The sequence below is a fragment of the Terrapene carolina genome, unplaced genomic scaffold (genome assembly GCF_002925995.2).
Source record: "Terrapene carolina triunguis isolate 2854851 unplaced genomic scaffold, T_m_triunguis-2.0 Scaffold18, whole genome shotgun sequence".
Lineage (NCBI taxonomy): Eukaryota > Metazoa > Chordata > Testudines > Emydidae > Terrapene > Terrapene triunguis.
In genome coordinates, this window is record NW_020664369.1 from 5573376 (window position 1) to 5645464 (window position 72089).

The following is a 72089-nucleotide window of genomic DNA, read 5'->3' on the forward strand; positions in this document are numbered from 1 at the left end:
TTCGAAGGAGTGCCCTTCCCCAAGACAAAAAAAGCACTTATTATGCCCCTCAGAGCTTCTTTCATTCTGGCTCAGATGCTGGAGGGTCATGTGATGGTGAGTTATTTCCTCTAAACTGGTCCCAGGGCCTGAGAAGAATTGAGCTAGCCATAAGCTGCAAAAAATTCAGGAGATGCAGGGCACAAGCATCCCCTTGATTTGCTTTTACCTAAGAAAAGATCTGCAAGAGAGGTCATAAATTGACAAAGTATCAGGTACTCCAAGATCACATCTTTGCAGCTAAAGTGACATTATATAGTTGCTAACTGTTTCCTGGTTTGAGTGAGTGAAGGTTTTTTGTTTAACTCAACAAACTATGCTATGTTATATTTAGCACAAGGATTACTTGCTTGAGATGATGTTCCATTGCTACTTTGTCAGTTGTTTCTTAAATATTATATTTCCTACTTTTCTTCAGTAGATTTCTCATACATTATAGAATTCCAATCAATGTTCCTCAAGGCATTTAGCATTCTTTTGAAGTCACCTTTCCAAAAGCCAGAAATGTTTCTAGTACACAAGTATTGTCTCATGAGTATTTCAAATCAAATGATAAGTTGATCTGAGATGCTCCCCATCTTAAAACTGATTTATCATACTTAGCCCATTTCTAAGGAATGGGTCCAGAATAGCCTCTGATCATAAAGCCTGTTCAAAAAGATATTGAAAAGAAAACAAGCCTGCACTAAGAACATGTAACTTTAAGAATGTGTTCGTCTTTATAATTACATTCCTGTTATCCTAATCAATATCTGAGTAATTAAAATGCCTCATGATCAATGTTCTTGCCTTGTTCATAGGTATTTCTTATCTCTAAAAAGATGCCATGATCTACCTTCTTCAACCTCTTTAAAGGCTTGTTGCCAAAATTCACTTGACTAACTTATTTGGCTATAATTTATATCTAAACAGTTTCTATTGTGTCAGCTAAAATTACATAGTTTTTCCTTCCACACTGCATATCATTCGTTCCCTTATATTCATTCTTCTTACAGCTGGACAGTGTTTTCATGTCCATTTTGGAAACTCTCTATATTAACGTATTTAAGGGCTGGAATCTGATACCCTTATTCTGACTTACTGTAATGGAGTAAGCAAGGTAATATTTAGCCTGATCAAGGATATCAGAATTTGACCCAAAATGCTTTGAGAGTTTTTTGCCATGTTTTTGTTATTCTCATTATCATCATCCCCACCAAAAAAAAAAATCTTCATTTATTATGTGCTGTTAATATTTCTCTGTTTGGCATTTTGGAGAAAAAACCCTTGAGTGAAATCCTCACATCCAGTCTGAGACCAGTACTTTGCTAAAAGGGCCAGAATGGTGTATAATTCCTGGAGCCATCTGGGGGAAGATTGCAGGAACTATGGAAGACAGCTGCAGGCTGCCTTCCCTTATCCCTCCTTCTCTCCCATAAATCCTGGTGTAGGGATTATGCTGGAAGCGGGGCTACAACATGCAGTGCTGAAGAGATTCTGGACAGCGTGGAGAAGCTGGAGGCTGCTCCAACACCGGGCAAAGTCCAGAACTTCTAGAGGCCCTGCAGAGATTGTACAGCTATACTGCATGCTCCTTTGGGTGGCATGTAGAATACACACACTACACACACCTTTAGCTCAGGTATAAATAGCAGTGTAGATGGTAAGGCACTGCTTAGATGAGTAAAGACACTCCTGAACTCTATGGATATGTACACTATAGGCCAGGGGTGGGCAAACTTTTTGGGCTGAGGAATTGTAGAAATTGTATGGCGGGCCATGAATGCTCACAAAATTAGGGTTGGGGTGTGGGAGGGGGTGAGGGCTCTGGTTGGGGGTGCAGGCTCCGGGGTGGGGCCAGAAATGAGGAGTTCAGGGTGCAGAAGGGGGGTCCGGGCTGGGGTGGGGAGGGCGGGGTGAGGGCTCTGGGGTGGGGCTTGGGATGAGGAGTTTGGGGTGTAGGAGGGTGCTCTGGGCTGGGACCAAGGGATGAGAACAGGAGGGGAACAGGGCTTGGGCTGGGGTGCAGGAAGGATTGTAGGCTCCGGCTGGGGGTGAGGGCTCTGGGGTGGGGCTCGGAATGAGAGGTTTGGGGTGCAGGAGGGTGCTCTGGGCTGGGATTGAGAGGTTTGGAGGGTGGGAGGGTGATCAGGGCTGGGGCAGAAGATTGGGGCGTGGGGAGAGGCTTGGGGATGCAGGCTCCCAGTGGCGCTTACATCAAGCAGCTCCCAGAAGCAGCAGTGTGTCCCTTCTCTGGCTCCTATGCAGAGGCACGGCCAGGTAGCTCGGCACACTGCCCAATCCGCAGGCTCCCATTGGAGCGCCAGAGGGGACCATTGGAGCTGGGCCATTGGAGTGCATAGGAGCTGGAGCGGGGCCATGCCACGGCTTCTTGGAGCCTCATGGTACAGCCCCTGACCCTGCTCCCTGGCTGGAGCACCGGAGCAGGGCAAGGAGCATACCCCGCTCCTCAGTGGGAGCTCACGGGCCGGCTTAAAATGGCTCCGGCCCGTGGGCCGTAGTTTGCCCACCCCTGCTATAGGCTCTCTACTTGCCCAAGTAGTGCTTCCCTGTCTACACTGCTCTTTTTAGCTGTGTAGTGTCCTGCTACCTGCCCATTTTCCCCCTCAACAGGGAAAGGCTCTGGCTGGGGGGAAGGGCTCTGGCAGTCAGGAAGTAGTGGGGAAAGACTCTGCCAGCTCCCCACTATGGGAGCCTTTCCCCAGTGGAGGGAGCTGCTGAAGTCTTACCCCACTGTGACAAACTGTACCTCAGAATGGCACCTGGTAACCTTCATATTCATCATTCATATATGGTTGTGGTATTTCATACAAAGCATGCCATATAAGGTATCATATGAAAAGTAATTATCTGCTGAAACCCATTGTTCTGTCCAAATGTGTATATCGTTAGAATATAAAGTTATGAGATTTTGCTGTATGGTTGTTACTGATGTCTGTCACAAGTTGCAGCGTTATTGCGGCCAGGTGGATGTTGACAGGCCATTAATCAACTGTATGATTCAACTATGTAAACACCACTCAATGGGAACTGCTTGATCACCGTGACTCAGCAAAGCCCACCAGGACATGCCTGGGCTAGTGTCTGCCAGGCTCGTGGGTCAAGGGTATAAAATAAGGAACAGTTGCAGCATGTCTTGGCCTCTCTCCTCCCCCACCTATGCTGGAAACTACTTGAACCCCAAGAAGATGAAGATCATCTGAAGATACTGGTCCAGGCTTCAGGGGGAAGTCATAAGAATGGCCATACTGGGTCAGACCAAAGGTCCATCTAACCCAGTATCCTGTCTTCCAACAGTGCCCAATGCCAGGTGCCCCAGAGGGATGAACAGAACAGGTAATCATCAAGGGATCCATCTCCTGTCACCCATTCCCAGATTCTGACAAGCAGAGGCTAGGGACACCATCCCTGACCATCCTGGCTAATAGGCACTGATGGACCTATCCTCCATGAGCTTATCTAGTTCTTTTTTGAACCCTGTTATAGTCTTGGCCTTCACAACATCTTCTTGCAAAGAGTTCCAGAGGTTGACTGTGCACTGTGTGAAAAAAATACTTCCTTTTGTTTGTATTGCTGCCTATTAATTTCATTTGGTGACCCCTAGTTCTTGTGTTATGAGAAGAAGTAAACCATACTTCCTTATTTACTTTCTCCACACCAGTCATGATTTTATGGACCTCAATCATATCCCCCCTTAGTCGTCTGTTTTCCAAGCTTAAAAGTCCCAGTTTTATTAATTTCTCTTCATACGGAAGCTATTTCATACCCCTAATCATTTTTGTTGCCCTTTTCTGAACCTATTCCAATTCCAATATATCTTTTTTGAGATGGAGTGACCATAGCTGTACTCAGTATTCAAGATATGGGAGTACCATGGATTTATATAGAGGCAATGTGATATTTTCTGTCTTACTATCTATCCCTTTCTTAATGATTCCCAACATTCTGTTTGCTTTTTTGACTGCCGCTGCAGGTTGAGTGGATGTCTATAGAGAACTATCCACAATGACTCCAACATCTCTTTCTTGAGTAGTAACAGCTAATTTAAACCCCATCATTTTATATGTATAGTTGGAATTATGTTTTCCAATGCTCATTACTTTGCATTTATCAACATTGAATTTCAGCTGCCATTTTGTTGCCCAGTCACCCAGTTTTGAGAGATCCTTTTGTAGCTCTTCGCAGTCTGCCCGGGGCTTAACTATCTTGAGTAATTTTGTATCATCTGCAAATTTTGCCATCTCACTGTTTACTCCCTTTTCCAGATCATATATGATTATGTTGAATAGTACTGGTCCCAGTACAGACCCCTGGGGGACATCACTATTTACCTCTCTCCATTTTGAAAACTGACCATTTATTCCTATCCTTTGTTTCCTATCTTTTAACCGGTTACCAATCCATGAAAGGACCGTCTCTCTTATCCCATGACAGCTTACTTTTCTTATGATGCTTTGGTGAGGGACATTGTCCCTCTGAAAATCTAAGTACACTATATCCACTGAATCCCCCTTGTCCACATGCTTGTTGACCCCCCTCAAAGAATTCTAGTAGATTGGTGAGGCATGATTTTCCTTTACAAAAACCATGTTGACTCTTCCCCAACAAATTATGTTTGACTATGTGTCTGACAATTTTGTTCTTTAATATAGTTTCAACCAGTTTGCCTGGTACTGATGTCAGGCTTACTAGCCTGTAAGTGCTGGGATCACCTCTGGAGCCCTTTTTAAAAATTGGCATCACATTAGCTATCCTTCAGTCATTTGGTACAGAAGCTGATTTAAATGACAGAGTTAGCAGTTAGTTAGTAGTTCTGCAATTTCACATTTGAGTTACTTCAGAACTCTTGGGTGAATATCATCTGGTCCTGGTGACTTATTAATGTTTGGTTTATCAATTTGTTCCAAAACCTCCTCTAATGACACCTCAATCTGGGACAGTTCCTCAGATTTGTCACCTAAAAAGAATGGCTCAGGTTTGGGAATCTCCCTCACATGTTCACCCATGAAGACTGATGCAAAGAATTCGTTTAGTTTCTCTGCAAAGGCCTTATCATCCTTGAGGGGTGCTCCTTTAGCATCTCAATCGTCCAGTGGCCCCACTGGTTGTTTAGCAGGCTTACTGCTCCTGATGTACTTAAAAAATTTTTTGCTATTACTTTTTGAATCTTTGGCTAGCTGTTCAAATTCTTTTTTGGCCTTCCCAATTATATATTTTACATTTCATTTACCAGAGAGTTTATGCTCCTTTCTATTTTCCTCAGTAGGATTTAACTTCCACTTTTTAAAGGATGCCTTTTTGCCTCTCACTGCTTGTTTTACTTTGTTGTTTAGCCACCATGGCACTTTTTCGGTTCTCTTACTATGTGTTTAATTTGGGGTATACATTTAAGTTGAGCCTCTATTATGGTGTCTTTAAAAAGTTTCCATGCAGCTTGCAGGGATTTCACTTTTTGCGCTGAACATTTTAATTTCTATTTAACTAGCCTCCTCATTTTTGTGTTCCCTTTTCTGGTTGGTCACTATTACCAGGCAGTCCAGCTATATTCACTGCTTGGACCAGATCCTGTTCTCCACTTAGGACTTAATCCAGAATTGCCTGTCCTCTTGTGGGTTCCAGGACTATCTGCTCCAAGAAGCAGTAATTTAAGGTGTCAAGAAACTTTTTCTCTGCATCCTGTCTTGAGATGACATGTACCCAGTCAATATGGGGATAGTTGAAATCTCCCATTATTATTGAGTTTTTTATTTTAATAGCCTCTCTAATCTCCCTGAGCATTTCACAGTCGCTATCACCATCCTGGTCAGGTGGTCGGTAATATATCCCTACTGCTATATTATTATTATTAGAGCGTGGAATTACTATCCATAGAAATTCTATGGTACAGTTTGGTTCATTTAAGATTTTTACTTCATTAGATTCTATGCTTTCTTTCATATATAGTGCCACTCCCGCACCAGCACGACCTGTTCTGTCCTTGCAATATATTTTGTACCCTAGTATTACTGTGTCCCATCGATTATCCTCATTCCGGCAAGTTTCTGTGATGCTTATTATATCAATGTCCTAATTTAATACAAATTTAGACTTCTGTCATTCGTATATAAGCATTTTAAAAACTTTTCACTTTTTAGCTATTTGCCATTACATGATGTAATTGAATGGGACTTTTTCCCATTTCTCTAAGGTGCCACAAGTAGTCCTGTTCTTTTTGCGGATATAGACTAACACGGCTGCTACTCTGAAACCTTCCATTTGACTGTTTCTCATCAGATCCTACCTGTATTTTATCATCTTCCATCCTCTCCTCCTTACTAGGACATAGAGAATCTCCATTAATAGATCCTCCCTTAAGGGATGTCGCTGTCCAAACCACGTGCTCCTCTGCACCTGTCGGCTTTCCCCCAGCCCTTAGTTTAAAAACTGCTCTATGACCTTTTTAATTTGAAGTGCCAGCAATCTGTTTCCATTTTGGTTTAGGTGGAGCCCATCCTTCCTGTATAAGCTGCCCCTTTCCCAAAAGTTTCCCCAGTTCCTAAAAAATCTAACCCCCTCCTCCCTACACCATCATCTCATCCACACATTGAGACCCTACAGTCTGTGTATTAAGGACTGTAATATCCAGTGGGGTGATAAAATTGCTTGACCTAAATACTGCCGAGTATAATAAGGTTTAAGATTTAGATTGTGAGCTTATTTTTATTTTCTTTGATAACCATCTCTATCCTTTTATGCCTACCACTTACAATCTATCTTTCTGTAGTTAGTAAACCTGTTTTGTATTATTTCTAAAACAATGGGTTTTGCTTGAAGTGCTTGGGAAACCTCAGCTCAGGTACCAAAGCTGGTACATGTCTTCTCCACATTAAGGGAGGGGCGGACTGGGTTATAAACTTACATTGGTCAGGCTTTTGACCAGGGCAGGATGGTACAGCTCTGTGGTGCCAGCTGGGGAGCTGGAGAGAATTGGCTGGAGTCTCTCTATTGTTAGTTCATGAGTAGCTGAGAGAAGCATTCATGTAACTCAACTGAGTGAGTCCCTGCCTGTGAATGTCTGTGTACGTGCAATATCTGCTGGAGGATTGCAGCTTGTCACAGCAACCCAGTTTGAGAGGAAGCCCAGGTTAGAGGGACAGAGGGCTCAGCAGTACCCCAGTGCTAGGTTGCACCCCCAAGGACCCCTTCACACCCACTATAGTTAAAGGACTAGGGATAGCTCAGTGGTTTGAGCATTGGCCTGCTAAACCCTGGGTTGTGAGTTCAATCCTTGAGGGGGCTACTTAGGGTTCTGGGGCAAAATCTGTACTTGGTCCTGCTAGTGAAGGCAGGGGGCTGGACTTGATGACCTTTCAGGGTCCCTTCCAGCTCTATGAGATAGGTATATCTCCATATATTTATTTAAGACTCCAGCAGTGGGGAAAGGCTCTGGGAGCTCCCTGCTGCCAGAGCCTTTCACGGACACAGGTAGTTACACACCAAAGTGTGGGCATAATCTGCTTTTCACTGCAGTGTGTAGCTACATGTACCCTACAAGCTGTCGCAAGAGGCGTGCAGTGTAGACATAACCAGAATCTCACTCATTGTTTCCACTGAAACATTTGTGTGTTTGATTTTTGGCTTTGCCTTTCCTCCATCGAGATGTATAGCAAGGAAAAAGTTTATACACTTGGAATTGAGGCTGCTTCTTAACTCCAGCTGAAGGGTTGGATCCAAAGTCCATTGAAGCTAATGGGAGATTTCATGACTCCAGTGACTTTTACACACACACATCCCATATGTGGGAACCAACCATCCAGTCATTGTCAGCCTTCTAACCACAATTGAAATCCTTCTACTAATCTTTGGTCATATAACACCAAATAAAGCCTTACATCACCACCTTAGTTTACAGTTTTCTGACTCACTCTTCATGTATTCTGTTGGCTCTCTTATATAACTACACAACATACACAACAGATATAACAGGTGCCTCCCAGTTTCCTGGCTTAACTACTATATACCCTTTTAGTAATATATTTAGCTGTTGTAGACTTATTTCTTCCTTTAATCTCAGCTCATCTGACAGAAAAGACTACCTAGTGCACCACTGAGCCCTCTGTTATCAATACTTCTCTATTATTAATTATTATTATTATTATTAAGTTCTGCAGCTCCCTCACTCTCTTTCCTTAAGTTATACAGTCCCATCCTCTAACTCACCCTCACTGACATTCAATGCCTGAAATCTCTTGGAGACGGTTACTTCAAACATCTCTTTAGTATATATATATATATACCTCTTCTGATCTGATCATTGCCCCTTATGTCATTTAATTTTTTTTGCACTGTGCCTCCAAAGGACTCATTTTGCAACTCACACACAGCTTGCTCTCCTTTCCTGGTGTCACTGCTCCCTTTGTGTTTGACACTAACCGTATGTCATCTATTAACCTGTCATATTCATTGATCTTCCTAAGAATCCACCTGTCTCTCTAATTCTGCTGTCTGATCTTCCAGTGCCACAACTAACTGACAACACTCACACACAAAGTTTCGATTCTTCTCAGCCTAATAGACAGGAACATTTTATAGTCAATAAATTCCATTATATATATTTTTAACTCCACTGCTACTTCCAAAAGTGCAACTTTTCACAGATAATTTTGATTTAACCTCTGAAAGGGTGACAATAAAGGCAACCAAATGCTAAGATTCAGGAAACTTTTGGGGAAGGCTTGAAACTTTTACATTGGTATTTCATCTTCTATTTAAAAGAAAACATAAAAGACCATTCCTTATTCTCTTAAGTATGAAAGACTTGATGCTATAAATATTGATGATGCATCTTTGCCATTCTCTTGACCTCAGAGAACAATGGAGATGCTGGTCTCTTGAGTTTGAGAGAGTCAGATGAGGTTTCCTACATTTTTATATGAAAAATTAATAATGTGTAATCCAACCCACTCTAATTACAATGTCGAATGTAAGCAGGTGATATAGCTTCTGCTATTTCTCTTTTTTCCTCATCCTCTTTTTTCATATGCTTTTTTGGCTTTTTCTTTTTATCTTCAGCAACAAAGCTGGCTGGTGGCACGTTTTCTCTTGTGTGTTCAGACGTGGTATATTTATATAGAGCATGCCCTACATCTGTAAATGTAAATGTCATGGAATAGGTCCTATGTCCTAAGACTATCCTAATCTATAGTTAAACTTTGTTAGCCTTCTTTCAGAGGCAGGGGAGAAATTTGTTTAGGGTGTGGAGGAATGGAAATTGTAATTGTAGAGGAGGGGAACAACATGAGAGAGAAGGGGATTTGTGGTGGGTTATCTAAAATTGCTGCTTTTGTATTTTAAGTTATGTTTAGGAGATCTTGGAATATGTGGATAGACCCCCTTCATAGCATTTCTATAAATGGAAAAAAAATTGGAACCTGAATAAAATAAAATGATTTAGGCTGATATCACTGTGAGGTAGGGTTATGGTTGATAGGATACTGAACGAGTAAGGCACCCAATTGTTAAAAATGTTTTGATTTCTTTAACATTTTTATATAGTTTTTTAAATATTTATAAAATTCTTGTTTCAAAGTTAGTGTCCAAGAGTTTCCTTGCCTACCTTATCTCTGGAAAGAGATGTGCATACATGCCATTTTCCTCCATATGATCCTGGGTTCTTTTATGAGTTTTCCTACATATACAGTACAAATTGAAGCTGATGAAGAATAGATCTATTAAACAAATAGAATTCCCTCTATATGAAAACAAAAAGGCCCATTCTCTAAATACAGCAAAGCCCTTTAAAAACAAACACGTTAAAAGCCTTTTAGCACAACAAGGTAATCCATTAATTAGCTGCTGTTTTAAAGGCAAATCTGTTTTCCCTAAGCCTACAGAATTTCTGAAGCCTATTAAAAAGCAAAACAGCTAGACACATCAAAGGTACTAAACTTTAGTTTTTTTGTTTTTTTTTAAAGTGTGCCCATCATATCAAGATTAATTAAGTTTTGTTTCCATTGTCTTAGTGACCTTCAAGATCTTGTGGGCTAAACCTAAAAGGTAAACAAAAACATTTATCTGCACACTATATTTTAGGATAGACAACCTATCAGACTTTAAGTCATTGTCGGTTACTGAGCTCTCACTGAGATAGGCATAAGTCTTACTTCCTTTCTAACCAACAACATCTTCCTTAGTGTCCTCTTCTACCCTTGCTTCAGAAAGTCCTTCAGTTACTACTTGGCAGATTAAACAAACTAGTGGACATTAACTGTTTTTAGCCTCATCTGTGAAGTGCACCTCTCTTATTCCCTTTGTTTTTTAAAACACAAACAGTCTCTCTCTTCTTGGGTGGCCCAGCTACTGATTTTTAAGACTGAAGTTTGTTTGTAATGGATATTAATATACATTCTCCTTAACAGATAAGACACTGTAGAAGCAGTTTTTAATTTCTCCAAGTCTACAGATTTATGTGTATGTATGCTTGGGGAAGGTGGGAAGGAGAGGGGAATGAAATGGGGTTGAGGGATAGTGTTAAAGTGTGGGAGTTCTAAGAAAAACAGATTTATTATTATTGTTATAGTAATGTTCAGAGGCACCAATCAAGAATCATAGCCTCTTTATATAAACACAGACATCCACAAGATCCTTTTTCTCCAGAGTTTGCAGTCTAAGGCTCTGTGCAATATGTTGAATATGGCAGAGCAGACCCCTTGTGGGATCAGGACCCAAAAGGACAAAAACAGATAAAGGACAACATATAAGCAGAATGGTCAAGGTGATAGCAGGCCCATGCTTAGGTCCAGTAATTTTCTATGTAATAATTGTCCTTCCCTCTATTTTATATTAACCGTTGTCCATTTCCTTTCCTTTCTTTCATTCCTTTCTTCTTTTCTTGTTGGAAATATCCACCCTCATACTTACACGCCCCTCAAATTCATCTCTTCTGGGGAAATGTTCCATGAGTTTGTTTCAAATGAGACACAGACTATGTAGAGTACCAGCAGGTTTGGAATTTAATCTTTGGGGCTTAATGAGAAATCGAAAATTTGGTACAAGCACACTTCATTGACAACTATGCAATGCTTGCTGCTGGGCTCAATTTAGTCCTGTATATCTGTTTTGTTTTATTTAGTCCTAAACTATTGAGGACACTTTAAAACAAAGCCCCAAGTTTTCTTGCATTAAATATTACAGTTCATGAACTATATTTATGAGTTTATTTTTCCTTTTTTATGCAATGATGTACGTGGGAGAAAATTCCTTCCTGACCTATGTGGCAATAAGCCTGCACTCTGAAGCACGACATTTGATTACATTGTCTTAGCTTGCAGAACACAAATGTTATTAATGGTCATAAAATTATCCAACCCTTTTAAAAATCAGACACAGTATTTGACTTGATGACCTTCAGCAGTCATGAAATCCACATTCCGATTGAAATGATACGAGTCTGGAGTATCTGATAGTTTCAGTGCAAGTGTCACTGTTCTTCCACTGAGGTGGAAAAGAATCATAATGAGTTGTTATGTAGTCAATGCAAGTATATTAAAGAGTTTCACTGTTGTCTAATTATTGCACAACATGGGCCATACAAATACAAGTTTAGTTCCTTGGGTAGTGAATAGGATATTATCCCATTAAATGATTTGTGAGCCCAGTAGTAGCACTCGTGTTCTGTGTTGTAGAATCTGCCTAAAACCATTCTGAGAAGCAGTATGTATGTAGCTAGGCCCACCCATTTGTGTGTATTTAGTAAATTTGGGGCCCAGCTGTGCCCCTGTGATATCTTCATATTTATTTTGTTGTGTGATGAGCAAAAGACAACACAACCTTTTATCTGAAAGCTGTCAAAGCAGTCAATTGACCAATTGAGTCTTACTGCACAGGTGTGGGATGGGAGAGACGTGAGAAGGTAGTGCCAGATCAGTACACTTTGAAATCAATAATAAACTCCCACTGATTTCAGTGGGTAGTAGATTATGCCTACGGGGAGGAGGCAGAATGCCTGGCTTCTCCCTGACAATGATAGGACCCTCACTGTGGGATGAGATTTACCCGCTAAATTAGTGCTATGGGCTCACCCATCAGGCTGGCCTGATAGGGCCCATCACTGCAGCAAGTTATTTTACCCACTGTAGCTGACCAGGCCAGGGGTGGTCAGCCCTACTGGTTAGAGCTGGATCCAGGGTGGGTAAAGTCCAGGAAATGAGCCAAGGGTCAATACCGGTGGGAGAGAACCCATGTGCTAGGGCCAGGGATAAACTGGTGTCATAAGCCAGAGGTAGAGCCATGGATCAGTGCTGGGGAGACAGAAGCCAAATGCCAGAACTGGAGGGTCAACCAGAGTTGTAACTCAGAGGCAGAGCCAGGGACCAAAGATGGAAGTCTGAAGCTGGAGGGAAGCTGGGACTGGAAAAAGGACAAGTACAGCTGCGAGGATACATCCTGAGCAGCCACTGATCTGCTTTGGGGGCCAGGCTTATAAGTGGGGCTGCTAAGGCAGTAGCCAGTGAGGGGCTGTGGCTGCTCTGAGTTCTGAGGCAGTGCAGCTGGGGCTCATTATTTGCCTAGCAGTGCAGTTATTCAGGGAGCAGGCGAGCAGTTGGGCAGGTTCCTGACAGAACCCCCCTTTTTTCAGGGCCACCTCCCAGGAGACTTTGGACTGGATTTCTCAAGATAGACTTGGTGGAAGACACACAGGTGGATATGTTCCATGAGTTTCCATGAACACTCCTGTTGGCCGTATCCCTCCTACTCAATCAGATATTGGAGTCTTTCCTGGACCAGGTAGAGTCCAGAATCTGCTGGACAACATATTGCTTGATCGTGCACAATTATTGTCAGGGAGGAGGAGTACTGCAATGTGTGAAGGGATTCTCTAAAGGTTTCAGGAGGGAGACATGGAACATGGTGTGGACCTTGAGAGATTCTCGCAGCTGCAATAGAAAGGCTATCAGGTTAAGTTGTTCCCAAATATCTGTGGTCTAGCTTTGTAGATGGATGGGTAGATCATAGGTTTTGGGCAGACAGCCAAACATTAGTTTGACCTCAATTGTACTGAAGGGCTTGGAACAAATTTTGAAAGTGAAAGCAGTTAAGGACATAGAAGTGAATGGTAACTGGGATAAAATACAACATGGTTTTACAAAAGGTAGATCATGCCAGACCAAGCTGATCTCCTTCTTTGAGAAGATACTGATTTTTGTAGACAAAGGAAATGCAGTAGATTTAGTCTACCTGGATGTCAGTAAGGCATTTGATACAGTTCCATGTGGGAAATAATTAGTTAAATTGGAGAAGATGGGGATTAATATGGGAATTGAAAGGTGGATAACAAACTGGTTAAAAGGGGAGACTACAGTAGGTCATACTGAAAGGTGAACTGTCAGGCTGGAGGGACGTTACTAGTGGAGTTCTTCAGGGATTGGTCCTAGGATCAATCTTATTTAACATTTTTATTAGTGATCTTGGCACAAAAAAGTGAGTGGGGCACTAAGAAAATTTGTGGATGACACAAAGTTGGGAGGGATAGCCAATATGGAGAAAGACTGGAATATCATACAAGAAGATCTGGATGACCTTGTAAAGCAAAGTAATAGAAATGGGATGAAATTTAATAGTGCAAAGTGCAAGGTCATACATTTAGGGACTAACAACAAGAATTTTTGCTATAAGCTGGGGACTTATCAGTGGGAAACGACAGAGGAGGAGAAAGACCTGGGTGCACTGGTTGATCATAGGATGACTATGAGCCATCAATGTGATGTGGCCGTGAAAAGGCTAATGCTGTCCTAAAATGCATCAGGCGAGGTATTTCCAGTAGAAATAGGGAAGTGTTAGTGCCATTATATAAGGCACTGGTGAGACCTCATCTGGAATACTGTGTGCAATTACGGTCTTTCATGTTTAAGAAAGAGGAATTCAGACTGGAACAGGTGAAGAGAAGGGCTACTAGGATGATCAAAGGAATGGAAAATCTACCTTATGAGAGGAGACTCAAAGAACTTGGCTTGTTAAGCCTAACCAAAAGAAGGGGAGATAGGAGGGGAGTAGCAGGCAAATTGTAGGCAAATTCTGCATGGTGAATGAGTGCCAGCCAGTCATCCTGGTGGTAATTTGGAAAGTGGTGTAGATAATGATCCATGACCTGACTGACACTATCTAGTACCAACAATTAGGCAGACAGAAAGCAACCAAGGTTCCAGATTCAATGCTCAGGAAGTGCAGAATTTTGTGCCAAAAGTGAGCAATGAACTGGCCAGATACTATGCTTATGGACAATCCATGAAGGTGAAAGACATTGTCTTTGAATAGATGGGCTGTTTCCTGGGTGGTGTGGAGACTATGACACAGTATAAAATAGGCCATCTTCATCAGGTGATCGACTTCCACTAGAATTGCGATGTACCCCTGAGAGGACGCTAGCTCCATGATGAAATCCATCAACATGAAGGGCTAAGGCTACTGCACTGCTACAGGCTGGGGACTGATTAGCTAAGTGGCAGTTCTGCAGAAAAGGACCTGGGGATTACAGTGGATGAGAACCTGGATATGAGTCAGCAGTGTGCCCTCGTTGCCAAGAAGGCTAACGGCACATTGGCTGCATTAATAGGAGCATTGCCAGCAGATCAAGGGAAGTGATTATTCCCCTCTATTCGGCACAGGTGAGGCCACATCTGGAGTATTACGTCCAGTTTTGGCACCCCACTACAGAAAGGATGTCGACAAATTAGAGAGAGTCCAGTGAAGGGCAACAAAAATGAATAGGGGGCTGGGGCTTGTTTAGTCTGCAGAAGAGAAGAGTAAGGGGGGGATTTGATAGCAGCCTTGAACTCCCTCAAGGGCGGTTCCAAAGAGGATGGAGCTTGGCTGTTCTCAGTGGTGGCAGATGACAGAACAAGGAGCAATGGTCTCAAGTTGCAGTGTGGAAGGTCTAGGTTGGATATTAGGAAACACTATTTCACTAGGAGGTGGTGAAGCACTGGAATGGGTTACCTAGGGAGGTGGTGGAATCTCCATCCTTAGAGGTTTCTAAGGCCCGGCTTGACCAAGTTCTGGCTGGGATGATTTAGTTGGTGTTGGTCCTGCTTTGAGCAGGGGGTCGAACTAGATGACCTCCTGAGGTCTCTTCCAACCCTAATCTTCTATGATTCTATGCTGGGCTCATCGAGACTAGGAGCTGCAATTGCAGTCAGAAGTGCATCAAGGATGGATGGATTCACAGTTGCTGCCATCCCAACAGAGGCACGTGAAAATGAATGGTTTCTGGAGTGGGAAAGGGATCTGCCCAGTTCAGACCCACTTATTGGGGTTGGGCTTAGCATTTCATGACCCTGAAGCTGGTCTGAACTTTTCAGGGCATCTTAAGGCCAATACAGACACAGGCCCAAAGTTTAGCATTGGTTCTTTTTACCCTCTGACGGGTGTGGGTGGCCCTGGTCAATATGCATGGGTTTTGGAGTGAGGTACACGGTTAAGAGGTGGGAAGCCAGGACATTGTCAGGGGTTGAGGTGCTTGGCTATATTCATGGCACTGCTCAGTAAGGCAGTGGCCAGTTCTGTTGCATAGATCCGTGGTTGTATAGATCAGTGGTTCTCAAACTAGGGCCGCCACTTGTTCAGGGAAAGCCCCTGGTGGGCCGGGCGGTGTCTGCAGGTTCAGCCAATCACAGCTCCCACTGGCTGCGGTTTGCCGTCCCAGGCCAATGGGGGCTGCGGGAAGCGGCGCGGGCTGAGGGATGTGCTGGCCGCCGCTTCCCACCGCCCCCATAGGCCTGGAGCGGTGAATCACGGCCAGTGGCAGCCACGATCGGCCGAACCTGTGGAAGTGGCAGGTAAACAAACCGGCCCGGCCTGCCAGGGTGCTTACCCTGGAGAGCCAAGTGCCAAAGGTTGCCGATCCCTGTCCTAGGTTGTCTGGTCCCTGACACCTCTGTAACATCTTCAAACCTTCAAAAAATTCTGTGTAATTTGAGGGATGGGCCTGGGTTCAAGGAAGTTCTTACTTTAAACAATCCAGTTTACTCAGGTCTACATACAACCATAAGCAGAACAAAAAATACAGACAATAACTTTACTATTTCTAACAATGATTTGCTTTTTCAAGAACTTCAAGGGATTCAATAGTTCCCTATAAAACAAGTTACTGCAGAATTAAAAAAAATTTTTTTTTTGCAGAAGTGCAGCAAATGAATAGTAATTTTTTCTCTTTACTCTCATGTTGATAGTGTTTGTCAGGCACCTCTATTTGAGGTAGTGTGACTCAATGGCAGAGCTCTTCTACTAAGCCATTAGCAGGGGGCCTTAGAAACCTTTATAAAGCTGGTTGAATTTCTGCTGACTCACTGTGCCAGGTACTGCTTGTTAACTCCATCTGGGCTATATAAGGAGCTAAGTGTGGGTTTGCTGGGGGTGGGGAAAGTGTGTGTCTGTAACTGTAAGAAAGCCCCCAGGATAAACCTGCCCAGGGATATTTAAACCCTGGTTTATTTTGCTTTATTGTTTTTTGGGTTGCCAAGTTCCAGGAAGGACTTGCTCAGGGACTGTGTGCTCTGACTCAGGGTAAGAACTTGATCAGTCACTGGTAGTTATGATCAGGGTTCTGTATATTCCCTGGCTAAGTGATTTGCTGTGAATCCTTCCTTGGCCATTGAATTGTACTCCAGAATTTAAGCCGTTATTTTAAAAAAAGTTTCCAGCCCTTGTGGTTATGAAGATGATCTCCTATATTGGAAATGAATGCAGTGATATCTGTTGAGGGCCAGAAACAACAGCTTTGAGTGTTGTGGTGTGCCCCATTTATCTCCTGTTAATTTTGAAATTTAATGATGATGCTATGTGTCAACACCGTTAGCTATTTAATAGCTGCTTGTTTTATCAAAAGCATCCAACTAAGGTGCTTTTCCCACAATCCCAAATTTGCCCTTTACACCTCTTCTAATGCCACAGTCCCAACTCTGCCCTATCCAATAGGCAAAACCACAAGGAACCTGGAATGTGTTATGGTTATATGCTTGCAGTACAAAATTTGGCTCCCCAATGAAAGTTAGAAGTCTAGGGGCAGCATAAAAGTCAGTTTATTACTAAAATAAATAACAGTAGGAATTATGTGCTGATTTGTGCTCATTTTCAGATTGAATTAAAAAAAACTTCCATTTTTAAAAAAATCTGAAACTGCTGCAGAATTTTTAGTCTGTTACACTGGTCTGTTTCAGAATCTAGTTCTCTTGATGGAGAACTTAGGTCAAGCTTTCTGAAGAGCTGACAAGACCCATATAGCCTTTCCCATTATTGCTCTATCTCCCTCATCTCTATAAAAGGAATGTGAAACTATCAATTTCTTGTTGTCCTAGATTACTGTTGGGTCCATGCCTAAGAGGGGGCTATATACCAGCTTCAGGTAGGTAGTTTTACACTTTCCCTAATTGCAAGCAAAACTGTTGACTCTCTGATTTCATGTTATGTATGAAAATGGCCCTATATACTCATTCTTTTGATATACACATCTGCTAAAACTTTCTAATTTGGCAAAGATTAAGTGTTGTAGGTTCTTGTACTGTGAAGTGAATTGCTCAGACACCAATTAACATTTCATTGCTAAGACTAGTCGATTTGTTATTTGCAGCTGTGGCCAAATTTGTGCATTTGAACTTTAAAGCCTTTGTTTGCATGGTCTATAGCACAGCAGAAAATGACAAACAGCTAAATCCTCGGTAAATAAAATAGGCTAGAAAGTACTAGCCTGTTGCTGAACTACTTTGATCCTCTTTCTCTCTTGTTGTGAGCTTTGCTCATCTACTGCTGTTTAGAAATACCTAAAATGTACTGTACGATGGAAAGCCATGCAAATCTAAGGGGGACAAATCAGGAGTTACTAATGGGTTAAAGAGGAAAACAAAATATTTAATGAAAAGTGTATATAAGAAATGGAGGAGTAGCTAATGTATGGAAAAGGTCATGAAGTGGTATTTCAGAACAGAGAAAAGTGATCCATTGATCTGTCTTTATTATTGTGCTATTTATGATTTGCTGCATATTGTGTGCTCTCTGTGCTTTAATTTACTTTATTCAGACTTCTACTTCTCCACCCCAAATGGAAATGAGACCCTTTCCCATTTAAAACATGCATTATCTTTAAGCACAAAGTTTGGTGAAGTATGTCGCCGTATTTGTGTCACATCAGATAATTCATGTTTAGGTTTAAATTATATTTATGGATTAGATGCTACATGTGAAGGCACACCGAAGAGACACTATCCAAATTGGTAACAGCAGACAGCATTTAGGGTCTTTGGAAAGCTGCAAAAATAGCACGAAGATGTCTGTACTGTGCTATAGGAGATACCTTTGTGGTATAGAGCGAAGGTCAGGTTTGTGTGGAGCTACACACCATTCTGGGAGAACAGTGATGGAACAATCCAGCACTGGTTGCACTTCTATTCTCAGCTATGCCTACTCATTTCAGTGAGTTGTACACACACACTCAGCAGCATTATACCAAGGATGGCCAGTCTCCATTCACATTCCTGAGCTCTGACCCATGTGAAGAGCGTAGGCAAGAGGTAGCACAGCTTCTTTACACCCAAGTCCATGTTCTAAACCCTTCTGTAGTTTGCACAGAGTGGTCCAATGGCCTGAGTCCATCTACTTTCCCTTGCCGATTGGGGTAGCGTAGCCTAGCAGCCAGGGTCCATACAATGTGCCCATAGGGCAGTGCGGCCCAATGGCCAGAGTCCACCTAATTCCTCTCCCCTAGTGGGGTAATGTGGCCTAGCGGCCAGAGTCCACATAACTCACTGTGTGGGGCCAGCTCCTCTGAAAGGAGGGTGGCCCAGGTAGAGGGACCCGGGCCTGCCCACTCCACCAAGTCCCTACCCAGGGCCCTATTAGTGGCAAGTTCTCCTCACCTGTGGTCCATTGGGGATCCTCCTGAAACACACCAGCCTGAACGGTCTCAGCACCATTCCCCTTTAAGAACTCTCTGGGTCACTTCCTACCATATTCTCAGATTCAGCCAGGTCCGCGGCATCCTTGGCTTCCCCTCTGCAGCGTGGCTGGGTGTGTCTGGCCTCTGCGTCTTGGGGTGCAAGCCTCTCTTCTGTTGGAGAGAGCAACAAGCCTCCTTCCCTTCCGGTGGTCCACCCTGACTACGCAGCTCTGCAGGCTTTTAAACCTGACTTCCAGGTTTAAACATGCCCGGCAGAGCCTCAGGGACGTGGCTTCCTCTGCTAGGAGAGAAGGATTAATCCCTGCTGTACCAGTGCAGGGCTGATCCGCCCCATTACAATCTCCTATCCAGAGTCCTCACCATGCTACATGAGAGCTTGTAGAAGAAAGCCTAAAGTATTCATCCATCCATCTATCTCCACCACAATAGTAACTATGAATTGCGATATGTATCTACAGTCGCATTGGCTCAGTATACTCTTTATCATTTCATTGTTCTTAATCCTGTCTCAGCATGAGGGACTGGACTAGATGACCTCTTGAGATCCCTTCCAGCCCTACATTTCTATGATTGTATGATTAAAAAGGTGTTATTCCAACTAATGGACATCAATTCTGTACTCTGGGCACTCTGACAACAATTAAAACTTTCTCAAATCATTACTCCATATATCAAATAAGACTACATGCTATCAATATAAATAACTAATCTCCCAATAACTAACCCCCAATACACCATGAGGAGGGAAGGGTGAACTCCTGTGTCTAGGGGGTCTTGAAGGGACATGCCCTATCTGCAGCTTCCTCCCTTTCATAGCTAGAAAGCTCCAGCTTGTGAATCTCCTCTGAATGCAAGCATGGCTATCTGATCAGAGGAGAAATTTGAGCTCTCAGATAACTAGGCTTCAGACTGTGTTGGGCTTTAAAGGGTAAAGCCAACACTTTGAATGCACCATAACTAGAAATCTTAAACCTAAATTCTATAAAACTTAGTCCGATTTTTGGCTTGAGTAATGTGTAATACAAATCTGGATTAACAGAGTACCCAGGGCCTGATTCATTCCTAGCTATCTTGGAGTCTCATCATGGGGTGAAGTTTCACCCATTGTGCTCTTTTGGAAACTGTAAGGGTTACCACAGCTCGTTAATTCTAAATCTACATTCATTTTATTCCAGGAAAGAGGAGTCTTTAGCACCACTGACAGATCTTCAACTTTTTGCAAATAAGTCCACTAATGGCCTTTCTCAGGTTAAATGGATGCCTCATGAACACACTGGCCTACCAACAGGGATATCAAACTTAGTTATCCCTCCCACACAACCTGCACACTAAGGCCATGTGGCAAGTAGACCAACCAAGTCTGATGAATGGGGTTACTCCTGAAGGGTCTCATATAATTTTTTTATAAGAAGACAGAATAGGGCTCTTCATAGGTCTAGGGTTCCAGGGCAGGGGTTTAAAAGTTAATTTAGCACTCATGAAATGTGCCAAATTGACAGTTTTCTATCTAGCTAAATAACAGGTACCTCATGAATGGTGGAAATGCAAGATTCCATGCTCCACTGTGACTCAGTGATGTGTTGAGAAAAAACAAAGGGAAGAGTGAGTACATGCTTACATCAACATAAATGTTCCTCCTCTTTCTCTCTCTAGCACTTGTCAAAGTGCAGGCCACCAGGTTTCCTGTTTTTGTATGTAGTGGTCCTCCTCCACCTTTAGCATGAATATCAGGCTTGCTAAGCATTATGCTCATTCCTTTGAATTCCCCTGTTTGACATTCAAGTTCTCAGTGGCTTGGAGTATGTATCTGAGTGTTAACATTTCTTAGGCTGCTGATATTTGGCTTGTTTGGTCAAAAGAAAAGTCTTAATGACAGTACAAAATATTTTCAGCAATTGCTCGTATAAGAAAAAATAAATTCCCCTCCTTCTCCTGCAGTGTGTCATCACCATTTACCTTGGTTCTCAACCTTGACTTATTTCTGGCTATTGAGGACCAAGAAGTGATGAAAAAGAAGGGATGCCACTTCCTTTGGAATAACTGGGAGATAGAGAAAAGGTACTAGAACTGGATGGAGAAAGGCTTTTTCCATCCTGCCAAAACTTTCTCATTCTACATCAGGGTGGAGCAAAAAAAGATAGAGACCACCTCCAAACAGCCAATAGCCTGCTTTTTATTGTAGTCCTGCCTGCTTCAGACCAGGGATTTGAACCTGAGTCTGAGGCATCTTCAATGAGTGCCATAATAATTAGGCTATTGGCTATTTTTATGTGGGGCTCTCTTACTGGGTTTGACCAGAAAGTCTATCCTGTACATAAGAAACATTTCCCAAGGAAAGTTTCAATGAAACTGGTATGCTCCTGTGAAAAATTTGGACAAATTGGCGTTTTCTATTGAAAAACTGGTTAGTAAAAAAATTCCTGACTAGCTCTAGAAGGCATCCATTAAAGGGGGTGAAGGACTTGGCAAAGAAATGAGTGGTAGCAGAATCCCCATGTCTGTCCCATGGAAGATACCAAGGTGACAAACAAACCAACTGTAGCTTCAGAGTGTGGGATGCATTTAAGGTGTGTGTGTGCGCACTTTGTCATATTAGAAAAAGAAGACAAACTGATTTTTGTCTCATGGTTCTATACTAGTTAGTCTTTTGAATTAGATGCATAGAAACAACATAGAAGAATAGCTGCAGCATCCAAAAATTATACCTGAAGACTTCAGTCTGCTAATTACATGTGTATACATGAAATAGCATTTCAAGGAATGTTGTCCAAAATCTCTGCCCCAAAATAATACATATCAGAGTAGTAATTCTATATAAACTCTATTAGAAAAAGAATAGTGTTTACTGAAAAGTATAGTAACAGGAATAGACATTAGGAAGAGGAAAGACAGATAGATCTTAAATGTGTGAATGCAGTCCATCTATGTACAGAAGCATTTCAAGACAGTAGGTGTCTTTTGAATGCTATGATCGGGGACCTGGAAATGTGTTTTATTATGTCCGTGAACTACATTAATAAAAAATCAGGATGTTTGCCTTAAAGGTGATTGTCATAACTATAAAAGGAAGGGTAACAGCCCTCCTGTGTACAATACTATAAAATCCCTCCTGGCCAGAGACTCCAAAATCCTTTTACCTGTAAAGGGTTAAGAAGCTCAGGTAACCTGTCGGACACCTGACCCAAAGGACCAATAAGGGGACATGATACTTTCAAATGTTGGTGGGGGGAAGGCTTTTGTTTGTGCTCTTTGTTTGGGGAGTTCACTCTTGGAACTAAGAGGGACCGGACATCAATCCAGGCTCTCAAAATCTTTCTGAACAAGTCTCTCATATTTCAAACTTGTAAGTAAACAGCCAGGCAAGGCGTGTTAGTTTTTATCTTTGTTTTCTCAACTTGTAAATATACCTTTTTGCTAGAGTGTTTATCTCTGTTTGCTGTAACTTTGAACCTAAGGCTAGAGGGGGGGGTCCTCTGGGCTCTTTAAGTTTGATTACCCTGTAAAGTTATTTCCCATCCTGATTTTACAGAGATGATTTTTATCTTTTTCTTTAATTAAAAGCCTTCTTTTTAAGAACCTGATTGATTTTTTTCCTTGTTTTTAGATCCAAGGGGGTTGGATCTTGATCCACCAGGAGTTGGTGGGAGAAAGGAGGGGGGATGGTTAATTTCTCCTTGTTTTAAGATCGAAGGGGTTTGGATCTGTATTCACCAGGGAATTGGTGAAGAGTCTCTCAAGGCTACCCAGGGAAGGGAATTAGCACATTGGGAGTTGTGGCAGCGGACCAGATCTAAGCTGGTAGTTAAGCTTAGAAGCTTCATGCAGGCCCCCACATTTGTACCCTAAAGTTCAGAGTGGGGAAGCAGCCTTGACAGTGATGGACTGTAATACTATCACTCTCCCAGCCCTCTTGGTTTATTCTCTGTTCTATTTTAAACTAGGACGTCTTCTATTGCATAGCTGGGCATAAAGAGGAGGAAGTGTTTCATCCTTTTATGTGGCAGTCCAAGAGGTATAGATAAAGAATTGAGTAAGTAACAGATGTTTTGTCTGATGATGAATAAGCATTAGATTCCAATATCATACAGTCAAGTTTTACTATCCCATCCCTTTATTTAGGCTTCATTCTATAGCACCAGCCTTTCAAATCCCATTCAGCCTGAACTTCAAGGGTAACTGCTTTCTTTATCAGCAGAAAGAACAAACTTAAGTGTCACACACATTTGGAAATTCACAGTAAATCTCATAATGAATTTTAACCCCCAAGTGGGATATATCTGAACTCACAACCATAAAAGCAAGATATGGCTTACTAATGTGTGAAGCCCATGTGGAGATATCAATGTTTGTTCTTCTTATCTTTCTTGCACTATCCCAAATTCTTTCATATAATAGCCGTCTGACCCAGAATTTGCAAGTATAGCTTCTGAATGCATTAGGAGGGTTAATTCCCTGGAGCAGTCAGTATTCTTTCTGATGAAAGGTATTGAAAAGGCTATTACTTGCTTCAATGCATGGGTAGCACCAAAACACTCAAAGGTTCAACTTTCTCTTAGCATTGTAAATCTGTTTTTGTGGTTAAATTGAAATGGAACAAGACAGTATGTTGTGTTTTATAGTTAAGATAATATGCTGGTGTGATGCTATGTCCTGCTGATGCATTAAACTTGGGAATTTCACCTAAACATGAATCACTTCATTTTTGACTTAAAATAAAATAAGAAAAAGCACATACACAATGTTCAACTTGCAATAAAAGCTGAAAGGAAAGTGGAAGGACAGATTAAGTGTTGTAAAAGAGTAGGTGCTGCTTGTGAGGTGCTGGATATATGCAATAATGGCACATGGAAGAGGCAAACATGAGGGGTTAAAGGAAAGTAGAGAGGGGGAGAAAGAGAGTCTGTTCCCTAGCAATAAAGAACAAATTAGGTTCTCTAGAATTCATCATGGTCTATTACATCATTAATTAACAAGTAATAGAATAGTATAGGTCAGGGGTTGGCAACCTCTGGCACGCGGCTCGCCAGGGTAAGCACCCTGGCTGGCCGGGCCAGTTTATTTACCTGTTGACGCATCAGGTTCGGCCAATCGCGGCCCCCACTGGCCGCAGTTCGCCGTCTCAGGCCAATAGGGGCGGCGGGAAGCAGTGAGGGATGTGCTGGCCGCGGCTTCCCGATGCCCCTATTGGCCTGGGACGGCAAACCGCGGCTAGGGGGGGCCGCGATTGGCTGAACCTGCCACGTCAGCAGGTAAATAAACTGGCCTGGCCCGCCAGGGTGCTTACCCTGGCGAGCCACGTGCCAGAAGTTGCCAACCCCTGGTATAGGTTGAACTATAATACCAGTGATCCATAGACTACATGAGTGTCTCATACATTGACAGTTTTCCCATAAGGAAAACTGTCTGCTATTGTTGGAGAACTTTTTGGAAAGTAAAACGTTTTCCTTGGCATTAAATGTCTCTCCTTGAGTTTGTCTTCTACTCATAAGAGTAAATTGACGTGCTGAACCCCCGGGGCTAGTCCAGCTTATAGAGAATTGGGAAATAACCAGCTGAGGATTCTGCCTTTTCAAACCTTCCATGCTGGCTGTGATGCCAGCCTTGAATTCCCTTTTGTCTGCTTCTGTCACAAACATCTCCCCACTTCATTCCATGTTACCGCATATTCATGAAACACCCTCCCCGAGAAAATCTTCAAGACTCACCTCTTTATTGCCTGCAAAAAAACCAGCCCTTTTCAGAATCACTGCTTCTCAGGATAGAGTTCCCCATTCTGCAAGTACCTCTTTGTTCCTATAGATGTGTATGGTCTTACATTTGGCTGTATTGACATGTATATTGCTTGTTTGCATGCAGTTTACCACGTGATCCAGATTGCTCTGTCAGTGACCTGTCCTTTTCATTATTTATCACTTCCCCCATCTTGACCATCTGAAAATTGTATCAGGAGAGATTTAATATTTTCTTCAAGACATTGATTCAAATATTAAATTGCACATGGCCAAGAGCTGATTTGTGTGGGATTCCACTAGAAACACATCTGCTCAATGATGGTTCCCTGTTTACAATTACATTTTGAGACCTATCAGTTAGCCAGCTTTTAATCCATTCAATGTGTGCCAGGTTAATTTTACATCATTCTAGTTTTTTAATGAAAATGTCATGCAGTAGCAAGTCAAATGCCTTACAGAAGTATATCACATCAACATTCTTACCTTTATCAACTAAACTTGTAATATTTAAAAAAAAAATAAGTTTGGCAGGATCTATTTTCTATAAGCCCTTGTTGATTGCTGTTAATTATATTAACCTTCTTTTATTCTTTAGTAATAGAGCCCTGTATCAGCCATTACATTATTTTGCCCAGGATCAATATCAGGCAGAGAGGCCTATAATTAGTTGTGTAATCTGTTTATCCTTTGAAAATATTGTCACAATATTAGCTTTTTTCAGTCCTCTGGAATTTCTCCAGTGTCCCAAGATTTATTAAAAATCAGAACTAATGGGCCAGAGGCAGCTCTTTTAAAACACTTGGATGTAAGTTCAACACTTCTGCCTTTTCTTCATCATCATCATCAACTGTATCAGTTCCCTCTAGAAAAGGACCAATGTATTTTGTAGTTGATATACTTTAAAAACCTCCTTCTTATTGTCCTTAACTCTGCTTGCCATAGATTTTTCTTGAATCTTTTTGCTTGGCTTATCCATTTTGTACAATTTCTAGCTTCTGATTGATATTAATTGCTATCAATTTCCCCTTTTTACTACTTATTTTATTTTATTTTTTATAGCTGCCTTCACTTCCTCTCTTAACTAGGCTGTTCCCCCCCCGCCCCATTCAGTGTAGTGTAATTCTTAATTGTGGGTTTTGGGGTAGTTAGTAAAATGGTCTTAAACATTTCCCAATTATCATTCAAACTTTTCTGTTTAAATTCTCTCTCTCAACTGATTTGGCTCATACTTATTTTTAGCTTTGTGAAATTGATTACAAATGTAATCAAGTTAATGATCACTTTCACCTAAGCAACCACTAACTTTTACTGCTGTGATCAATTCCTCTTTATCTGACAAGGTGAGGTCTAATATAGAATTCCTGTGTTGGATGCAACCTTTTTTGAGTTAGGAAAATGTCATCTATAATGTTTAGAAATTCCAAGGACCGTTTTAGTACTGTCAGCATCAGACCTCCAGCATGTGTCATGCAAATTGAAGTCCCTCATGACAAAACATTTCTCCCTGCCATTATACATAGGTGCTTAAGTCAGATGGTTCATTAAGGTGATTTGGTGATCTGTAGCAGATACCCACTAGTACCCCATCTTCCACGTTATCTGTTAGGACATTGATCCATAAGCATTCAAGATAATTTGCTTCTGAATTATCCGTGACTTGGAAACAGGTAATGACATATTTTTTTTTACGAACAGTGCCACCCTCCCCTCCCCTTTTGCCTGCTCAATCCTTCCCAAATGGGCTATAACAAGTTATTTTATCATTCCAGTCATACAAATCTCCCACCAGGTTTCAGTAATACCAGCTAGGTTGAATTTATATTTGTAAGTGAACAATTTCAATTCCTCTTGTTTATTAATCAGGCTCATAACATTGGTGTACAGCCAATTAAAGAATTTCTTGATTTCAAATCTCATGGTGCCTTGATTAATTTTGTCCTTAGCATCTTGATTTTGTGATAAGTGAATGCTCAATTGTTCTCTTTCACCACTCCCCTATTGTTTGTTTAATGCTGACCTGACTTCTCTAGCCACCCTTTCCCTTAAAAGATCGGTGCCTATTCTACTGAGATGGAGGCCATCCAAACTATACTCTCTTCTCTCCTGACAGAAGATGGCTCAAAGTTCACAAAACAAAAACCCCATACTTTACACCACTTACTGCATGCTGGCTAGGTATCTTCTGTCTTTCTTTGCTCCCGGGACAGGAAGGAGTCCAAGATCACTTGAACATTCAGCTCCTTCGGCACTCTCTGAAGTCATCTGTAATCTGTGAAGTTTTCATATGAAGCAGTGTTGTTGGTATCCATATGCATCATCAACAGTGGAGCCTTGCCCACTAGGTTTGAATAGGATTTCCTGCAGGCTAGGGTTGAGTAGAATTTTTTCTTTTGTTGCATATTGTTTACTTTATTTTGGGGGGAATTGACATTGTATGAGAAAAAGGAACTATCTATAAAACACACTAGGGAGAGCTTGTAGAAACCCCTGTATTTAGACTGCCTAATACTTTCCATTAAAATTTTTTTTGCAACCTATTCTTTGAGAAGCTCCCACACCTCCGTTGTTTGTAGCAAGCTTTTGATATTCAGTAGGAGGAAAACCTTTGGGCTGTTGAAGTGCCTTTTCTTTCTCCCATGGAAATTTTTGTATGCAGTTGAAAACTTACTTATTGTTAATGCTGTCAATGCCTTTGTCACTCACTGTTATCTTCCTTAGAGGGAAAAGAAGTTAGGAGATGGTTATGTGGTTGGGACACAGGACTGGTAGTCAGAAGATCTTGAATCTGCCACAGGCCTTCTCTGTAACCTCAAGCTAGTCATTAGGACCAGATACAACTTTACAACCTGCCCAGAGTAAGAGGTAGAACATCGCTACACTCTCCCATGAGCAGACCAGAGAATGAATTGTGACTAGCAAATCACAATTCATTCCTTGGTTCTTCTCTATTTGTTCCAGGGGGAAGTAATCTGTGCAGCCATTAACCAGGATCAGATTATTTCCCCTGTCCCACCAGCTCAGCTGTGCTGGCTGGTATATTGGGGGTAGTGTCAAAGCTTTTCCCATTTCCTGTTCACCCCCTCCCCATACCTGCATTGGAGGGGGGTTTCTTTTCCCCTCCTTCCACCGCACTGTGACCAGAAATACAAGTAGCCCATGGAGGGAATAATGGGGCAACTTATGGCCCTCCTTTAGTCACTTACCCAAAGTCATGGCTATCTTGCCCTTAGCATCTAACTTTGCCCCCAGAATTCTGTGCCTGTCATCAGTGAGGCCCTTTGAGGCACAAAGAAACTAAGAATCACATTTTCAGTTACTTTGCTTGTAAAACCAAGTTGACACCCATTTAATGAATTTAGCTTCACAATACTCTTATTAATGTTTGTAAAGTGCTTTGAAAGCCTCCGATATTAGGTGCTCTGTGAAGGTAAAGCATTATTGTACATTACTTTGCTTGTTTTACATAAATTATTATAGGCTCTTGGCTTTAAAGTAAAAAGAAACCTGCTACTCTTTACTTTAAACTTTAAAAAAAAATTCTGCTTAAACCCCATCAAACCACTGTGAGCTTTTTCTGTATTTCTGTTCCTGTTATGGCTGATTAGTTAAGAAGCAGAAGGCAACACTGCAATGTAAAATATCCATTTGTCTGCTAGTGTCAGGTTGTCCTGACATGATGTGCTAATGAAAAGCATATGACGCATTAGCAGCAGGTACTCCAGATATGGCAGTTCCAAGACAGGCATTAAGAGACCTTGAATGAGTCAGTGTCAGGCTATAGTTTAACCTAATATCAACACCTTCGGGTACCCCATCAAATGTAAGAGAAATGAAAGATTTTAAAGGCTATATTAATCCTGGTGACCCTGCACTGTGGGAAAGCTCAGTTATTTGGCACAGGTCTTTTTGTTCTCATAACTGTGGCAAAACTTAAGTATTCAATGTTCCTTAAAATCTTACTTTCTACCTGTTTAATATGGAGGTCTTGTGCTAGTACACTTGTAATATTCAGCATAGAAATGCACCTGCTATTGGCTGTTATATTCTACTGTCTGAGTGCCTTTGTTTTCCTCTGTGTTTTCTAGTTTCCATAATCATGAGAAGCAGCAAAAAGTATTTAGGAAACAAGCTTTCAGCCTAAGAATAGCCCAAATAAAAAATCCAGTGGATTTTCTGCTACCAATTCAAACACATTAAAGTATGTAACTATGGAGGCAGGGGTATGAGGTTGGAGTTGAATCTAATGCACGTTTTAGCTTCTATGTTCCTCTGCACTTCATATCTATCTATTTTTTGTTTCTAGTTGGGATGGATGTTCATCTTGAAGCTGCTAAGACTCAGGAGTAACACTGTTGTTTTAGAAATCTCTGATCCTATGTTTGCAAGAAAAGTTGCCTCAGATAGCATGGGTTCTCATGGCAGCGGCGGCTTCAAGGATCCTCTTGGCTGAATATGAGCAGCTCAGGTTTAACTTAAAGTCAAGTGACAGTTACAAGATCTGGAGCTCCTGCCATGTTCTGAATTCCCGTGTTTCAAATTCACTCCACACACACTCAGTTCACACACATTGTGCAACCAACAGGGGACCACACTGGGAGTCAGGGGAGTTAGGTTCTAGCCCTGACTGTGTCAAACTCATGTGAACTTAGCCAAGTCCCTTACCTACTTCTATATGGCTATTCCTCTAGTTGTGAAAGGGTGCTAATGATATCCACATTCATAAAATGTTTTGAGGGCTGTGGATGAAAAGTGTATGCAAGTATTAGGTATTTTTAGTGATTAGCTGACCTGCATAGTAATAAAATACTAGTCAAGCATGTATAATATGAAAATATAGTTGGTTGTTGCCCCTTGGCAGCTAGCCAATATTTGGGGCCTTGTCAGGCTGTTTCCATTAGGAGACAAACTGAGTATGTGACTCAGGTATTTCTTTGTAAATAAACAGGAATGCGCCACAGAATGCACACAGGGTATGTCTACTCTGCAATGTAAGCCTGGGGTTAGTGGAATTCAAGTCAGCAGACCCTGGATTAAAGAGCCCAGGTCTTGAGCGTTTATACGGATTGTCAACTCTAGGTTAAGAATTTTATAACCTGGGCCTGCATCCACGCTTCCGTATACAGACCCGAGTCCAATCAACCACATACCAGACTTCCTAACTTCCTAATTTTGAAATGTGGCTGCTCTAGCTCTTTATTCGTGGTAGACTGTGGAAAAACGTGGCTGTCCATCAAACTTGACTGTCCACAGGACAAAAACCAGTCAGTCCGTAGGATTGTGGGATGCTTTTGGTGGACTCTCAGGGTATGAGTCCAGTGGAGCTGCATTTACGCTGCAAAGCAACAGAACTTGAGCCCTGGGTCCTAGCTTGGCTCAGACCCTCTACCCCCATGGGGTGCTGGGACCCTGAGAGTCCTGGGTTAGTGTGATTTGTGTGGAAAGGAGGTTAGGCTTGAGCTTGAGTTCGAAATCTGGGCTTACATTGCAGTGTAGATATGCCCACAAAGTCCTGTTTCCCTGAACAATGTAGGAACAAACTGAAGCGATTTTCTTTGCTCAGAAATCCTGCTTTTCCAGTCAGTTCAGTGCTCCAGGGAACTCTGTCTCCACTGCTCCCTCTCATGGCCTCACTCATGACTGCTTCTCTCACCATCTGCTGACATTATCCTCACTGTCTCACTTTCTTGTTGCTGTTGATTTGGACACCCACACAGAGACACAAAGCTGCAAGCAATCTAGGCTCCATCCCTTGCATTTTCATTGTTTCCTCAGAGAAAACCCTCTTATTCTCCCTGAGTTAGTTCTCTTCCCATGAGACCCAGTGCCTTGGGCAGTGGCTTCTGTTATTTCAGCTATCTTATTCCATAAAGGAGCTTATTTATTTCTTCCATTTAGCTTGAATGAAGGATAGCTAGCACTCCCATTAGCTTTAATGAGGTCATTTATTGCCCACAGATCAAAGAAACACTTGATGGCAGCCATTAACACCTTCTCACATAACAATATGATAACTCATTCATGATTTTAGGTGCTTTGAAAGTGGAAAAACACTGTATAATGTGGCATAGGACCTGAGCTGTATCTGTCCCGTTGATTTCAATTAATTTATACTATTTTTGGGACATTCTAGTCTTCCATGTTACTGCTAGGCTGGTGGTTCTCTGTGTCTGTTGCTTTAAAGAACTTCAAAATAAGTATTTAAATCTTATTAAAGAATTATTCTTCAGCCCCCTTGAAGAACCCCACTGCAAACAGCATTAGTGAAGAGGCTCCCACAACATCTTTTTTTTGGGGGGGGGGGAGAGAAAGGGGTGCATAGCAGCAGAAAAGAGCATGCCATGAATCCATCAGTTTTGCTGCCCTTCACTTGATGAAATGGATGGGATCATAGAGCCCTTTACATTTAAACATATGCAAGAAAAGGAGACATTAGAGAAAGTTTCTAGGATAGTCAATGTGCAGCCCACAAAATTCTACAATGTGGTCAGTGTCCTCAGGTTTAATATAAACCCATATTATGGGGCCCAGTATATACCACAATAATAACTAGAGAATGTGACCAAAGATTCCAAACATGGGTACCTAAATGTAGCCCCTTAAATATGTAAAAAAGTGTCTTTAATTTATAAGAGGGGGTCGCACTCAGAGGCTTGCTATGTGAAATGGGTCATCAGTACAAAACTTTGAGAATCACTGCTGTAGCTGATCAGCACCTTTGACAATCAGGTGACTTTTATTTAACACCATTATAAATGTTGGAGGCAAAGCGAGGTTTGGGGTGGAGGTTGACGGCTCGTGACCCTCATGTAATAACCTTGCGACCCCCTGAGAGGTCCCAACCCCCAGTTTGAGAACCCCTGAACTACAGATTGCATTGAAGTAAGTTGAGCTAAGTGAGGCTGCATTTCTATAGATGCCTAAATTTCAGTTCCCATATTTGGAAATTTTGACCATAGCTTACATATTATGTATGGCAACACTTTATGAAGACCAATTGTTATTGAAAATATGTTGTCTGTATGTAACTACTGATCTATTCTAGAGGCCTGATCTAAAGCCCATGGAAGTTATGGAAAGAAATTCTCCAATTGTCTTCACTGATTATACTCTAGAAAAAGTAATATGTATTCATCACACTTAAGTCCCTTGCTCATTTTAAATACAAAGCCCAAACATATACAAGTAAGTTTCATTCCTGCTTGAAAAAATTCCAAGATCAATTTTAGAGCAGGATTTCCTAACTTTATCATAGCAACCCTTTGTAGAAATACTTTTTTTTTTTTTAAATTAGGCTTCTCAAATAGTGTGTATAGGTGCTATAAATAGTCTGTAAACATGAATCGCCAAAGAGGAAAATAATTCCTTGTTACTTGGTCATAAGAGAATCTAGTCATGCCAGGAAAGCGAACCTTGCTGTTTGGAAGAATTTAGACACTACACTGAGTGAAAGTTTAAAGAATACAAATCAGGATTAAGTCTTTGCTTCAACAGTAAGAGCTGACTGGGAACAAGTTTCCTAAATGGGGAGTGAACTGTTTTTACAGAATGGTTTTGTGAAGGATAGAAAGGCATGTACAGTAACTCAATCAAAAGATTTCTCTGTTGGATTCTACATATACTTGTTTAAAGTCCTCTTAAAGCCTCCTGTTAGTAGTGGCATGACCACAATATCTGTGGCTAAAGTAAAAGGAGTGATAATTGAAGCTTAGGGAAATAACAGATGTTACCTTTCCCATTGAGACTCTGTTGTAAGTGAAAATGCTCCCAGGAGACTTCTTTCACCACATTAGATGGAAGGAATTAATTAGAATGCTTTGCTCAGGGATGGCTATTGGAAGAAGAAATGCATCCCTTAAGACTTTGTTGTTAAACCAACTTTTTCCTTGATGTATATTACTGGTGGTATGTGTTTTAGCCTTCCAGAGTCATAGTTGGATATTTCACAATCCAAAATCTGCAACCTTTACTCACATTGAGTAGTTGTACTCACATGATTAGTCCCATTTGATGTAAATGGGACTACTTAACATCACTCACCATGAGTAAGGTTTGCAGAGTTAGGCTTCAAGGGAATGAGCTAGGATGTTAGGTTGTATTAAGAAAGAAACTAATGAGGACATGTGTCACTGGCTATAAGTATCTCTGGCACATCTTGAACACTGCATTTGGTTTTGGTGACCTCAACTTGAAAAAGATGTGTTGAAAAAGAAAATGAAGAAAATTCATAGATGAGGAAAACTGGTTGGAATTGTGGTAAGTGGGAGGTTGAAGATATTCCGTGTGATGAGATTATAAAGAATAGATTTACTTCTAAAAGTTGGGACAGAAAAATAATTGGAGAGCATATGACAGAGGTTTATAAAATAATGCCGTGATTCTCTTGTGAGCCACCTGCAGTTGTGTTCACAGCATTTCCCATTCACAATCATAAAACAGCTTGTGGCAACTACAGCAATTGCTTACAAGTAATTTTTTTTACAAATGAAAAAGTAGTATTTGGAAGTCATAATGCATCTTGCCAATTTATTTTAGTTTTAGTGGCCTTTTAATGCAGGTTAGCAGTTGAGAAATAAGGAGGAAGAGCCAGCACCATATGACCAGTGGTCCACAGACTATAGTTTGAGAACCTCCGGTATAGTAAATGTCAGTCTAGCAGTTCTATTTATCCTCCCCCATCATACAAAGTCAAGGGTAAGCTCCTTAGCATAGGGGCCAGTCATCCTGGAGCATAGTTGGCAGGATGCATCATGTTTGGTTTTTAACTTTCTTTCAGAATTAGGTCACTGTTGGGATGTAGGGCATCTGACTAGATGGAGTATTGGCAGTTGGTTCTGTATGAAATGCTCTAAGAAAATTGTCGACAAGCTGCTGATTTCTGTCTTGCAGGATGATGCTAGAATACATTTCAGGAGCACACATTTCCAAGCTGGCATTTACTTTAAACTCCCAAAGGTAAAACGTTTCAGACAACGGAAGACGACTTCTCTAATGTCAGGAATAATTCATTAGCTAGCACTCTGACATTCACTGATGAATCTTGGGAATTTAGCACTCCCTTCTTAGTAACACCCCTGTTGCCTACTTTCTCTTAGAGTTTTGAAAACATTATTCACATGTACAGGGTAATTAATGAGTTGTAGGAGTGATTGCATATTAGGTTCTCTTTCCTATGAGCCTTCTCAAATTACTTTGTGATGTTTGAGGATGCAATGATATAAAAAGTTATTAGGCTAGAATAGATTCACCAATCCTGGCACAGGGCTTGCCAGAGGGGTTTCATCAGGAAGAAGGACAGATGGTAGTACTGTCCTTCCTTATATGTTTTCCTCTTGGACAATCAGCTTTGTTACAGCTGGGGCTCCAGTGAAGGCTGCTTTAAAGTTGTATTGAATAGTGTATCCCCTAGTTGCCCTGGGCATGCTTTCTCCTTGGCTAGCATTACCAACTTTCTTGGCCCATTAGGGTATGCCTGCAGTGTGGCAAAGACTGTGCTTTCCAGTCTGAGTAAACAGACACATGCTAGCTGTGCTGGAGCTAGTGCCGGAACAATAGCAGTGTGGCCATTGTGGTATGGATATTAGCATGAGCCATCCAACCATCTATGAACACATAGGGTCCAGCAGGATTGCACTCATTGCAGCACAGATGACAGCACAAGCTAGCACCCATCTACATGGCTATTTTTAGCGCACTAACATGAGTGGAGCTAGCACATGTCTGTTTACTCGAGCTGGGAGACCTGCTTCCAGCAGCAGTGTAGACATATTTTTAGAGGTCCCAAGAAAAAGTGAGGTAGTATTCTCTTTTTCTAGTTTCAATGTCCCTCAGAGGCCTCTACTGGATAAGGGAGAAGCGGTGGATGTGGTATACCTAGACTTAAGAAAGGCATTTGATACGGTCTCGCATGATATTCTTATCAATAAACTAGGCAAATACAACGTAGATGGGGCTACTATAAGGTGGGTGCATAACTGTCTGGATAACTGTACTCAGAGAGTAGTTATTAATGGTTCCCAATCCTGCTGGAAAGGTATAATAAGTGGGGTTCCGCAGGGGTCTGTTTTGGGACCGGCTCTGTTAAATATCTTCATCAACGACTTAGATATTGGCATAGAAAGTACGCTTATTAAGTTTGCAGATGATACCAAACTGGGAGGGATTGTAACTGCTTTGGAGGATAGGGTCATAATTCAAAATGATCTGGACAAATTGGAGAAATGGTCTGAGGTAAACAGGATGAAGTTTAATGAAGACAAATGCAAAGTGCTCCGCTTAGGAAGGAACAATCAGTTTCACACATACAGAATGGGAAGAGACTGTCTAGGAAGGAGTACGGCAGAAAGGGATCTAGGAGTTATAGTGGACCACAAGCTAAATATGAGTCAACAGTGTGATGCTGTTGCAAAAAAAGGAAACATGATTCTGGGATGCATTAACAGGTGTGTTGTGAGCAAGACACGAGAAGTCATTCTTCCACTCTATTCTGCGCTGGTTAGGCCTCAACTGGAGTATTGTGTCCAGTTCTGGGCACCGCATTTCAAGAAAGATGTGGAGAAATTGGGAAGCGTCCAGAGAAGAGCAACAAGAATGATTAAAGGTCTAGAGAACATGACCTATGAAGGAAGGCTGAAAGAATTGGACTTGTTTAGTTTGGAAAAGAGAAGACTGAGATGGGACATGATAGCAGTTTTCAGGTATCTAAAAGGGTGTCATAAGGAAGAGGGAGAAAACTTGTTCATCTTAGCCTTTAAGGATAGAACAAGAAGCAATGGACTTAAACTGCAGCAAGGGAGGTTTAGGTTGGACATTAGGAAAAAGTTCCTAACTGTCAGGGTGGTTAAACACTGGAATAAATTGCCTAGGGAGGTTGTGGAATCTCCATCTCTGGAAATATTTAAGAGTAGGTTAGATAAATGTCTGTCAGGGGTGGTCTAGACAGTATTTGGTCCTGCCATGAGGGCAGGGGACTGGACTTGATGACCTCTCGAGGTCCCTTCCAGTCCTAGAATCTATGAATCTACCAGGATCTTTGGTGGTAGAAGCTGGCATAGAAACTGAGTTGTATCTTATCCATTAATTGTAATTACTTGATGACTTTCCTTTTCGTTATTCTGCATTCTATTCTATGCTATTATTTGGCTGGTGGTACAGACATTTTGTACCCATGAAAAAGAAGGTTTTAAATAAGGGCTCCTAACGTGAACAAATTAAAAAAATTAATCAGTTATTAATGTTTTATACAGGGTCATATAGCACATTCATCATTGTGGTATCTAAACACCTTCCAGTAGAGCATTAAGTAACGTGACTAACATATTCATAGATTCATAGATTCTAGGACTGGAAGGGACCTTACTAAAGTCTAGGTATACCACATCCACAGCTTCTCCCTTATCCACAAGTCTCGTTATCCTATCAAAGAAAGCTATCAGATTGGTTTGACATGATTTGTTCTTTACAAATCCATGCTGGCTATTCCCTATCACCTTACCACCTTCCAAGTGTTTGCAGATGATTTCCTTAATTACTTGCTCCATTATCTTCCCTGGCACAGAAGTTAAACTAACTGATCTGTAGTTTCCTGGGTTGCTTTTATTTCCCTTTTTATAGATGGGCACTATATTTGCCCTTTTCCAGTCTTCTGGAATCTCTCCCATGATTTTCCAAAGATAATAGCTAGAGGCTCAGATACCTCCTCTATTAGCTCCTTGAGTATTCTAGGATGCATCTCATCAGGCCCTGGTGACTTGCAGGCATCTAACTTTTCTAAGTGATTTTTAACTTGTTCTTTTTTTATTTTATCTGCTAAACCTACCCCCTTCCCATTAGCATTCACTAGGTTAGGCATTCCTTCAGACTTCTCGGTGAAGACCGAAACAAAGAAGACATTAAGCATCTCTGCCATTTCCAAGTTTCCTGTTACTGTTTCTCCCTCTTTACTGAGCAATGGGCCTGCCCTGTCTTTGGTCTTCCTCTTGCTTCTAATGTATTGATAAAAAGTCTTCTTGTTTCCCTTTATTCCTGTAGCTAGTTTGAGCTCATTTTGTGCCTTTGCCTTTCTAATCTTGCCCCTGCATTCCTGTGTTGTTTGCCTATATTCATCCTTTGTAATCTGTCCTAGTTTCCTTTTTTTATGACTCCTTTTTATTTTTTAGATCATGCAAGATCTCGTGATTAAGCCAAGGTGGTCTTTTGCCACATTTTCTATCTTTCCTAACCAGCGGAATAGCTTGCTTTTGGGCCCTTAATAGTGTCCCTTTGAAAAACTGCCAACTCTCCTCAGTTGTTTTTCCCCTCATATGTCACAAGTAGTTCGTTCTCTCCTCTCCCCAGTGGGAGAACAGTGTGAAGTGAAGCATTTTTCTTTTTTTATTACACATGTTCCTATATGTTTGTCAAAGAAATGTGCCTACGTTCTTGTGGGAGTTTATTCCACAAGCTTGGATCAGCCCTGATTCTCCGTCTAATGTTCTGTCCATTAGGCTACATTGTCTCCTGAATTTGGAGCAAAGAAAGTTATTCTACTTTCAGGTTCTTGAATGAAATATGTGCTTGCTTAGATAGCAAACTATGTTCTGGATAGCAATGCAGTCAAAAAAAGTGTCCTTCCTTTGAGGAGACAGACAAATGTTGGAAGAATGAGGATTTATGGGCTACTTAGTTAGCAAGAAAATATTGGAATAGTAACCATTACATATCATTGGATGGAGTTGGTTAAATACTGCAAAAACAGTGTTTGTGAAAGTTTGCTCAGAGTCTGAATGTCTGATTGCACCATGATCACTCCCCATTTTCATCATTATTGATGAATGTTCATGTGAATGGGTTTTTATGCTCATGAATGTTTGGAAAATGCAGAGGTGAAGTGAGTGGGGGCATGTGGGGTCACGTGCCCTCCCAGATTTGCTGCTTGGTTGATCTCAAGCATGCTCACATGGACTTAACGTGCTCAGTAACACTGCTCAACCCATCTGCCCTCAACTCTGCCCTCCCCGCTTCTTCCCCCACTATCAGCAGCCACGTGTCTTCTCTGGGAAAATGTCTGTTTTGCAGCTGTCTGTCTTCATATATGAATGAGAATATTTGTGTATGAACAAGGGTATTTGTTTTACATTTACTATTTAACTGCTGCTGGTCATTTGTTATTTCTTATTCCATTCTTTATAAGATTTCAGTCAATCAGAGAGAAAATAATATCCTTTTTCACACTCTCAATGGATAGAGAACTGTCAGTCTGTAGACCCTATTAAGTGAAATGTACTTGCATAAACCTTTTGTCATATAAGTATGAAAAGCAAATATATTCGAAATCGAAGTCTTTTCTCAAACTATTGACAGACAAAAATAATTAAATTTATTTGCAGTGAATAATTTGATGACTGGGGCACTTGGAGAAGAGATTGTTACATCACTTATTTTGCTGGAGGTATAATGGGCAGAGGGAGGGCAGATGGGTTATGAAAGAACATGGCTGGATGATCAGACAAGAGACCACCGCTTTGAAAAGTGCTGTGCTAGACCACTAAGAAAAGGCAAAAAGCCTTGTTTTTATTCTTTATATTAAATCAACAAGCTGTAATCAAAGTCAGTCCTCTATGTATTGTTCAGCTAAATCTATTTCTGTTCTAATATTATAAAAGAAACACAAGATTTCCAAGAAAAATCACAGCATAACAACATTGCTGTGGGCTGGGTGAAGTGGCATTGAAATTAGGGTTGTAACCACCGCTGTTCCTTTAAAATAGCTGTAAGAAACCATGAGGTTCTTTTATGAAATAATAGTGGTCTTCACCTCCAAACAAAGATACATGTCACTGCCCCCCAAAAACATATTTAAATCTGCTCAGGAATTAGAAATATGTGTCGGAGAATTTTTTTGCTGGTTGTATGATAGGGTGGGCAGACATATGAGGAGAAGGGACAAAAGCAGCTAGAAAGCTAAGATGACAGTAAAAGAAGTGCTGGTAATGAGGCCCTGAGAGAAAGCAAAGAGAGGGAACTTTCTGAGCACAGAGTGCTGTCTGGAAAGGCAGGCATGGAAATTGCTCTGTGTTTATGAAAACAGGATTTTATGTATAATCTTTGTAAATAAATAAGATTGCATCAAAGAAAATACCTGGCTGTATCATCAATTTCTCCTCCTAGTGGAAACAACCCACAGGGGCACAAACGTAGGCTACCTGCTCAGGTCATAAAGGGGTAACTATCTTAAGTACCTTTTCTTTGCATTCTGTTGAATAACTCTGACTTGGAAGAAAGAGATTTTAAAACAGATTCCTTCCTACTCTGATATCTACACTTAGAAAGTAATCAATCTGTTCTGTTTCTTTTCCAAAATGATGCATGATATAGGCTACTGAGAATGTTCTCAAAATAAGAAGATTTTAGCAAGTCAACACATGTAATTAATTTGTTCGGAAAGAATATGATGGTCATTAATAATATGGATTTGAGGCTTCCCTTGGGGAATGGTGGGTTATTTGTTAATTCACTCAGCTAACAAGTATGTGGAGAAAAGGCATATTAAAGAAATGAATGGTCTTTTGGTTGTTTTTTTCCCTGGGACATTTAGTATTATAGCAGAAGTCAGTGGAATGGCATTTGTGCCAGCTAAGGGGAAAAATTGCAGCATGTTCCTAATAATTTAAAGCATGTATCACGAATGAAGATAAAAGAGAACAAAGTATTTAAAGCTTAATGATACAGCAGTAGCAATTGCCCTGTGATAATGAACACAGTAGATTATCAGGCAAAGCTTAATGCATGCCTTGCTTACAAGAAGCTTTTTATAAACAAATACTGGTTGAGACATCTTCCAAAATTAGCACGAACGTGAAAATGAACTGATGATTTAATTAAAATATTCAAGATAAATAAGAAATAGGAAAAAGGCATTGTATAAAATAGTCTTATAGCAGAGTTGTTTGATAAAAGTCCATCCAGAAATTAGGTAAAGGAGTACAGTACATCTCCAATTTCATGAACAATATTATAAATCAGTGCCTTTGGGACTGATCATGACTCTATAAGAGTAACAACCCTCTTTATTCCCCCATACCAATTACCTGGACCTTGGATCTGGACACATAGGAGTAAGAGGAGTTGTTTGCCTTTTCTCCCCTCTCCCCATCCCAGGCAGGTGGGCAAGGAGAAGGTAGGGAATATGTGCAGGCCTGCCAACGAGGGGTGTGTGCAAAGGGGGCAATTGCGCAGAGGCCTGGGGTCCCTGGCCACCGCCGCTGGCAGCGCAGCGGGGCTAAGGCAGGCTTCCTGCCCACCCTGGCTCCACACTGCTCCCGGAAGCAGCCGCACATCCCTGAGGCCCCTGGAGAGTAGGGAACTGCAGCCAATGGGAGCTGCAGGGGCGGTGCCTGCGGGCAGCGGTGTCCAGAGATCCCATGGGTCCCCCCCACCTTGGAGCCGCTGCCAGAGGAGTGTGCTGGTAGCTTTCAGGAGCTGCCCGAGGTAAGTGCCGACCCTCTGACCCCCTCCTGCACCCCAATTCCCTGCCCCAGCCTGGTGAAAGTGAGTGAAGGTGGGGGAGAGTGAGCAATGGATGGAGGGGGGATGGAGTGAGCAGGGGCGGGGCTTCAGAGAAGGGGTGGGACATGGGTGTGGTCTCAGGGAAGGGGCGGGACGGGGCAGGACAAGGGTCTTTGGGTTTCCGCAATTAGATGGTAGGGTTGCCAACTGGGCAGGCATCTGGAAGCACTCGCCATGCCAGAAGAGCGCACCCAGCAGTGCAGCCGGCAGCTCGCTGGGCACCAGCCAGGCCAGGCACAGCACCGCCCAAATGACAGGTGGACTGCGTTCCCATGGGCACGGCTTGTGCGTGCATGGGGGCCCATTGATTGTTCTGCCCTCCAGCCTGGAATTGCTGTCAGTGGTCCTGAATATGTGGAACCTTAGCTCCATCCTCTTACATGTTGGCTCAGCCCTGCTGAACTAGTGTTGGGAGTGTGCTGATTTGCTGCTAGTACAAAGCAGCAGAAAATTACTACCCCGTCCTCCACCCTTGGATCAAGTGAGTGACAGGCAGGGGAGGAGTTACCACTCACAGGTGTGTCCATGAATCGTCGTGTCCCAGGGCTGCTTCTGAGGTGGTACAACTTATACACCCACCTTTGCTTGAGGCTGTGTTTAAAGTCAACCTCTAACTGATGGTGTTTTGTAATTGTTGAATTCCAGTCTACCCACATTAACATTTAGTTATAAAAGTAATTACAGAATTCACAAGATTGCTAAAAATATCTGAGAACACTGGTGTGGAGGAAAACAGCTTTTCAAAACTCCTTTTCTTTGATACTAACTACTGTATTGACATCTGCTTCTATGATCAGACTTGGGTCACAATTACAAGCAAATTTTAGTTTTTCAGACTGATATTAGTTGGGGGGGGGGGGGGAAATAAGATAATCAACTTAATGATTTGTGCTGGAATTAAAATTACTTTGTGTAGAGGTAAGGGCCAGAGGATACTATCTAAACAAAGGTACAGCTAGGGCTCTCATGAGGAGCCTCCTTTCGCAGGTGACATAGTTCTAAACATCTATTGATGTCCTGTTGTCCAAAAAGTGTGAATTTTATTTTTATGGTAATACATGTGACTTGAGTAATGGAAAAAATGATTTAAAAATAAACATGTCAGCACTTGGAATTTACTATGAGATATAAAAATCAGGCTGCACAGCTGACTTGGCCTGTTGCCAGGATGTAAAATAAGACTAAGCATTGAGAAAGACATGACTTCCCTAAAAAAAAAAATCTGTTTATCTTTAATTAAATGAAATTTGGGGCAGATTCTCACCTGGTATAAATCAGTGTGGCTCTATAGAAGTAAATGGAGCAATAATGATTTACATCAGTTGAGGATCTAGCACAGAAACTAAAAACCATGAACACTATACACATACACACTTGTATTTTGCATACGTGTAGTTATATATAGTTGTCCCTTTTCAACTGAGCAGTTAGCCAATATTTGGAGCCTTGCTGTGTTGTTTCTGTTAGGAGGAGAAATAGATGATAGTCTGTTTCTTTGATGCAATCCTATTTACAAAGAATGTACACAAAGGCCTGTTTTCCTGAATATGATAGGAATCAAAGAGGAGGCAGTTTCCTTGTTTAGAAATGTAAATCTGCTTCTAGTCAGCACTCTGCCCCAAAGAAGCTTTCTCTTGGCTGCCTCCTGAGGTCACACTCACCAGTGCTTCTTTGGCTGTACATTGGCTTTCTGTCTGCTTTCCTTTGGGCTTTCTGCATCTGAGACAGACCAACACATGTATACCTACTACATTTGTGATCAGTCCCTCAGCTCAAATAGTTCAGCTTGTGAGTGACTAGTCTCTTGGGTGGTGGCTTCTATTGTTTCAGCTTTCTTACTTCATAAAGGAGTCTACTTGCTTCTTACCTTTACCTTAAGTGAAGGGTGACTATCCTACCAATCATCTTCAATGATGTCTGTGATTATATCAAAGACTTGCCTCCTGGTAGCTGCCACCATAAGGAACAAAAGCAAAGAGGAGAAAAAAGAAATACTGATGAATTACTTCCAAATGATAAATTGATTTCAGAAAGGATGATAACTTTATTTCTACCACATCCCCTTTGTCATTCCCTGCCCCTCTTCCCAAGGTGTGTGTGTTTGGGATCTGGGGTGGTTGGTGGGTTATTTGGTTCATTAAAACATTCTGATTGGAGGGGAAAATATACATAAATTACACAAACCAAATTATAAACTTTTACAGAATTAGAAGAGCATGGAAAACATTATTTGTGTTGGATCAAGGTTTGTGATAATTCCAAATATTCCATGTTAGAAAATGATCTAGCTAGAGAGAATCAATCAAGAGTGAATTTTTAATGGAGAGCGTACTACTCTTGTGAAATATTCTGAACTGTTATTGCTAAGCTCAACTGGACAGCAGAAGCTTATTTTGCCCTTCTGAATGTAGGCCTCCTGTGAAGAGTCAAAAGTGGATGCAGACTGATTAGAATGACTGTATCCACCTCCACACAGCATTATTCCCTCTTAGTGATGACACATCCCCTTAACCGCAGGAGGCCGAGCTACACCAGATGGCTGTTTCAACATCATCAGCTTGGAGCTTTCATTGAACAAATATGGCTCATTTCCTGATTTATTTTCTGGCTTGTGTATTCTTTTGACTCTCTTTGGAGGGCATGATGCCCACTCAGAAGTTGGTCAGTTTTCTGAAATATTTCGTAACCTAATTCCAGCACAAATCAGTAAGTTAATTATCTTATTTTCACTCCCAACGAACATCAGTGTAAAACTACAATTTGCTTGTCTCTTACTCTGTTTGTACAGAGCATAGTTCAATAGGACCTTGATGTTAATTGGCGCCTATAGGTACAATTATAGTACAAAGAGTTAATATTTATATGGCAGTAGTGGATACAACCATGTAAGGAGTGTAGTGTAGTGTTAAAGCATCAATACAGCAGATATAGGATTCATCCCTAGCTTGGAATGCCATTTTTCAGCTTTTTCTGTCTGTGTGTAATATGTATGTATGTGCACGTCTGGAGCCTCTATTTAAGTAAATGTTTGTAAGTTTTACTTACACTACACATTCACCTTTTTATATTACATATTGTGAGAAGATTAAAAATGAGTGAAGTAAACAAGAATAATAGAAAATGAAACCTTCTGAACCCCTTGCCTTCACAGGGAATCTAGCTGATAATTGCAAAAGCGTATGAACAGCCATTTCAAATCTACATGCCATCGTGCATGACAGAGTTGGAACATAGACCAAAGAAATGAAAGGCAGGTAAGAATAAGCATCTACACCTTACAACAAACAGTATATTTTACCTTGCAAAAGATGTAATGACAGGCAGACACATCATAAGAAACACCTGATGGGGGGGGAAATGCCTAATGCAATGAGCAATCTTTTTTTTTTTTTTTTTTTTTTTTTTTTTTTGGTACGGAAAATAATCATTTTGCAGTGAGATTTCTCTAAAGGTTACATATGCATTTGTAATATTGAGGCAAGATGGACAGAACCTTTAAAGTTTTAAAGATGGGTTTGGAGGGCTAGTCCATACAAAAGACACCAAATTAAAGTTGCTCAGCTTGTAAAGCACTTGTGGCCTGGAGTGCTCTTAGTATGGAGAGAGCACATTCAACACAATTTAGACCACATTGAAAGACTAAAGTCAATTTAGCAGGTACATAAGCATGCATGATAATGGTCACTAAATCTGTAGCAACAAGGTGAGGATATTCTTGGCTATACAAGTTAAGGATGTGAAACTAAAATAATTTCCTTTGAAGACTATAAAAGAAGTGGTGAAGAGAAGGCCACATTTAGATGCCAGAGTTTCGTTTTGTTCTAATCCAAATTTGATGCGATACATGAAGCAACTGAGATGCAATAACAGAATTGTTAAAAAATGAAAATGGTGGAATATTGGAACTAGAGGTGAGAGAACCAGGTTGGATCAAATAAGAATTGAGACAAGCATTCACTAACTACTGGACAAGAAGAGTCTCTTTCAACTCTCCCTTCCTCTGCCTCTAGTATTTTTCATTGTTGTCTGTCTTCACACTTCCTGGTTCAATTCAGGACTAGAAATGGAAGAGCCAGAACACAGAGAGACTCTTCTAATAGTATTTCCATCCCATTCAAAACAAGAAACACCAGAAAACTGAGAGACTATTGTCATGATATTCTTACCTCCATTTTGCAGACCCAGAACATTCATGACCAAATTTTGGCAGCTTGTCCAAAATGAAACCGGAGGAGGAGGTGGTTTTGTTTTTGCAAAAGCTTATTGATTTGGATTTTGGATTTAGAAAACACAAACCAGCAGTGAGTTTTTATCTAGACTTCATTTTGCTTGAGCTACCAAACTTTGGGGAGGGTAAGAAGAAAGATTTGAATTTTGTCCCCTCCCATAATTGCTTAAGTTTTGGAAAATCTCACCAGTCAGATGTTTGTTTTATCACATGAAAACCAAACCCATGTATAATTCAGAACCATACTTTAATTGATCTAAAACGTACAAGTTCTGGGGTGTCATATACCAAAGATGCGCCAAAATCAATATCTGGTAAGTTAAAAGTAAGGGACCAAATTCATCCTTGGTGCAACTCCATTGAGCTTAGTCCGCTTATGCCATGAATCTGGCACATTATATGTAAAATTCTTTTGGGCCTTTCCTTGAACATATTAAGAAGATGATATAGCACAAGGCTTCTTACCTGTGAAATAGTTATGGTCATTTCACTCAGATGACCCATCAACAACCAATTAGATCTATGTATTTTTCTTAATCTTTTCCAATGACTTAGAAAAATTTGTTAGATCCATAATCTGTGAAATCTAAGTAAGCTGTGCAGTATTTTAGGCAACACAGGAAACTACAAAAGATACAGTAGTGAGGTGCACAAGCCCACTACTTTCTTTAAAGTAAGAATATAAGAGTGCACTATAGAGAAGGATGGAAATCCTCAAATAGCTAAGGATGCTGCATCTCATATTACTATTCCTTTTGGTCAAAGTTTCTGAATCTTAAATGCAGAAATTGTGTAACCTTTACTTTGAAGTTATACGGACTCTGACACTACTCTAGAGAATCAAAGGAAGTAGCAACACAAGATAATATGAAGAGACCTTTCTCAGAAAGAGATAAATAACGAAATATAAAAACTATGGCATGACTGATACCATTGTTATAACTCAAACTGCACTTGCAAAGAAAATGACCGGGGAAGCCGACATTTAATGTAGACATTAAACCTCCTTGACACTAAGATAGATGTCAGAAGAATCTAGAGGAAGAATGAACTTCTCATGCAGTCTTCAGGAGCCTTACTTGATGTGCTTGTGAGGAGTTTCTGATTTTTAGGCTACCTGTTGCTTAGAAACTGTTTGATTTAACTATTTCTCTTCATTATTCACTGTTCGTGGCATCTGATTGGTCACCTAATTTGTAAGATATAGTTTCTGCTCTCTGCATGTATAAGCAACACTTTTAAAACATCAGAATAACAAATAATGAATTGTGGATAACAAATATTCTTGTACATTTGCCACTCCCTTTTTAAGCAGGGAAATATGAGTATTCTTATGAAGAACTGACATTTCCCAAGTCACACAGAATATCATTATCAATAATAATATTCACAAATAAGGAATGGCGAGGGAACACAAACATGGATGAACCAGAATGTGAACAGATGTTCATAAACATTGTTTTGCAACTTTCAACCACAGAAATACAACACACATAAAAAGTAGCATTATTATTGGAACCTTTTCCATTTTCTGAGTGACGTGAAGCTAAAGACAGGCCTTCTCCATTTCAGGATGCAATGTGGTTAGGGTGCTATTCTGTGATCCTAATGTATGGCTCTCTTTAGGCAAGGAAGGGAGGATCTATGGACCTGCAGATCTGCCAGCCCTACTGTTGCCCAGCTTTGCTATACCTCACATGAGTCTTGTATATTACTGTACATGGCGCCAGGCTATATATTGTGCAGGTGTAACCCACACACCTGCTGGGTGTGGTGTTCTGTCCCATGTAGTGGCACCGAGACCACTTAGAGAGATTAATGAGTCTGCTCTACAGCCTTAGCTAAGGGCTATATGGCTTTTAGCTCCTGCATTTAGCTCCAGAGGTCTCAGGTTCGATCCCGCCTGTCGACGACCGGGGTCTGTCGGTGTTACACAGCCTCCTACCAAAACTAGTCCTCTACCGCACACATAGAAATGCATTAGTTCCACTAGCAAGGGACTCTTCAGCCCCAGAGGATGGGGCAGCATTGCCTGTTAATGAAGTGTCATTGGAGTAACCTTTAATACGGTGATTTCTGAAAAATAACATTATGAAAAATAATAGTATAAAAACAAAGGGAGAATGTTGAAGAGATTTCCAGTTTTTTAAAAAAGTATTTGTAAGAGGTTTTGTTTACAGAAAATATTGTGGGGAAACATAAAAAAGTAGGGTTGTACTCACACTTTTAGCTATAACCCATTTTCAGGCCGGAATGCATCTCTTATGCCAGCTACTCACAAGCAATTTAAACCTCTTGTTTCCCATAATCTATCTGACATTCTGTTCTATTCTTATACCAGGCCCATCACCATGGTATGCCTGTGATCTCTATTCTGACCTGTTGCATTGCTGGTATCATTCTTCACCTATGAGACCTGACCCCAGTGTTCAGAATATATGCCCTGACTCAACAAGTTACTTAATCATGTGTGTAATTTTAAGCAGTCCTTTTACTGAAGCAAAAGGACTACTCACATGCATGAAATTAAGACCATAACTGAATCTGGGACTATTTTTGTAGATTGCATTCCCTCCTAATAACCAGCATTGTATCCTGTGTGATAGCATCACATGACATATAACCCAGAGTAACTCAGCAAGCATTAAAAATGGGGGGAAATGCCTTCTTTACAGAAGGCTGGGGGTTGATTAAGAGACCTATCAGGTATCTCAATTTGATCAGAATACAAAATAAAACATAGGTTGCATGGTACATTAGTGTGTCTGTCAGTGACTATGGCTTTGGCCAGGCAATTAAACGGGGCAAAAAATATTCTAAATGATATCTTAAATAGCTTCTTCCAATCATTAAACACAGTTATCATATCCATATTTTCTAAATGTAAAACACTGAAATCCTCAAAGTCTGCTCTCCACAGTGGTGTTTTATTGATGATCCATCTGAGCTTCATTTCCTAACGGAAAAACTTTGTCGGTCAATTTATTCCAATATATCACTATTTGGCTGGGTAGTTATCAATCCTGTAATTGTTCATGACATGCCAGGAATAATTCAGCTAATTATTACAATATGTCTTACTTTGCCATGCCTCTGTGTCAAAATGCCCTTTGCGTGTATCAGAAAAACTCAAATTCCTAATTAAATGGAAGATATAGGAATTGATTACTAACTCACAAAATAATGGAAAATTACATTTTTTGCCTGTTCTGCATAGAAATTTTACTGGTCTGAACTCATTTTTGACAAACATTATGCTGTTAACTTTAACTGATCTATTGCCACCATTCTGCCACAAAGCCTAGAAGATGCTGCTGTCACTGAACATTAGTTTCAGTTATTGGACAACTATAACAAACCACCCTGGGTTATAATGGAGAAGAACTTCATTTTCCCCAATTCATTGGGGGAGGAGTGGGAAAGAGCTGATGTCTTTACTACCAAAAAGGTCATAAGATTAAATGTTCTCCAGTTAAATAGATAAACAGGAGAGAAAAAAAAACACCTGTATAGTGAACAGACTGCAATATACATATTTGAATAGTTAAAATAGGCCAGATTTAATTCAGTAACAATGATACCATACTGATACAATAATCAACATATTGCATTTTTATTTTCAGCATGTAAAATTCTATCCTGGCCTCATAGGTGTCAAAGGTAATCTCTTGCTGACTTAATTGGGAGCAGAAAGAAGTTCTTGCATTGTGAAAGTCTGTTTTGGTTCATTATAGATGTGGGGAAATGGAAAAGATGATAAACATTATGGAGCATTTGGTTTGCATAGTTTTCATTAACTCATTTCAACAGCACAAAGCGTCACTTCAGCGTACGTATTAGCTAAAGTGTATTCAGCTGATGCAGAAGCTCCCTAGCTCACAATTAATGAATGGCTCTGCAAGTGCAAACTATAACAACAGATGACACGGAAGAGAAAATATATTGGGTTTCATACTGATATGGATTGCTGTAAGATCAGAGTGTTTTAAGAAATCATAACCAGCTTGAAGCACGAGCAGTTTGTAGCCATAAAGTCATATCACCAGAATTAACCTGGGACATTATTCTCAAGGGGTGACATTCACCCCGGAAAAGATGGCCCACATGACTAAACCCCATTGTAAAGGCTTATATAGGAACTTAGAAATGTACAAAACTTTTTTTTTTAGCGAATCTTCTCTGAACTGGGATGAATATCACACAAATGATGAACAAATCTTTGAAACTGAAAGAGGAGACAGAGGAAATATGATCTGGAAGAATAAACGGGCTAAAATTAGCTTGTGATGCAGCGGCCCATTGGTGTCGGAGGGTTCACTACTATGTCAGCATCTCCTATCAGGCCTGACAAATTCCCTAAGGGCTTGTGTACACTTAAAATGCTACAGTGGCACAGCAGTGCCACTGCAGCTGTGCTGCTGTAGTGCTTCAGTGTAGACACTACCTACACCAACAGAAAGGATTCTCCCATCAGCATAGGTAATCCAATTCCCCAAGAGGCAGTAGCTAGGTCGACAGAAGAATTCTATGCTGCTCAGTGGTTGGATTTTTTCATACCCCTGACCAACCTAGTTATGCCAATGTAGTTTTCTAGTGTCAGACCAGGCCTAAGCCTCACTGCTGTCATAGTATCTATCCATAAAGAGTGTCATGAAAGGTCTTAAATGAATCATGCTGGTCATTGATATCATTGTGAAATGTATGTACTGATTATATTAAAGTTATATCTATATACTAAAACTATGTCCTTAAGTTTGTATCAAAATGTTACTCCCCAGCAGAGGTGAGAAATTGGTTTCCTGCCAGACCAGAGATGTTAATCCATCTGTCTGTGGAAATGAAAAAAAAGAGTATTGTCATTCACACTCACCAGTCTGAGCTAAATGTAGGAAGCGGAGAACAGTAGCAGTAAGAGGTTTGGTTGGGGATGCACTCCAAAGGTTTATTTGAACTATAACTGGGGGACAGGGACAACACCCTGTCATCCTGCACCTGAGAAAGTAATCGGGCAGTGAGATTATATTCATGAAAACAGGATTCCAGCCTGTCCTGGATGGAAATGCAGCAAGGAATTAGGTGTAAAATTGTTTGTTTTAGACAAGGGTTTGAGTCTGTTAAAGTTAAATTTAGACTCTAATAGGCATGTTATACTTTTTGTTTTCTATGTAATCACTTCTGTTTCCATGATCCTTTCTCAGTAGCTCTTTAATCTTAATCTTTGATAATAAATTTATGATTGTTTCACTATAACTATATCTCTGTGCTTTTGTTGTTCTAAAGGACCTGATCCTGAGTTGTACCAGTGGAGCTGTGTGTATACTGTTCCCTTGGCAGTTACTATGAGTGTCCAGTGACAGGGGCTGGGCACTACAGGGGGATGCTTCAGAGGATCTCAGGGACTGGGTACATGAAGTGCTAACCTGCAAGGCAAAGTAAGAACTGTCAGAGTCCTGAAGATTGTTTGGGTGGCTAACAGACCGGGGCTGTACAGACTGGGGCTCTCTCACTGAGGCGGGAGCTGGGGGTGACAGGGTGACTCACAACCCTGGACACTATGAGAGAGCATCACATAGCTACTGAAACTACTGAAAAAAAAATCCTGCTATTGTGATGGCTGTTGTCTTTGCGGATACTGGGGAACTGAAGCAGCGAACTCTAGAACTAAAAGTGTGAGTCCTTACAGCTCAGTTGGAGGGCCATACGTTGTAGCAAGGCATGTAACGGACCCGTTTGTTGTGTGGATCAGGCACACAGGAGGATATGTAACACGTATTGACCAGTTCCATTATAAAAAAATACAGATTCACATCTGTAAGTCATTTACCTTCTTGTGCATTTCCTACTTTTTCTTTATTAAAATCAATTGAAATAATAATTAATAATAAAAAAAGTCTGCCAAGCTACCAAACCATTTGAAACTCTTGGATATATAACTAGGGGTGAATAAATTTAAAAAGGTTTGCAGTCCAGATTCACTTTGGATACACAGCCAAAAGTTCAGATGTTTATCTGTGGTTTATCGGAACTATTTAAATCCTTTGAATTTGCAAAATTGGGCAGAACAGACGGGAACAGGCTTTCTGATGAGACTTCTTGGGCGTCTGCTGGTGGTTCTAGCTGAAAGTACTTTGGAACTGCCTTTCTCAGGGCATTGTGGTATTTCTCATCCTGAACAGAAACTAAAGGGGGGGAGGGAGGAAACAAACAAAACCTAAACCCTATCCAAACTTTTCACAACCTCAAAAAAGGTTAGGTTCAAATCTAAAAATAGGGGAAGCTTAAGGGATTCTTTTTCTCTAATCTATATATCTATCTCATTTAGGTATTTATAAATCACCATTCACCCTCCTACCTAGGCAGTATGACTATCATTCTTATTTTAGCTAAACCTGTTTTCCCATCCCTAGTTAAAACTGAATAATGAATAATAATTCTTTTTTTTTTTTTTTTAAATCTTGGTTTGTTTTAGTTCCATGTATGTCAATAATGATTAAACATAATGTGATCTGCACCACTATAATATTCTGGCAAAAAGAAACTGTTCAGGTAACACATACCACATACTTTGTAATGGGGGGATAGCAGACATTGGCTCCATCTAACTTAGAAAGTAAGTAGACATTCTCAGTAACACTGAAAAGTAGAGCTGGCTGGAAACTGGAATTTCTATTCCACAGGAAAAAAATTAAAAAAAAAGTAAAATAAAATATTTATAAAAAAGGGATCAAAATCAAAATAGAAAGCTGAAATTTTGAAATTTCCCACAGTGAAAATTGCATACAATTTCAATTTGGGACCATTGAATAGTTTTCTTTTGACAATCTTTGAACATTATATAATAATATAAAATATTCATATGTCCCTTCCTGCTTCAACCACCATTGCAGAAGACATGAATCCATGCTGATGACGTGTTCTGCTCAATAACGATCCAAAGCGGAGCGGACCGACATGTTCATTTTCATCATCTGAATCAGATGCAACCAGCAGAAGGTTCATTTTCTTTTTTGGTGGTTTGGGTTCTTAGACTTGGGTCTAGTGCTGTATCTATCCTTAGAAATCTCACATTGGTACCTTCTTTGCCAGGGCTGAGCCTAGCACCTCTGGGCTTACCAGTTCATAGCCTTGGCACCTCTGGGCTTGCGGAGTTAGGAAAGTTTAAAAAAAAATTGCTGAAGCCCAGGCACCCAATTGCTTGATCCCTGGAACCTCTTTCATTAGAAATTAAGCATTGGTAATAGGGAAACAACAGTTATGCCAAACAAGAGCAATCTTGGCACTTTTCTGTAACCATTTACTTTATTAGTCATGTTTCTACTATGAAAAATGCTCTATTGTGGAAGTAATTTGAAAAAGTAGAAGACAGCATAGCAGATTCATATATTCAGGTTGGCCCTCTTGACATTAATATTGCTGGATGAGGCCCTTAGTGTGAAGATGGAATGGACACACAGTATATGTTAACTGTTACAATTTCCATTGTGGACTATCCTGCTGCCAACCGTAACCAGTTCAATTAATTGCTTAGACGGTTATGAAAAAATAAGAGGGTACATCTATTTGCATATAGATTGTAAATCTGCCAAAGTGAAAAACTTCAAAGAATAAGAACAGCAATTTCTATCTTGCATATTGCAGGAGGGTCTTGTGTTTAAAATACTGGCCTGGGAGGCCACTGTTCTATTCCTGGTTTTACCTCAGACTTTCTATATGACCTTGGGCGAAATGTTTTAGGGCTACATTTTCATATAAACGTGTATGCCACTCTGCATGCAAGGTTACTGGAATTGCACAAGCAGATTTCTCAACATCTTAGGCCTTTTCTTTTCTACTGCTCATGTAAAATAGTAGTTAAAACGACTTAACTTAACTTGCTTTAGAGTAATTATTATGCTGTTGTCATGATTGATTAGTTATATTTTTTTTGTACAGTGCTTTGAAAATCATGTTGTATACAGGCTATGTATAATTATTATCATCAAGGACAGGTAATTCCCATTAATCTGTCTAGCTGAGTATTTATGCTATCCTCATTACCATGGTATCAGAGCATCTAATGGGAATGAATTAACTGGAGTTATGTGCATATACTAAGTGGAGACTGGTCTCTTCTGGACCAGACTCTGACTTCAGTGTGGCTTGGACCGGTACTTGGGAGACCTGGGTTCTGGTCTTGGCTCTGCATCTGTCCTAAGTGACCTTGGGCAAGTCACTCTTCCTCTCTGTGACTGTAAAATGAAGATAAGGATATTGATTTCCTTTGTAAAGTGCTCTGAGATCTACTGATGAAAATTGGTACATAAAAGTTTGGTATTATTATTTTATTATTACTAGAATTCTGGGATGGAAACAGGAGATTCCCATAACTGGTGGATCTGCAGGATCATATCCAGGTTCACCAACCCCTGTCCAGCTAGCTGATGTTGTTGGCCAATGGGGCTCCTGAGGGAGAGGCCTTGTCATTGGAGCAAGTCATCCTTTCCAGTGACCACTGTAGGGTGAGAAGCCCTGCCTTTCCCATTTAGTCCCCTGGCTGGTTTCATGCCAGGCATCAACTACAGTATGTGCTCTGCTCTAAGGACTTGATCTAACTCCTAGTGATGTTAATGGGAATCTTTCCAATAACTCCAGTGGGAGTTGGAACAGGCCCTAAATACTTTTCCTCTTTCATGTTCATACAGATACGCCTGATGCACTGGATGCTGCTTTATTCCAGCTGTTAGGTACAAGAATGCAGTTGTATTGTATTAAATATATTTGTAGCACTCAGTGTGTGGATCAAATTTGGGGATATAACCCCTCTTACCTTTTTTTTTCCTCAGGCCACTCCCTTGTCTTCTGTCCATCCCAAGGCTGGCAGAGAACCAGCAGATGGGAACTGCCATTGGTCCCCTCCTGCTGTACATTAGCAGATGAGCACACATCCAGTACTGGGGCCATCTTTATGTTCATCCCATTTGTGCCTCTAAAAGATGTGGAAAAGGGGTAAACATTGACTCTATATACACATATATGATCACGAGGATAAGTTCTACCGTCCTCATGCTTAGTATCCATTTATTCTGCCAATAGTCCCACTGAAGTCAGTGGGACTGCTTGCTGAGTAAGCTACTATTTAATGTGTGTAAGAGGGGAAGAATCTGGCCCTTGAGCTTAATTAAACAATAAAATTTCAGTATCAAAGGACACTTGCAGTTTGTGTATTGTTAGAAACAGCTAAGCTGTAGATGTTCGTAGCAATTGTACTGACTTTATCTTACTAACACTATAAATGTTCCTATATTTTCTGTCCCTATAAACCTTCAGGCACCAACTGTATTTTTGACTAACTATAATCCAAAACTTGCTTTCAATCATGTGTAGCCCAAGAGCCCTGGACAACACTAAGCTTGTTCGAAAGCCTACAAAATTGTTTTTATTTTTTCTGTATTGGAAGCAAGTTGTATGTTAGAGAGCCATTTTGGGGCAAATCCTTTGTCTCATATCTGGCAGCCTACTATTTTGAATCAGTTTTTATATAATAGTCCAACAGCTTTGTTGAACTTGATGATTGTTGTTGTTGTTTGTTTATTTGTATTGCTGTATTACCTGTGGGTCCTAGCTCCATTGAGCTAGCCACAGTACAAAAGCTATATGTTATGTACAGTTCGGTGGGTAGTGGCAATCTTCTTTTTTTCTTTTCTTCTTTTTTCTGTGCTATCCACTGCACAGTCATTGAGGATTATTTGAAATGATTAGAAGAAGATACACGATGATGATCTACAATAAGCTTTTTAATAGTCCCAAATCAATAATTCTGTTCAGTAGCTGTCTCTATAGCTTCATTTTGTTTTTAATTTGATTGGTCTATATTTTCAAAAAGAAATGTAGAGTTTTTCCATGATATTTTTTGAATGGTGTATAAAATAGGATCTACTGTGTTTCATAACAGGTTTTTATGCTTGCCAAAATAGATTATACAATGCCTAATGGTAAACAGAGATAGTTTGGGTCTGTCTTGAAGACAGAGTACTAAGAAATTGGGCCCATCATTGTCATTTTTCTCAGCAATTCCTCTCATCTGTCACAACACAGTAGTTATGAAAAATGAAACCATAAATTCAATTTAGAGGGCAATTTGCAGCTAATCTTTGGAGTAATTCCAGTGTGAATAATGCAGCAATTTGGATGCATGGTCAGTCAATTCAGCCCCTGATTTATTAGGATTTAAGGAAATTTTCTTTCATTAATGATAATTACCCAACAAAAGAAAATAATTTCTCAAAAATTATCTACCTTTACATCTGTGGTCTCAGTTTTGAGAGAGGCTGCAATGTTGGTTAAACTTATTATTATGGATGGTGGGGGGGAGCTTTTAACGAAAGATATATGAGGTATTTAAATTCTGAACTGTATCTCTTTACAGCACATGTGTGAACTGATCAGTACTGGTTTATGGCCACTTTTATATGACTCCCATTAGAGCTAACATTTTGAATATCTCAGCATAAGGGCACTGGGATTTGCCATTGATTTTCCACACTTCTTACACCTTGAAGATTGCATTAAAATCTGGCTCAAGCAAGAGTGACATTTTTTGTTCCTGTCTAGAAGTCAGATCGATTATCTGAGAATTTTCCTAATTATTAAATCCCCACTTTCTCTGATATATTACATGCATATATTTGTATATAGACTTCCTTCAGTTATAAAGATACATACACATCAGTGTCTATGTACCAACTTTAAGCCATCTCCTTCACCCTCCTCGGTGTAGGCTGCCTGTGGGAGCACTCCACTTGAAGCAGCTTGTTTGGTGGCCATTTTAGCCTCAGGATCAAGGAAACTGAAAGGTGGCATGGTATAGCTGAAGAATTAGCCCCCCACAGATAATATTTAAATCTATAGACTCATGTTCTTACCTTCTATAGATTCATGTCTCTTCCAAAGAGATCTTAACTTTAATTTAATTTGATTATTTTTTCCTAAAATTCCTACTTAGGCAAGCTCTTCAGGGTCTTCTATATTTGTGCAGTGCCTCTATAATCCTGGTTCAGGTCTTTGGATGCTAACCTAATACAAAGATTCATTATTAATAATAATAGTTATGCTTCCTGATTACTTATTTTTCCATGAATCAGGGACAGCACCTTTGGCCCTAATGATGAAAAATATACTTGAAACCTGGCATCATTAAAATAAGAAACAAACAAGAGATGAATGATGCTCTCGAGGTTGAGCCATTATGTAACATTATGTAAGAATGTGATGCCACATGACTTGGAAAGGTACAATCTGCAAAGGAAAATATAACGCCTGCTATTTTCTCTGTTATGAAATGTTTTGTGCATTTAAAATTTAGGTGTTTTTAAAGGAGCGCTTCTTCAGGTTTCTTTCTGTTTACATTACATCTTTATTTAGCATGTTGTTTTGCATCTGGCAGAAGGAATTTGAATATAATTATGATTAAAAAGAAAGAAACACAATTAACTTATTTTCAGATGTTTCCTGGTAATAGATAGTAGCAGTTGTAAAATGGACCTGTAAAACTGTGACCCTGGAAATGGTTTATGATTACTGGGGGAAACATCTGTGTTTGGCTTTTGTGAACATGCCAGCTTTTTGTACTTGTGAACACAGCTTGAGCTGGCTTCATGAGGAAATTCACGCACCTGGTAACAGATCTTAAATCATGCTTAGTTTAACAAGACTAGAGGGACCTATAACCTGCATATTTTAAATGTTTAATTTTATGTTTCCTGGGATAAGTTTCTTGTTATTGTTTTCTTTCAAGCCTTAAAACTGGGTTCCAGGAATGTACTTTCATACTCAAATTAAAAACATTCACAGATGCCATTAGTGTTATAATCTACTGCCATTTCTCAGCTACGCCCAGCAAAAGGTCAGGCCCATTAACAATCTTCCCTGCGAGGCTGTTAGAGTACACTCTTTTTCTCAAGTACTGCAGTATTATGGCTTTAAAACTTCATAACTGAAAGGCTTTGTGTAGCCTTTTCAATTTTGCAGTAATACTGTGATAACTTTAAATCGCATCACCACTTCTACCCTAATTATGAAAAGCATCTTGATGAAACGACATTTAATTTATTATGAATCCTTCTCAATACTTTCCACTTAATTTTGTGTAATTTAAGTATGAATGTGTCATATTCATTTTGTGCTTTTCATCATAATACTTTGTCTTTTTACAAACACACTACAGCCAAGCTGATGTGCAGTCACTGAAGTGCAGCCATATCTGGGGTGGAACATAAGCTGTTATTTTCGCCATCCTCAGCCTTCAGAGTGTCACTTCACAAACTCTGGCACAAGGAGGCATGCTAAGCGTTGGCTGGGAGGTTGAAGGGGGTCTGTCTACAGTGTTCTCTGCACCGAATTCCCACTGCATGTCAGTTGCCTATAGGCAGCTGGGGCCAGGCTGGTATAACTTAGCCCCTCTAATTTGTGCCAGGGGTCTCATCAGCCTCTGAACCAGCCCAGAATCGGGAAGGTGCAATGGTGGCTTCTCCTCCAGGCTGTAACTTCTGCACTGCGCTGAGCCTAATGGAACTATTCACATGCTTAAATTTAAACACACACATAAGCGCTTGCAGGATTGGCACCATAGGCTGTAAACTCCTTAGGGCATGCTCTGTGTTTTCCTTAGGGGTGTGTGGACCATGCCACACTATGGACTCTACCATGAAACAAACAAATAATAACTAAAGAATGGTTGGTAGAATAGAATTCAGATCCTCTTGCTCCAAAAGCCACTTAGGTTAAAGATGTGTGTCTGCTGCCTGTTGGCAATATAGGGTCTGTGACACATAGTTAAGCAGTTCTTGTCCTCTGCTAGAGAGAAGTACAACCCCCTGCCACCTCAGTCCATTATTACAGTATAAATAAATGCACAAAGTGAGATTTGTGACCTGTACCAATGTGTACATCCTACTACCCCTGTTTAACTTTGAAATGATCAGACTGCCAACAAATGATGCATTAACAATAGGAGTCATTTCATTCTCTTCTCTTCACTCAATGAATGTTAACAAGGTAAAATTTGTAATGTGCATTTAAAGAATTTTTTTATTCATTTTTTTTTTTTTTTATAACATACTCCTCTTGTGTGGGTTACTGCTCAGGTCTTCATTCTGAGATTGTATTTTTTTTTCTCTCACACTAACCCAAGAATAAGCAATTTTTTTGTAGCAATGGCCAGGAAATAAAAGTGCATGATCTCTGAAAATGTCATTGTTCTGTTTCCATCCACATAGAGCAAAGTATGTATTTTCATTTTAATGTAAGGAAATGAGCAACAAGAAAGAACAAAAGTGAAGTCTCCACTGTGAGATGCAAAGTGACTATAACCTTGTGTGATACTTCGGCCATGTGGGTTTGTTTGTGTGCGTGCGTGCTCTGTAATAGGCCACAGCAACTCTGAGAACAAAATTGCTTCTTAAGTACACCCAGGGAGAGTTCTGAGAAATATAAACATGCAGTGCCAAGAAAACTTGTCATCACAATTTCACAGCTGCATACACTACAGTTGCCATTTCTTTAGATTAACTAGCTGTTGTGGTCAGTTTGATGGTAATTCACTTCTGAAACCCAACACTTCTTCCACAATATGTTTGGCTCCAACTAAGCAGTGACTGTGAGATTTGAGGTAGAGTGACTTTTGCATCAGTCTCCAGACTGCCAGTATATTATGCTGCTGCTATGCCATAGATCTGGCCCAAGGCCTTTCTTGTAGTGCATATGTTCCAAAAGGAAATAAATGGGAACAAATGGATGACCCCACATGTTTTGCCGTTTTGCTTTCTCCCCCTGCCCTAGGCCACATATCAAGCTAATGGTTCTAGCTGAGGTTCTCTTAAACAAACAAAACCCTTACCTGGCAAATCACTACTTTAAGAGTCACTGAAGAATATGAAATGTTTCCTTCAATTCCCTGCCAGCCTTGTAAGATCTGGACCAAGTTTGGCACCCTAACTTGGGTGTGCTGCGTTTTAGTATATTGTGTCGCTGCTAGAGTAACCTCATATTACTTTAGATAAATGCATCTGGAATCATAAGAACTTCTTCACACATTTATCAGGAGGTTTAAAATCTTCATTAGTTAGGGGATAAATAAATCTGTGAAATAAATAAATTAATACTTGTGGTTTTGGTTTGTATTCATTCTGTCAGCTATTCTAACTATGACTTGAGGGGTGAAGTTTAATTGAAATTTGTTTACAAAAAATATGAGATTTCCATAGACACAGTAGGTTGGAGATGGATTCTAGGTGTGCATGAAATTACATGCAGAATTCAATTATGGATAGTAATGTGGGCATGGCATTCTCTGCTGAGTCCCCTTAAGTGTAGATTAACATTACATGGAATATTCTTTCAGAACACTGAAAAAAGGCTGTTTTTTTGCACTTAGCATTGTCATCAAAAGACTGACTTTAAGATACTGGAACAAGTATTTCTATCATTGCCCAGTACATGCCAAACAAATACTTGTGAATACAATAAGTAGAACTGGTCAAGACTTAGAATTTCTGTTTCTGTTAAGCCTTTAGGTAAGAGAACCAAGGTAGGTGAGGTAATATATTTTATTGGACCAACTTCTATTGGTGGAAGGGACAAGCTTTTCAGCTTAACAGCACTCTTCTTCAGATCAGGAGGGGACAACCAGAATGTCTAAGCTAAATACAAGTTAGGACAGTTTATTAAACATAAGCATAAGGGGTTCACACACATGGTAAGAGACCATTTAAAATGAAGTGGGCAATTGAGGGTGAGATTGTTAAGCATAAGGTAAGAGAGACATGCATGTAGAGCAGTGGTGAATAACCCGCGGCCTGTGGGCTGCACACGGCCCGTCAGGGTAATCCACTGGTGGGCCGTGAGAGCTTGTTAACATTTGCACAGCTGCCCGCAGCTCCCAGTAGCCGCGGTTCACCATTCCCCATCATTGGGAGCTGCGGGAAGCAGCGGCTAGCACATCCCTATGGCCCGCGCTGCTTCCTGCAGCTCCCATTGGCGAACCGCAGCCATTAGGAGCTGCAGGCAGCTGTGCAAATGTAAACAAGCTCTCTGGTGGCCCGCCAGCGGATTACCCTGATGGGCCGTGTGCGGCCTGCAGGCCGCACGTTACACACCACTGATGTAGAACATTGCTATTTTTAAAATCCTTTTCCTCTTACGTAGGGTACGTCTACACTACGAGATTAATTCGAATTTAGATAATTCGAATTTGGGAAACAGATTGTATAAATTCGATTTTGCGCGGCCACACTAAGCACATTAATTCGGTTTTTAACCACATTAATTCAGTGGTGTGCGGCCACACTACCCCATTAATTTTAACCACATTAATTCGGTGGTGTGCGGCCACACTACCCCTAATTCGAATTAACAAAATCGATTTTGGTGCTACTCCGCTCGTCGGGGTGGAGTACAGAAATCGATTTTAAGTGCCCTTTAATTCGAAGTAACTGGCTCCGTTGTGTGGACGGGTTAAGGATTAATTCGGATTAACGCAGCTAAATCCGAATTAAAGTGGTAGTGTAGACCAGGCCGTAGTGCTGTGTTCCTGTTGTTCAGATTAAACAATACTTTGGTTTAAGAAGATTGTATTTACCACTGGTAACAAGTTCCCAAAGTGAAGAAACTTAGGTACAGTGTCCCATCAGACCTGCTGGATAATACACTGGGTTTTGTAGCCTCGGGCCTGGTCTAAGAGTGGGAGAATTATGGGATTCCACCCCAGAAAAGGTAAGGGCTTGAGGGCTAATGTCTGTGGGGGTGCACTCAGAGAGACCAGGGTCAAATGTGCAGCTAGCCTTGTAACTATGTAACCGTAAGCTACGTGCAATGGGGTGCACAGGCCCAGCACCGGCAAATGACGGTCTTTGGACCCAGTTGGCCCCTACCATTACACTTGCAGCAGATGTCAGCTGAGGAGAGAAGAGTTAGAAGCTCAGTTTTGGTCTGACCAGGAAGTAGAGCAGAGTTCCATTTCTCCTTGGTGCGAGAAACCTGGTTTCAGACAAGAGGCTGAGCCAGCTTGCTCTCTGACTGAGTGTCCCAGTGGGAGCTGTGGAGCCAGCGCCCAGGGCAGAGGCATAGGGCAGAGCCCCAGGGGCTACCCCTATGCCTAGGAGCCAGAGGGAGATGCTGGCAGCTTCCCAGGACCCATGCAGAGCAGGGCAGGCACCCTGCCTGCCCAGCTGTGGGCTGCCAACCAGATTTTAACGGCCCAGTCAGCAGTGCTGACTGGAGCCGCCGGAGTCCTTTTTTGACTGGGCGTTCTGGTCAAATTCCTGGGAACCGTAGGATGAGCAGGCCCAGGGACACTAACCAAAGGAGTGGGTGCTTGAATACAGACCATGAATAGAAGGGTGTGGTCCTGCCAAAGACACATTAGACAATCATGTTTTAAGTTCCTAGCATTAGTTTAATTTTTGGACTTCAGTACCTTGGAAGGGACAGGACTCAGTTGTTCCTTAACCAGACTGTTTAATCACTACTGTGCTGGACCCCATGAGAGGCGACAACCAATCAGCTGAGACTCCACGACAGAGTGAATACTATCCTATTTGGCTGCTAGGGGACACCACAGATGTGGGCCCTGTCACAGTGCTATGTAAATTATTCTTAATAATAATAGCTATTACCTTGGAAAATCCATCTCATAGTACTGGAAAAAGTAATTGTTCTGAGGTACATTGAACATTTTTGCCAGTGCCACTTTTAGCTACCCTGCCTGTCTTTCCCTATTTTTTTTTTAAAGGTGACTTTACTATTCACCATGATTACATTAGTAGGAACAGGACCAGACTGAGGATTTAAAGGAGGTTAGTGAGAATATTCTTTGATACACCCAAATTTAGCTGACATTCCCAGGGCTTTGGAGCTGTGCTCCGGAGCAAGCTCCAGGCAAAAACCTGTAGCTCCACTGCTCCGGAGCTGCTCCACACTCCAGCTCCAGGCTCTGCTCCAAAGCCCGCCACATTCCCCATCCCTAATAATTGGTTTACACTGATTTTCAAGACTATCTTGGAAAAGAATGTGGGCAAGAAACCTCTTTCTTTATAGGAAAGCTGACATTGTCTTTTATGTTTCTAACTCCTACTCAGGGGACCCCAAGGACATAAGCTTCCTGGGACCAAAGACTGGCTCTTCTTTCTTTTGCACTCTAATTCTGACAGCAGAAGACACTTTGGAATTCAATTTGTGGCCCACATTGGAGACCTAAGAAGAAATCTTGTCTCCATTGAAGTCAATGGCAAAACTCCATTGACTTCAAGAAAGCCAAGATTTCACCCCTAAAGTTCAGAGGCAGGGGCTATAATTTTTCCTTTGCTAGCTTTAATTTTGGACCCTATTTTATACTGATGGTGGTAATCTTATGAATGGTATTCAATTCCTTCTTCAAGGCTCACTTCCTCAGTGACCACAAGAAGAGATCTAACAAACAACACAAAAGAAAACTCCAGGTTATTCCCACTGGGCTTGCAAATATGTCCTGAATTTCTGTCTTTTAGATCTTAGGGCTGGGACTGCCTTCATTTTGTGTCATTCCAGTTCTGAGAACATTGTCAGGGCTTACTAAATAGCCGATAATGATAACTAACAGTCGTGCAATATGTTAACTAGTTGTGGTTTGCCCTCCTTGTTTTCCCTTTTATTTTATTTTATTTATTTTTGGTGTGTTGCAAAATATCAGCGAGGAATAAATCAAACAATGAAAAGAGCTAGTTACAGTGGCAACAAGTGATGTCCTTCCTGCTTGTGTGAAGGGCAGTGAAAGTTGCAGCGAGAATGACTTCAATTCTGTCAGGGAAGATAAGGGTTGTGTGCAGTGTTGTGTATCCAAAGCTTGGTGAAGAAAACAATATCTGAATAGAGTTTTAATAAATGTGTCAGGACCAGAGATGGAGGAGATCCTGTCTTCATCACATTTTGTTGTTGTTAACCCAAAGAAAGGCCTTTGAAATATTTGTGTGTTGCGGGGGAAGACTGATTTTCAGGTGAATGCACTTGATGAATATGTGGGTGAGAAGCCTGGGAGGAGGAGCTTTTGCTAATAATGAGAGTATAGAATTATTACAGGGCAATTATAACAATGTCCCACCTACCTGGATGACTGCAGTGACTTGTACAGTCATTTGGAATACATATTCTTCTGAATACATTTTTGACAAGTTAGTGGATTAGAATTGCTGGAAATGTTCTCAGTGACACATAACACTCACCTTGAAACTCAGATGATGTTTTTTATAAGGTTTGCTAAGGTTCCTGGGCCTTTCAAGTGAACTTGGCCTGAGTTAAGGCTTTGCAGTGAAATCATGAAAAAATGTGCAGCCTCCATCTGAAACGTGGTGAAACTAGTGCTCAATTCTCCGGAACACAATTCTGATACCTTTTTGGGAAGCCAGAACAGGGTTCTGATACTTCTGCCAGTCCAGGGCTAGGCAGCTCCTTTCCCATCCTGCTGCTGCAGAGTATCCTCCAAGCAAGCAGGTCCTGAATCTGGGCAGGGGGCTCTTGGTGGTGGGTCAGTGTGGAGGGAGCCAGGGATGCTGCAGCTGGGACCAGGCAGGAGAGCATGGAGGATGAAGCTGGGTCACAGCCAAAACCAGGCAATGTCAGGAGAGGATGCAGGGGCAAGGCACAGGTAAGGGAGAAGGGGAGAGAATGGGAGGACTCTGTTGAGAGTCGTTCCCTGCTCCCCTCGGCTTCCTCCAGCTGCATCCCGGCTCCTATCTTCCTCACCGCTCTGCTCCCTCTTGGGCCCTCTCACTGCCCTGCATTCCAACACTTCTTTTTTTAGGACTCAAGCACTGGGTGAAACTTCCCAATTATGGGGGGACTTTTCAGTCAGGCACCTAACTCCTAGCAGGCTAAGGCCATTTGTGCCTTTGAAAAACTCCCCCTTTGAGTTTGGAATTGAAATACTGAGATTCAGTGAAGCAAAGACTCAAAGCAAAATCTGGTTTCTGTGGGTGAGTGCACGTGGGCGGCATGGCGTTGTCTTGTGGGGATCAATACTGAAGAAAGTGGAATCGCTCCTGCTACATTAGCCTTCATGTTGACTACCTCTATCTTGATTCGTTGTGCCCCTAATACACAGCTGTAGCCTCATAGGCACAAAGTAGCATAAACTCCCAGGCCAAGGAAGAACATGGATAAAGAATTGTAGAGCAGCATTTTAAAATAGAAAACCAATGTGCAGGCATGGAACAAATATTTACATTAGAAAGTCAATGATCCTCTTTATTTATACAGGTGAAAATAAGATTCCCTTCATGGTAGAAGCATTTCCAGTTCTTTGTAAGTGAAAGGTGTGACGTCCTTGCATGATTGCCTTATGAGAATAATAATTTTTTTGTTTTGGTCATGCTTCCCTCCCTCCCCCATTTGCATTTGTAGAGTGATTCCTCCTTCCAGGAGCTCAAATTGATTCATTTGACTAGTCTTCCAACTTTTCAAATATGTTCTCTTGTTCCTTGACACATTTTTTTCATCTTTGTATTGAAGAATATCTTAGCGCCAGTCAACCCATGGGGGTTTACTAACAGTTTCCCAAAAGAAGCTGGCCTTTTGTATGTTTGTGTATTTTGGAATTTGATATTTTGTGTGAAACCAGATAATATTGTCTTGGCACGCTGCTGCTGTATTTAATCACTGAGCCGTGTTTAAAGTTTTCAAAGTGGATTCTTCCCACTGCAACAGATATGAATCGTGGGGCCCTACTGGAGAAAACTCTGCTGGAAAGAGGAAAATTATGGTGGTAGAAAGCTGGCTGCAACCTGCTTTGTGCTTAAGAAGTCCATAAAAGTCTAGTTTTTACTTAAAAGGAGATGGTAGGAGCAATGAAAGGGCATGTGTGCTGATTCAGCACATCCTGTTGGCAATCTCTGCCAAAGGTTGACGCCCTGGTGCCAAACTAAGGTATAAACTGTGCCAGGACACGGTTCAGTCCACATGGTGTTCATTACAGGGTATATCTACTTGTTTGGCTCCCCATCACTGTAGCATCTGAGCATCTTCCAGTCGTCAATGTATTTAACCTCACAGCACCTCTCTGAGTTAAGAAAGTAAAGTCACACAGGAAATCTGTGGTATACCAGCTAATTGAAGGCAGGTCCCCTGAGTCCCAGTCTAGTACCTTAACCAGAGGACCATTAACCTCTGTGGATCGGGGCCTAAATCTTCCCCCTCAAGGTAAAATCTCTATGAATACAAGTGGTAATATCACTGCCTGACCTACATCTTTTAGGGCAGGACCTGTGCCCTGTACATCCTCTGGTTCCCTGCAGCGCCGATATAAAGGCTGGAGCAGCTCCAACCACCACTTAGTTTCTTCTCCCACCTGGGGTGATGAGTCAAAATTCACAATGTCCTCTTTCTTCCCCATAGCTCTTAGATAGTTTAGGGTTATACTTAGTTTAATGTAAGTTTTATTTAAGCCCGTTGGCTAAAAAGGCAGACAAACAAAAATTGTTTTCCTCTTCAGTCTCACTTTGTTACTGAGTAGGTCTGCTGATGAAGAGCGGGTCTCTGTTTAACACCCTCAAAAGCAGCCATTACTTGCTGTGAAGCTGGTTTCTTCAAGTGCCCTGGTTACAAGGGAAGTCATGCCAGGAGATAAGAGCTACAAGACCTCCTGCTGCTGGCAAACAACACTCTGTCTGCTTGTCAGCACTCACTTCTTTGATGGACCCTCCATCTGAGCCAATGGCAATATATTCTTTGTTTCACTTCTCTATTGCTATTGCCTTGGCCTTCAGGATAGGAGAAATTCAAACATTAAAGGCAGGGTCACCATATTTTGTCTTTCATAAAGACCGAGTAACTCTCAAACTGTAGCCAATATTTTTGCTAAAAATAGTCTTGGGCTTTCATATCAACCAGTTTATACACCTACCAGTGTTTTTTTTCCCCTTCCCTAAACCTCAGGATTCCTCTGTAGATGTTAAACTCCACACACTAGATGTGAATAGGGCTGTGTCACTTTCTCTATTTAGATTAGGGATCAGCAACCTTTGGCACGTGGCCCGTCAGGGAAATCTGCTGGCGGGCTGGGATGGTTTGTTTACCTGCAGCGTCCGCAGGTTTGGCCGATCGCAGCTCCCACTGGCTGCGGTTCGCCGTTCCAGGCCAATGGGGGCAGCGGGAAGCAGTGTGGGCCGAGGGATGTGCTAGCAGCTGCTTCCTGCAGCCCCCATTGGCCTGGAACAGCGAACCACGACCTGTGGGAGCTGCGATCGGCCAAACCTGTTTGACGCTGCAGGTAAACAAACCATCCCGGCCCGCCAGCGGATTTCCCTGACGGGCCACGTGCCAAAGATTGCTGATCCCTGATCTAAATGAAGCATTTTCATAAATAGCCTAGACTTTCACGGCTTTTGGTAATAAGACTAAGAGTCCAGCTGTTTCCTCTCAAAGATTTTCTAAATGGGTTACAGACTACATTAATATTTCCTGCTTTCTGAACAAAGCTCCCATTCCCTATCAAGTTAGAGCTCATTCCACTATGGCCCATTTGTTGCCCATGGGTCACTGAAGGAGGGGTCCCAATTCCTGAAATTTGAAGCGCAATTGCCCGGAATTCAGTTCATAGGTTTACCAGTCACTATTCCATTGCTGCATCTTCTAGATCAAATGGACACTTTGGCAGAGCATTTCTCCAATCATTTATTTATATAGCGACTCCAGTAATCTCCTTCCTTGGAGGGTAACTGCTAGCACTCACATCAAAGGGATCTGTGTGGCCAAATGCTTGAAAAAGAAAGAGAAGCTCTTGTTAACTTACAGAAAATAGAGTTCTTCAAGATACCTTTGTCTACACTGATCCCGCCACTCACCCTCCTTCACCACTGATATGAAGTCCTTGCCTGGATTTCTATGTTAGTAAATGAACTGAATAGAGTTGAGGCTGCGCCACTCTCTCTTGCTGTAGGGGGTACAAGCCCCAACTGACACTCCTGGCTAAAAGATTCTGGGCTTGCATGCATGAGGAGCATGCATACCTACAGTGGGATCCATGTGGAAAAAGGCATCTTGAACTGTAGTTACTATAAGGTAGGTAACCTCGCTTTCTGATAGAAAAATGGTACTGTCAAAGTTTCTCTAATCAGCTCTAGTAATGAGGTTGTCTGTTAAACAGTTGCTGAAAAGGTTATGACTGCTGAACTGAATCATTTTGCTTCCTCCATGATTCAGCGTTTGAGAGTCTCAGTTACATTTGTTTACTTTCTTTCTTTTTTATGGCTACAGTGTAACTAATCCAGGGAAAAGTACAGGACAGCTCTTCACATTCTATTGACATGCAGTTTACGTTTTCTTATGTGCACATCTGCAAGCTTTACAAAACTAAGGCAATGGAATATTATCTATTCGACTGAAGGATTCTGGGAATTGCTCTCCACTCTCACAGGGGAAAGGGTTTATCTTTCAAAACATGGATGGGCTTCAGCTTTTATATAATTAACTTGCTTAATAGAAGAAGAAAAAAAATCCCTGTCTAAGCATAAGAAATTGGCTGTCTTAACGCCAGTTCATTAAAAAAAATCCCTGCTTGGTCCCTACTATATATCACCAAGGGAGGAAGATATTATTATAAGGAAAAGTAGAGATTGCTTTAATTTATTATAATAAATTGGTGGAATAATTTTTACAAATGCGACCATAATTTAAGAATCTCTTTAACAAAATAAAAGCTGTAAGTTACTGATTCAGCGAGATCTGTTGTACATTTTGTAAGTTTACCTTTTTAGATAATGTCTGACTTTGCTAGATAAAGTATTATATTTTCCAGTGCCTCACAGAGTACATTTGGGGTTGGCTGAAACAAAGGATATTCACTCTAAGTAATCCTCAGTCTGATCTAGATCTTCATACAAGGCCAGCATGTTATGCTGTGAGACACTGGGGGGAGGATAGGAAGTTGCGGGGCACAAGGGGTAATGAGTTTACTTGCCTGAGCTTTCCTTTCCAGTCCCACTCCCAGTCTGCTCCTCAAGTACCCAGAGTATTGAAATATTGGAATTCCTCCTGCAGGATGGAATAAACAGCATAAGACTAAACTTGGAGACCATGATTTAAGTATTGCAGGATGTGGCTCGCCACTCACTATGATTATTACTCTTGGGCAGTAGCTTTGGATTCATGTCTGGAAGAAATTCAAGGTGCTGGTTTTGATCTATAATGCGTTTCATGATTTAGTCTCAAGGGCCCACACCTACAAAGGAATCAATGGAAACTAGGAGTGGAAATACCCTTGTGGATCTAGGCCCAAGAGATCTTCCAGATCACCTCTCTTTTCTTGCTTTCACTTGGCAGTAGAGACTAGATAGACTGCTCAGGTTAATAGTTGACCTGGGGTTGAAGCTTTGGAATTTTCTGTAAGGGCCCTTCAATGCTAGAAGCACTCCCCTTCCTTGTATAATAGTTTGTTAGACCTTCAGAGTACATTATAGAGTTAGTCTATTTATCCAGAATTTTTCAGAGGTAGTGATGGGAGAGGAGCTATGCAAGGAAAGGTTCAGCTGGTATAGATTAGTGAATGTTTCAGTGTAGACATGTCAACTTTTTATAATATTTTTGTGAAATACCTTTTAAATATTTGAATTCTCTGTGCAGTTAGAGTTTGAGATAAGCACATTGTATAAATAGAAATAATAAAATTAGAAAGTGTTTGCAAAGCACTTTGAAGATGTCAAGCTCTAAAAGAAAATGCTATTATATATCAGAGAGAGAGGTTTGCCAAGTATTTGAAGTGCTTCTCTAAACTGTACCCCTATACTTTCTGATGTATTTATGTCCAGAAATCATTGAGCATATGCTCCAGAAAACTTCACTAAAATTAGAGATGGAAGGATATTAAAGATTAAAAGTAAAAGCCAACTGAACAGATATCATATAAAAATAAAGGAAAGCAACCTTAAGTCAACACATGACCATGATCTTGGAAACGAATCCATGTGGTTTAAGTGGAGATACTAATGGGTACCAAGGTCTACTGGGGTGCTTTACCTTGCAGGATTTTTGGGGCATTATTTTTAATCTTTTAGATCTAAAGTGTAAGGCTCAAAAATTAATGATTTTTTTTTTTGGTCAGGCTGGGGCATAAAAGGTCCAGAAAGTGATGAGGCAGTTTGTTTTACATGAAATTGATTCCAAAGCAATTCTACATTGTGATAAAGAAAAAGGGGAAAAAAAGAAAAATCAGTAATAAACAGTCATCTCTGTAAAGTGTCCTATTATGTGATTTAAGATTATAGGAAGACAATCTTGGAGTACAAAATGTACCATTTTTGCTTTATTGCTCAGAAACCCCAATTTATCTATTCTGGAGTTCTAAAAAAGTCACTTCTTTAATGAACAAGAAGCCCTGCTAGTGTTATATTATCTCTCCTGTTTCCATAGAGTTACATGCCAAGCTATTTTATTCATCTGAGAATGTGATAGAGCACTACTTAAAATTTTGGGACTTCACTTTATTAAAGCTAATATTCTGTGAGGTTGTTGGGAGAACGAGGAGCCAATTGTTTCAGTCGCTTTAAAGTAACAGTAGTGTTCATGTTAACCTCTTTCTTTTTCTTTCTTACCGCAAGCCTGTGCCAACCAAGGGTAGCCCATTAATGTAGTTAATTATAACAGTTTTTATTTGTAGAATCAAGGAGGGAGGGCTGCAATGCACACGGAATGTCAGAACAGATAGAAAGCTTTGTTCTGCCTTTCTCTTCTAGAACGCATAACCCTGCTTTAACACCATGTCTTCAATTCATTTTTTAGATCTTCCTGTATTATTGGGGGAGTACAAGAAGCCCTATTTTGTGCCCCCGCCCAGCAATGGGGGCCAGTTGCAACAGAGTGCATTCCCTCTGTGCACCTCTTGGGATGCAAGACTCATTTAAAGGGCTACGGGAGCAGTGGCGAATAGTCAGAAGAATGGTCTCATCCCCTCACATACCAGACAACTCCTCTGGCTTGCAAGACTAGAGGAGCATGGTGTACCTGTTGAAGAGCTAGCAGAGTATACACTTTCTCTGCATGCCAGGGAGCTATATGAGGGGTGGGCTTCCTTGGAGTGAGGGGGCTGCTGACTGTCTCCAACCCACAGCCTTAATGGTACAACTGAGACCTATGATAAAATTTTAAAAAATGCCTAAGTGACTTAGAAGCCTAAATCCCACTGACTTTCAATGAGACTTTGGTTCCCAAGTGGCTAAGGGTATGTCTGCACTGCAGTTAAAAACGTGCAACTGGCCCATGTCAGCTGACTCAGCCTGAGCCCCACAAGCCTAAGGGGCTGTTTAATTGCTGTGTAGATGTTTGTGCTTGGGCTGAAGTCTGAGCTCTCAAACCATTCCCCCTCATGGGGTGCCAGAGCCTGGGCTCCAGCCCGAGCCTGAATGTCTACACCACAATTAAACAACCCCTTAGACCAGTGGTTCTCAAACTGGGGGTCGTGACCTCTCAGGAGGGTCGCAAGGTTATTACATGGGGGTCGCAAGCTGTCAGCCTCCACCCTAAACCCCGCTTTGCCTCCAGCATTTATAATTGCACTAAATATATAAAAACATGTTTTTTAATTTATGGGGGGTGCGCTCAGAGGCTTGCTGCATGAAAGGGGTCACCAATACAAAAGTTTGAGAACCATTGCCTTAGACCAAGCCCACGAGCCTGAGTCAGCTGTTGCCGGCCAGCTACGGGTGTTTAATTTCAGTGTAAACATACTCTAAGTCACTGCTGAAAATTTTACTCCTAATCTTGTTTCTTGCAAAGTCGTACCTGGTGATTTTAATTTATGCAAAAAAGAAGTCCACATAAATTGTTGTGCCCTAACCTGTGCAAAACTGCCTTTGTCCTGAGAACCAAGAACGGTGCTAGTAAAGTATTTTATAATGTACATTTTGGCCTGAAAATATAATCTGAATTGACTGCTATGGCCATCAATCTACTTTTTATCTATAGAAAAAATTATGGCTGCAGTTGTTGCCATTACTGTTTTCCTCCTTCGATAATACGATTGCTTAAAGCTGAGTGAAAACCAAAACCAGTTACTGCCGTTATTCAGTTTATTTTTAATTCACTTCACATTCCCTTTTATGTGTTTTAAAAAAGACAGACATTTGTATGATTTGAGGGATAGGGAAGCAAAGTTACATGCACAAGTATTTGCCAAAATTGAAATTCATAAATAGTTATATTCATGACTAAAGAACCTTTGTGATAATTGAATCAGGGAATAAAACCAATGTCATGTGATTTATCTGACCAATCACAACAGCTTCAGTAGCAAATACTGAGTATCAAGTACTCTCCGAGAACTGTTTAGGATCAATCCACAGCGTTAAAAATATTCATTAAAAATATCAGAATTTTGATTAACAAATAAACTGGGGAAATAGACTGGCTAACAGATATTTAGCAAGCAGAAAATGAGGCTACATTCTTAGGATGAATTATTCATTGTGGATTATTTGCTCAGTTCTAATAATTATAGCAGGAAATAATTAATTAACATTACAGCAAACACTGTAATTTTTATAATAAAAAGATTGATCATGGAAATGAGCACCACAAAGAGATTTCCCAAATGGAGAAAGAGTAGGATATGGTCAAAAAGAATGTCAGATTAAAGCTCCATCCTGCAAAATACACAAACGAATAACTTCGTGTGTGTGTGTGATCCTATTGAGTGTGATAGACCCTAGGGACATCTTTATTGTTTTCTGGTTCCCTTTCATCTTTATTCTGTCTCTCTTCCTATATAACATTTCTATTTATAAAAACTGCTCCCATGTGTCACACTACTCACATCTGTTCAAAGGACTGTGTCCTAACTGACTAAAGCATAGATGTAGGGTAGCTAGATTATTCAAGGTCTGATCATTTTACTATTAAGCTAGAAAGCAGTGAGGGCCAGAACAAATGTGGAAGTGGGCCAGAAACCAGTAAAGATGTCTCCATATTCTAGTGAGACAATAGGGCAGGCTGTGAATGGGACTCAGTATCTACCCACATTTGCTCTGGCCCTCACTGCTTTCTAGATGGAGTTTTGATGGCTTTGTCCTGGAGTGGAAGGAACATCCTTATTGACCCTTGAGAAGAAATAGGGGGGAAACGATTACAGAAAGAGTGTACCCTCCTTAGCAGCCCTCTTTCCTGCTAAACTTTTTAAAAGGCTAAACAGATAGTATTTAAAAATCAAACACCTAACCTTGTGGAGAAATCTATAATACTTAATAGACAGATGTTATTTCCATAGCATTAGTAAATCAACCTATAGAATTCTGTAGCAGGGAAATTAAATTCTATAGATTGGTTCGAATATTCTATATAAAATGTACAGGTAAATTAGGGAGAGTCATTTTTTTTCATTCAAAATACTTTGTCAAACAAAAATAGCTTTTCATTAATTCCAAAAATGCCATAGGAATTTTGGTGTTGAAATTTTTCAAATTTTCATAAATGAGAACCTTTTTTTCCCCCCTCAGTTTTGGCAACCCATCACCTCCCCCATCCCAAGCACACAAACAAAGAAGGAGATATCTGAGCCATTAGCAATTATCAGTGAAAAGTCATGGAAGATGGGAGACATTTCAGAAGACTGGAAAAGGGCAAATATAGTGTC